Source organism: Phyllobates terribilis, unplaced genomic scaffold, assembly GCF_046119375.1.
Source record: "Phyllobates terribilis strain yellow unplaced genomic scaffold, ASM4611937v1 Scaffold_5__5_contigs__length_657084704, whole genome shotgun sequence".
Classification (NCBI taxonomy): domain Eukaryota; kingdom Metazoa; phylum Chordata; class Amphibia; order Anura; family Dendrobatidae; genus Phyllobates; species Phyllobates terribilis.
Genome location: NW_027362765.1, coordinates 302,590,711 through 302,662,799, shown reverse-complemented (window position 1 = coordinate 302,662,799; position 72,089 = coordinate 302,590,711).

The window sequence follows — 72,089 nt, the reverse complement described above, 5'->3', positions numbered from 1 at the left end:
CGTGTAAAAATGCTTCGGAACACTACCATTGTTCTCGAATTCCGCTGATGTGTAAAAGTGCTTCAGAACTCTTCCATTATTCTCGGAATACCGCTGACATTTAAGAATGTTTCGGACCTCTTCCATTGTAATCGGAATTTTGCTGACATTTAAAAATGCTTCGGAACTCTTCCATTGTTCTCGGAATTCCGTTGAAGTTTAAAATTGCTTTGGAACTCTTCCATTGTTCTCGAAATTCCACTGAAGTTTTTAAATTCTTCAGAACTGTTCCATTATTCTCGGAATTCCGCTGACATTTAAAAATGCTTCGGAACTCTTTCATTGTTCTCGGAATTCCATGGAAGTTTAAAAATGCTTCAGAACCGTTCCATTTTTCTCGGAAATCCACTGAAGTTTAAAAATGCTTTGGTACTCTTCCATTGTTCTCGGAATTCTGCTGATGTTTAAAAATGCTTCGGAACTCTTCCATTGTTCTCGGAATTCCGCTGAAGTTTAATATTGCTTCGGAACTCTTCCGTTGTTCTCGGAATTCCGCTGACGTTTAAAAATGCTTCGGAACACTTCAATTGTTCTCGGAATTCCGCTGAGGTTTAAAAATGCTTCGGAACTCTTCCATTGTTCTCGGAATTCTGCTGACATTTAAAAATGCTTCGTAACGCTTCCATTGTTCTCGGAATTCCGCTGAAGTTTAAAAATGCTTCGGAACTCTTCCATTGTTCTCGGAATTCCGCTGACGTGTAAAAATGCTTCGGAACACTTCCATTGTTCTCGAATTCCGCTGATGTGTAAAAATGCTTCAGAACTCTTCCATTGTTCTCAGAATTCCGCTGACAATCAGAAATGCTTCGGAACTCTTCCACTGTTCTCGGAATTCCTCTGACATTTAAAAATGCTTCGGAACTCTTCCATTGTTCTATTTGTTCCGCTGAAGTTTAAAAATGCATTGGACCTCTTCCATTGTTCTCGGAATCTTGCTGATGTTTAAAAATGCTTGGGAACTCTTCCATTGTTCTCGAAATTCCTTTGAAGTTTAAAAATGCTTCGGAACTCTTCCATTGTTCTCGGAATTCCGCTGAAGTTTAAAATTGCTTCGGAACTCTTCCATTGTTCTCGGAATTCCGCTGAAGTTTTAAAATCCTTCAGAACTCTTCCATTATTCTCGGAATTCCGCTGACATATAAAAATGCTTCGGACCTCTTCCATTGTACTCGGAATTTTGCTGACATTTAAAAATGCTTTGGAACTCTTCCATTGTTCTCAGAATTCCGCTGAAGTTTAAAATTGCTTCGAAACTCTTCCATTGTTCTCGAAATTCCACTGAAGTTTTGAAATTCTTCAGAACTGTTCCATTATTCTCGGAATTCCGCTGACATTTAAAAATGCTTCGGAACTCTTTCATTGTTCTCGGAATTCCATGGAAGTTTAAAAATGCTTCGGAACCCTTCCATTTTTCTCGGAAATCCGCTGAAGTTTAAAAATGCTTCGGTACTCTTCCATTTTTCTCGGAATTCTGCTGACGTTTAAAAATGCTTCTGAACTCTTCCATTGTTCTCGAAATTCCTTTGAAGTTTAAAAATGCTTCGGAACTCTTCCATTGTTCTCGGAATTCCGCTGAAGTTTAAAATTGCTTCAGAACTCTTCCGTTGTTCTCGGAATTCCGCTGACGTTTAAAAATGCTTCGGAACACTTCAATTGTTCTCGAAATACCGCTGAGGTTTAAAAATGCTTCGGAACTCTTCCATTGTTCTCGGAATTCTGCTGACGTTTAAAAATGATTCGGAACACTTCCATTGTTATCGGAATTCCGCTGAAGTTTAAAAATGCTTCGGAACTCTTCCATTGTTCTCGAAATTCCTCTGAAGTTTTAAAATTCTTCAGAACTGTTCCATTATTCTCGGAATTCCGCTGACATTTAAAAATGCTTCGGAACTCGTTCATTGTTCTCTGAATTCCATGGAAGTTTAAAAATGCTTCGGAACACTTCCATTTTTCTCGGAAATCCGCTGAAGTTTAAAAATGCTTCGGTACTCTTCCATTGTTCTCGGAATTCTGCTGATGTTTAAAAATGCTTCGGAACTCTTCCATTGTCCTCGGAATTCCGCTGACGTTTAAAAATGCTTCGGAACTCTTCCATTGTTTTCCGAATTCTGCTGAAGTTTAAAAATGCTTCGGAACTCTTTCATTGTTCTCATAATTACGCTGAAGTTTAAAAATGCTTCGGAACTCTTCCATTGTTCTCGAAATTCCGCTGACGTGTAAAAATGCTTCGGAACACTACCATTGTTCTCGAATTCCGCTGATGTGTAAAAGTGCTTCAGAACTCTTCCATTATTCTCGGAATACCGCTGACATTTAAAAATGTTTCGGACCTCTTCCATTGTAATCGGAATTTTGCTGACATTTAAAAATGCTTCGGAACTTTTCCATTGTTCTCGGAATTCCGTTGAAGTTTAAAATTGCTTTGGAACTCTTCCATTGTTCTCGAAATTCCACTGAAGTTTTTAAATTCTTCAGAACTGTTCCATTATTCTCAGAATTCCGCTGACAATTAAAAATGCTTCGGAACTCTTTCATTGTTCTCGGAATTCCATGGAAGTTTAAAAATGCTTCGGAACCGTTCCATTTTTCTCGGAAATCCGCTGAAGTTTAAAAATGCTTCGGAACTCTTCCATTGTTCTCGGAATTCCGCTGAAGTTTAAAATTGCTTCGGAACTCTTCCGTTGTTCTCGGAATTCCGCTGACGTTTAAAAATGCTTCGGAACACTTCAATTGTTCTCGGAATTCCGCTGAGGTTTAAAAATGCTTCGGAACTCTTCCATTGTTCTCGGAATTCCGCTGAAGTTTAAAAATACTTCGGAACACTTCCATTGTCCTCGAAACTCCACTGAAGTTTTAAAATTCTTCAGAACTGTTCCATTATTCTCGGATTTCCGCTGACATTTAAAAATGCTTCGGAACTCTTTCATTGTTCTCGGAATTCCATGGAAGTTTAAAAATGCTTCGGAACACTTCCATTTTTCTCGGAAATCCGCTGAAGTTTAAAATTGCTTCGGTACTCTTCCATTTTTCTCGGAATTCTGCAGACGTTTAAAAATGCTTCTGAACTCTTCCATTGTTCTCGGAATTCTGCTGATGTTTAAAAATGCTTCGGAACTCTTCCATTGTTTTCGGAATTCTGCTGAAGTTTAAAAATGTTTCGGAACTCTTTCATTGTTCTCCGAATTACGCTGAAGTTTAAAAATGCTTCGGAACTCTTCCATTGTTCTCGGAATTCCGCTGACGTGTAAAAATGCTTCGGAACACTACCATTGTTTTCGAATTCCGCTGATGTGTAAAAATGCTTCAGAACTCTTCCATTGTTCTCGGAATTCCGATGACATTCAGAAATGCTTCGGAACTCTTCCATAGTTCTCAGAATTCCTCTGATGTTTAAAAATGCTTCGGAACACTCCCATTGTTCTCGGAATTCTGCTGAAGTTAAAAAATGCTTCGGAACTCTTCCATTGTTCTATGTATTCCGCTGAAGTTTAAAAATGCTTCGGACCTCTTCCATTGTTGTCGGAATTTTGCTGAAGTTTAAAAATGCTTTGGAACTCTTCCACTGTTCTCGGAATTCTGCTGGCGTTTAAAAATGCTTCCGAAATCATCCATTTTTCACGGAAATCCGCTGAAGTTTAAAATTGCTTCGGTACTCTTCCATTTTTCTCGGAATTCTGCAGACGTTTAAAAATGCTTCTGAACTCTTCCATTGTTCTCGGAATTCTTCTGATGTTTAAAAATGCTTCGGAACTCTTCCATTGATCTCGGAATTCCGCTGAAGTTTAAAAATGCTTCGGAACTCTTCCATTGTTTTCGGAATTCTGCTGAAGTTTAAAAATTCTTCGGAACTCTTTCATTGTTCTCAGAATTACGCTGAAGTTTAAAAATGCTTCGGAACTCTTCCATTGTTCTCGGAATTCCGCTGACGTGTAAAAATGCTTCGGAACACTACCATTGTTCTCGAATTTCGCTGATGTGTAAAAATGCTTCAGAACTCTTCCATTATTCTCGGAATTCTGCTGACGTTTAAAAATGCTTCGGACCTCTTCCATTGTACTCGGAATTTTGCTGACATTTAAAAATGTTTCGGAACTCTTCCATTGTTCTCGGAATTCCGTTGAAGTTTAAAATTGCTTTAGAACTCTTCCATTGTTCTCGAAATTCCACTGAAGTTTTGAAATTCTTCAGAACTGTTCCATTATTCTCGGAATTCCGCTGACATTTAAAAATGCTTCGGAACTCTTTCATTGTTCTCGGAATTCCATGGAAGTTTAAAAATGCTTCGGAACCGTTCCATTTTTCTCCGAAATCCGCTGAAGTTTAAAAATGCTTTCGTACTTTTCCATTGTTCTCGGAATTCCGCTGACGTGTAAAAATGCTTCGGAACACTACCATTGTTCTCGAATTTCGCTGATGTGTAAAAATGCTTCAGAACTCTTCCATTATTCTCGGAATTCCGCTGACGTTTAAAAATGCTTCGGACCTCTTCCATTGTACTCGGAATTTTGCTGACATTTAAAAATGCTTCGGAACTCTTCCATTGTTTTCAGAATTCTGCTGAAGTTTAAAATTGCTTTGGAACTCTTCCATTGTTCTCGAAATTCCTCTGAAGTTTTGAAATTCTTCAGAACTGTTCCATCATTCTCGGAATTCCGCTGACATTTAAAAATGCTTCGGATCTGTTCCATTGTTCTCGGAATTCCGCTGACGTGTAAAAATGCTTCGGAACTCTTCCATTGTTCTTGGAGTTCCGATGACATTCAGAAATGCTTTGGAACTCTTCCATAGTTCTCGGAATTCCTCTGACGTTTAAAAATGCTTCGGAACACTTCCATTGTTGTCGGAATTTTGCTGAGGTTTAAAAATGATTCGGAACTCTTCCACTGTTCTCGGAATTCTGCTGGCATTTAAAAATGCTTCCGAAATCGTCCATTGTTCTTGGAATTCTGCTGACGTTTAAAAATGCTTCGGAACACTTCAATTGTTCTCGGAATTCCGCTGAAGTTTAAAAATGCTTTGGAACTATTCCATTGTTCTCGGAATTCTGCTGATTTTTAAAAATGCTTCGGAACGCTTCCATTGTTTTCGGAATTCCGCTGACATTTAAAAATGCTTCGGAACTCTTCCATTGTTCTCTGAATTCCATGGAAGTTTAAAAATGCTTTGGAACTCTTTCATTGTTCTCAGAATTCCATGGAAGTTTAAAAATTCTTCGGAAAACACTTCCATTGTTCTCAGAATTCTGCTGTAGTTTAAAAATGCTTCGGAACTCTTCCATTGTTCTCGGAATTCCGCTGAAGTTTAAAATTGCTTCGGAACTCTTCCGTTGTTCTCGGAATTCCGCTGACGTTTAAAAATGCTTCGGAACACTTCAATTGTTCTCGGAATTCCGCTGAGGTTTAAAAATGCTTCGGAACTCTTCCATTGTTCTCGGAATTCCGCTGAAGTTTAAAAATACTTCGGAACACTTCCATTGTCCTCGAAACTCCACTGAAGTTTTAAAATTCTTCAGAACTGTTCCATTATTCTCGGATTTCCGCTGACATTTAAAAATGCTTCGGAACTCTTTCATTGTTCTCGGAATTCCATGGAAGTTTAAAAATGCTTCGGAACACTTCCATTTTTCTCGGAAATCCGCTGAAGTTTAAAATTGCTTCGGTACTCTTCCATTTTTCTCGGAATTCTGCAGACGTTTAAAAATGCTTCTGAACTCTTCCATTGTTCTCGGAATTCTGCTGATGTTTAAAAATGCTTCGGAACTCTTCCATTGTTTTCGGAATTCTGCTGAAGTTTAAAAATGTTTCGGAACTCTTTCATTGTTCTCCGAATTACGCTGAAGTTTAAAAATGCTTCGGAACTCTTCCATTGTTCTCGGAATTCCGCTGACGTGTAAAAATGCTTCGGAACACTACCATTGTTTTCGAATTCCGCTGATGTGTAAAAATGCTTCAGAACTCTTCCATTGTTCTCGGAATTCCGATGACATTCAGAAATGCTTCGGAACTCTTCCATAGTTCTCAGAATTCCTCTGATGTTTAAAAATGCTTCGGAACACTCCCATTGTTCTCGGAATTCTGCTGAAGTTAAAAAATGCTTCGGAACTCTTCCATTGTTCTATGTATTCCGCTGAAGTTTAAAAATGCTTCGGACCTCTTCCATTGTTGTCGGAATTTTGCTGAAGTTTAAAAATGCTTTGGAACTCTTCCACTGTTCTCGGAATTCTGCTGGCGTTTAAAAATGCTTCCGAAATCATCCATTTTTCACGGAAATCCGCTGAAGTTTAAAATTGCTTCGGTACTCTTCCATTTTTCTCGGAATTCTGCAGACGTTTAAAAATGCTTCTGAACTCTTCCATTGTTCTCGGAATTCTTCTGATGTTTAAAAATGCTTCGGAACTCTTCCATTGATCTCGGAATTCCGCTGAAGTTTAAAAATGCTTCGGAACTCTTCCATTGTTTTCGGAATTCTGCTGAAGTTTAAAAATTCTTCGGAACTCTTTCATTGTTCTCAGAATTACGCTGAAGTTTAAAAATGCTTCGGAACTCTTCCATTGTTCTCGGAATTCCGCTGACGTGTAAAAATGCTTCGGAACACTACCATTGTTCTCGAATTTCGCTGATGTGTAAAAATGCTTCAGAACTCTTCCATTATTCTCGGAATTCTGCTGACGTTTAAAAATGCTTCGGACCTCTTCCATTGTACTCGGAATTTTGCTGACATTTAAAAATGTTTCGGAACTCTTCCATTGTTCTCGGAATTCCGTTGAAGTTTAAAATTGCTTTAGAACTCTTCCATTGTTCTCGAAATTCCACTGAAGTTTTGAAATTCTTCAGAACTGTTCCATTATTCTCGGAATTCCGCTGACATTTAAAAATGCTTCGGAACTCTTTCATTGTTCTCGGAATTCCATGGAAGTTTAAAAATGCTTCGGAACCGTTCCATTTTTCTCCGAAATCCGCTGAAGTTTAAAAATGCTTTCGTACTTTTCCATTGTTCTCGGAATTCCGCTGACGTGTAAAAATGCTTCGGAACACTACCATTGTTCTCGAATTTCGCTGATGTGTAAAAATGCTTCAGAACTCTTCCATTATTCTCGGAATTCCGCTGACGTTTAAAAATGCTTCGGACCTCTTCCATTGTACTCGGAATTTTGCTGACATTTAAAAATGCTTCGGAACTCTTCCATTGTTTTCAGCATTCTGCTGAAGTTTAAAATTGCTTTGGAACTCTTCCATTGTTCTCGAAATTCCTCTGAAGTTTTGAAATTCTTCAGAACTGTTCCATCATTCTCGGAATTCCGCTGACATTTAAAAATGCTTCGGATCTGTTCCATTGTTCTCGGAATTCCGCTGACGTGTAAAAATGCTTCGGAACTCTTCCATTGTTCTTGGAGTTCCGATGACATTCAGAAATGCTTTGGAACTCTTCCATAGTTCTCGGAATTCCTCTGACGTTTAAAAATGCTTCGGAACACTTCCATTGTTGTCGGAATTTTGCTGAGGTTTAAAAATGATTCGGAACTCTTCCACTGTTCTCGGAATTCTGCTGGCATTTAAAAATGCTTCCGAAATCGTCCATTGTTCTTGGAATTCTGCTGACGTTTAAAAATGCTTCGGAACACTTCAATTGTTCTCGGAATTCCGCTGAAGTTTAAAAATGCTTTGGAACTATTCCATTGTTCTCGGAATTCTGCTGATTTTTAAAAATGCTTCGGAACGCTTCCATTGTTTTCGGAATTCCGCTGACATTTAAAAATGCTTCGGAACTCTTCCATTGTTCTCTGAATTCCATGGAAGTTTAAAAATGCTTTGGAACTCTTTCATTGTTCTCAGAATTCCATGGAAGTTTAAAAATTCTTCGGAAAACACTTCCATTGTTCTCAGAATTCTGCTGTAGTTTAAAAATGCTTCGGAACTCTTCCATTGTTCTCGGAATTCCGCTGAAGTTTAAAATTGCTTCGGAACTCTTCCGTTGTTCTCGGAATTCCGCTGACGTTTAAAAATGCTTCGGAACACTTCAATTGTTCTCGGAATTCCGCTGAGGTTTAAAAATGCTTCGGAACTCTTCCATTGTTCTCGGAATTCCGCTGAAGTTTAAAAATACTTCGGAACACTTCCATTGTCCTCGAAACTCCACTGAAGTTTTAAAATTCTTCAGAACTGTTCCATTATTCTCGGATTTCCGCTGACATTTAAAAATGCTTCGGAACTCTTTCATTGTTCTCGGAATTCCATGGAAGTTTAAAAATGCTTCGGAACACTTCCATTTTTCTCGGAAATCCGCTGAAGTTTAAAATTGCTTCGGTACTCTTCCATTTTTCTCGGAATTCTGCAGACGTTTAAAAATGCTTCTGAACTCTTCCATTGTTCTCGGAATTCTGCTGATGTTTAAAAATGCTTCGGAACTCTTCCATTGTTTTCGGAATTCTGCTGAAGTTTAAAAATGTTTCGGAACTCTTTCATTGTTCTCCGAATTACGCTGAAGTTTAAAAATGCTTCGGAACTCTTCCATTGTTCTCGGAATTCCGCTGACGTGTAAAAATGCTTCGGAACACTACCATTGTTTTCGAATTCCGCTGATGTGTAAAAATGCTTCAGAACTCTTCCATTGTTCTCGGAATTCCGATGACATTCAGAAATGCTTCGGAACTCTTCCATAGTTCTCAGAATTCCTCTGATGTTTAAAAATGCTTCGGAACACTCCCATTGTTCTCGGAATTCTGCTGAAGTTAAAAAATGCTTCGGAACTCTTCCATTGTTCTATGTATTCCGCTGAAGTTTAAAAATGCTTCGGACCTCTTCCATTGTTGTCGGAATTTTGCTGAAGTTTAAAAATGCTTTGGAACTCTTCCACTGTTCTCGGAATTCTGCTGGCGTTTAAAAATGCTTCCGAAATCATCCATTTTTCACGGAAATCCGCTGAAGTTTAAAATTGCTTCGGTACTCTTCCATTTTTCTCGGAATTCTGCAGACGTTTAAAAATGCTTCTGAACTCTTCCATTGTTCTCGGAATTCTTCTGATGTTTAAAAATGCTTCGGAACTCTTCCATTGATCTCGGAATTCCGCTGAAGTTTAAAAATGCTTCGGAACTCTTCCATTGTTTTCGGAATTCCGCTGAAGTTTAAAAATGCTTCGGAACTCTTCCACTGTTCTCGGAATTCTGCTGGCATTTAAAAATGCTTCGGAACTCTTCCATTGTTCTCGAAATTCCGCTGACGTGTAAAAATGCTTCGGAACACTACCATTGTTCTCGAATTCCGCTGATGTGTAAAAGTGCTTCAGAACTCTTCCATTATTCTCGGAATACCGCTGACATTTAAAAATGTTTCGGACCTCTTCCATTGTAATCGGAATTTTGCTGACATTTAAAAATGCTTCGGAACTTTTCCATTGTTCTCGGAATTCCGTTGAAGTTTAAAATTGCTTTGGAACTCTTCCATTGTTCTCGAAATTCCACTGAAGTTTTTAAATTCTTCAGAACTGTTCCATTATTCTCAGAATTCCGCTGACAATTAAAAATGCTTCGGAACTCTTTCATTGTTCTCGGAATTCCATGGAAGTTTAAAAATGCTTCGGAACCGTTCCATTTTTCTCGGAAATCCGCTGAAGTTTAAAAATGCTTTGGTACTCTTCCATTGTTCTCGGAATTCTGCTGATGTTTAAAAATGCTTCGGAACTCTTCCATTGTTCTCGGAATTCCGCTGAAGTTTAAAATTGCTTCGGAACTCTTCCGTTGTTCTCGGAATTCCGCTGACGTTTAAAAATGCTTCGGAACACTTCAATTGTTCTCGGAATTCCGCTGAGGTTTAAAAATGCTTCGGAACTCTTCCATTGTTCTCGGAATTCCGCTGAAGTTTAAAAATACTTCGGAACACTTCCATTGTCCTCGAAACTCCACTGAAGTTTTAAAATTCTTCAGAACTGTTCCATTATTCTCGGATTTCCGCTGACATTTAAAAATGCTTCGGAACTCTTTCATTGTTCTCGGAATTCCATGGAAGTTTAAAAATGCTTCGGAACACTTCCATTTTTCTCGGAAATCCGCTGAAGTTTAAAATTGCTTCGGTACTCTTCCATTTTTCTCGGAATTCTGCAGACGTTTAAAAATGCTTCTGAACTCTTCCATTGTTCTCGGAATTCTGCTGATGTTTAAAAATGCTTCGGAACTCTTCCATTGTTTTCGGAATTCTGCTGAAGTTTAAAAATGTTTCGGAACTCTTTCATTGTTCTCCGAATTACGCTGAAGTTTAAAAATGCTTCGGAACTCTTCCATTGTTCTCGGAATTCCGCTGACGTGTAAAAATGCTTCGGAACACTACCATTGTTTTCGAATTCCGCTGATGTGTAAAAATGCTTCAGAACTCTTCCATTGTTCTCGGAATTCCGATGACATTCAGAAATGCTTCGGAACTCTTCCATAGTTCTCAGAATTCCTCTGATGTTTAAAAATGCTTCGGAACACTCCCATTGTTCTCGGAATTCTGCTGAAGTTAAAAAATGCTTCGGAACTCTTCCATTGTTCTATGTATTCCGCTGAAGTTTAAAAATGCTTCGGACCTCTTCCATTGTTGTCGGAATTTTGCTGAAGTTTAAAAATGCTTTGGAACTCTTCCACTGTTCTCGGAATTCTGCTGGCGTTTAAAAATGCTTCCGAAATCATCCATTTTTCACGGAAATCCGCTGAAGTTTAAAATTGCTTCGGTACTCTTCCATTTTTCTCGGAATTCTGCAGACGTTTAAAAATGCTTCTGAACTCTTCCATTGTTCTCGGAATTCTTCTGATGTTTAAAAATGCTTCGGAACTCTTCCATTGATCTCGGAATTCCGCTGAAGTTTAAAAATGCTTCGGAACTCTTCCATTGTTTTCGGAATTCTGCTGAAGTTTAAAAATTCTTCGGAACTCTTTCATTGTTCTCAGAATTACGCTGAAGTTTAAAAATGCTTCGGAACTCTTCCATTGTTCTCGGAATTCCGCTGACGTGTAAAAATGCTTCGGAACACTACCATTGTTCTCGAATTTCGCTGATGTGTAAAAATGCTTCAGAACTCTTCCATTATTCTCGGAATTCTGCTGACGTTTAAAAATGCTTCGGACCTCTTCCATTGTACTCGGAATTTTGCTGACATTTAAAAATGTTTCGGAACTCTTCCATTGTTCTCGGAATTCCGTTGAAGTTTAAAATTGCTTTAGAACTCTTCCATTGTTCTCGAAATTCCACTGAAGTTTTGAAATTCTTCAGAACTGTTCCATTATTCTCGGAATTCCGCTGACATTTAAAAATGCTTCGGAACTCTTTCATTGTTCTCGGAATTCCATGGAAGTTTAAAAATGCTTCGGAACCGTTCCATTTTTCTCCGAAATCCGCTGAAGTTTAAAAATGCTTTCGTACTTTTCCATTGTTCTCGGAATTCCGCTGACGTGTAAAAATGCTTCGGAACACTACCATTGTTCTCGAATTTCGCTGATGTGTAAAAATGCTTCAGAACTCTTCCATTATTCTCGGAATTCCGCTGACGTTTAAAAATGCTTCGGACCTCTTCCATTGTACTCGGAATTTTGCTGACATTTAAAAATGCTTCGGAACTCTTCCATTGTTTTCAGAATTCTGCTGAAGTTTAAAATTGCTTTGGAACTCTTCCATTGTTCTCGAAATTCCTCTGAAGTTTTGAAATTCTTCAGAACTGTTCCATCATTCTCGGAATTCCGCTGACATTTAAAAATGCTTCGGATCTGTTCCATTGTTCTCGGAATTCCGCTGACGTGTAAAAATGCTTCGGAACTCTTCCATTGTTCTTGGAGTTCCGATGACATTCAGAAATGCTTTGGAACTCTTCCATAGTTCTCGGAATTCCTCTGACGTTTAAAAATGCTTCGGAACACTTCCATTGTTGTCGGAATTTTGCTGAGGTTTAAAAATGATTCGGAACTCTTCCACTGTTCTCGGAATTCTGCTGGCATTTAAAAATGCTTCCGAAATCGTCCATTGTTCTTGGAATTCTGCTGACGTTTAAAAATGCTTCGGAACACTTCAATTGTTCTCGGAATTCCGCTGAAGTTTAAAAATGCTTTGGAACTATTCCATTGTTCTCGGAATTCTGCTGATTTTTAAAAATGCTTCGGAACGCTTCCATTGTTTTCGGAATTCCGCTGACATTTAAAAATGCTTCGGAACTCTTCCATTGTTCTCTGAATTCCATGGAAGTTTAAAAATGCTTTGGAACTCTTTCATTGTTCTCAGAATTCCATGGAAGTTTAAAAATTCTTCGGAAAACACTTCCATTGTTCTCAGAATTCTGCTGTAGTTTAAAAATGCTTCGGAACTCTTCCATTGTTCTCGGAATTCCGCTGAAGTTTAAAATTGCTTCGGAACTCTTCCGTTGTTCTCGGAATTCCGCTGACGTTTAAAAATGCTTCGGAACACTTCAATTGTTCTCGGAATTCCGCTGAGGTTTAAAAATGCTTCGGAACTCTTCCATTGTTCTCGGAATTCCGCTGAAGTTTAAAAATACTTCGGAACACTTCCATTGTCCTCGAAACTCCACTGAAGTTTTAAAATTCTTCAGAACTGTTCCATTATTCTCGGATTTCCGCTGACATTTAAAAATGCTTCGGAACTCTTTCATTGTTCTCGGAATTCCATGGAAGTTTAAAAATGCTTCGGAACACTTCCATTTTTCTCGGAAATCCGCTGAAGTTTAAAATTGCTTCGGTACTCTTCCATTTTTCTCGGAATTCTGCAGACGTTTAAAAATGCTTCTGAACTCTTCCATTGTTCTCGGAATTCTGCTGATGTTTAAAAATGCTTCGGAACTCTTCCATTGTTTTCGGAATTCTGCTGAAGTTTAAAAATGTTTCGGAACTCTTTCATTGTTCTCCGAATTACGCTGAAGTTTAAAAATGCTTCGGAACTCTTCCATTGTTCTCGGAATTCCGCTGACGTGTAAAAATGCTTCGGAACACTACCATTGTTTTCGAATTCCGCTGATGTGTAAAAATGCTTCAGAACTCTTCCATTGTTCTCGGAATTCCGATGACATTCAGAAATGCTTCGGAACTCTTCCATAGTTCTCAGAATTCCTCTGATGTTTAAAAATGCTTCGGAACACTCCCATTGTTCTCGGAATTCTGCTGAAGTTAAAAAATGCTTCGGAACTCTTCCATTGTTCTATGTATTCCGCTGAAGTTTAAAAATGCTTCGGACCTCTTCCATTGTTGTCGGAATTTTGCTGAAGTTTAAAAATGCTTTGGAACTCTTCCACTGTTCTCGGAATTCTGCTGGCGTTTAAAAATGCTTCCGAAATCATCCATTTTTCACGGAAATCCGCTGAAGTTTAAAATTGCTTCGGTACTCTTCCATTTTTCTCGGAATTCTGCAGACGTTTAAAAATGCTTCTGAACTCTTCCATTGTTCTCGGAATTCTTCTGATGTTTAAAAATGCTTCGGAACTCTTCCATTGATCTCGGAATTCCGCTGAAGTTTAAAAATGCTTCGGAACTCTTCCATTGTTTTCGGAATTCTGCTGAAGTTTAAAAATTCTTCGGAACTCTTTCATTGTTCTCAGAATTACGCTGAAGTTTAAAAATGCTTCGGAACTCTTCCATTGTTCTCGGAATTCCGCTGACGTGTAAAAATGCTTCGGAACACTACCATTGTTCTCGAATTTCGCTGATGTGTAAAAATGCTTCAGAACTCTTCCATTATTCTCGGAATTCTGCTGACGTTTAAAAATGCTTCGGACCTCTTCCATTGTACTCGGAATTTTGCTGACATTTAAAAATGTTTCGGAACTCTTCCATTGTTCTCGGAATTCCGTTGAAGTTTAAAATTGCTTTAGAACTCTTCCATTGTTCTCGAAATTCCACTGAAGTTTTGAAATTCTTCAGAACTGTTCCATTATTCTCGGAATTCCGCTGACATTTAAAAATGCTTCGGAACTCTTTCATTGTTCTCGGAATTCCATGGAAGTTTAAAAATGCTTCGGAACCGTTCCATTTTTCTCCGAAATCCGCTGAAGTTTAAAAATGCTTTCGTACTTTTCCATTGTTCTCGGAATTCCGCTGACGTGTAAAAATGCTTCGGAACACTACCATTGTTCTCGAATTTCGCTGATGTGTAAAAATGCTTCAGAACTCTTCCATTATTCTCGGAATTCCGCTGACGTTTAAAAATGCTTCGGACCTCTTCCATTGTACTCGGAATTTTGCTGACATTTAAAAATGCTTCGGAACTCTTCCATTGTTTTCAGAATTCTGCTGAAGTTTAAAATTGCTTTGGAACTCTTCCATTGTTCTCGAAATTCCTCTGAAGTTTTGAAATTCTTCAGAACTGTTCCATCATTCTCGGAATTCCGCTGACATTTAAAAATGCTTCGGATCTGTTCCATTGTTCTCGGAATTCCGCTGACGTGTAAAAATGCTTCGGAACTCTTCCATTGTTCTTGGAGTTCCGATGACATTCAGAAATGCTTTGGAACTCTTCCATAGTTCTCGGAATTCCTCTGACGTTTAAAAATGCTTCGGAACACTTCCATTGTTGTCGGAATTTTGCTGAGGTTTAAAAATGATTCGGAACTCTTCCACTGTTCTCGGAATTCTGCTGGCATTTAAAAATGCTTCCGAAATCGTCCATTGTTCTTGGAATTCTGCTGACGTTTAAAAATGCTTCGGAACACTTCAATTGTTCTCGGAATTCCGCTGAAGTTTAAAAATGCTTTGGAACTATTCCATTGTTCTCGGAATTCTGCTGATTTTTAAAAATGCTTCGGAACGCTTCCATTGTTTTCGGAATTCCGCTGACATTTAAAAATGCTTCGGAACTCTTCCATTGTTCTCTGAATTCCATGGAAGTTTAAAAATGCTTTGGAACTCTTTCATTGTTCTCAGAATTCCATGGAAGTTTAAAAATTCTTCGGAAAACACTTCCATTGTTCTCAGAATTCTGCTGTAGTTTAAAAATGCTTCGGAAATCTTTCATTGTTCTCAGAATTCTGCTGATGTTTAAAAATGCTTCAGAATTCTTCCATTGTTCTCAATATTCTGCTGAAGTTTAAAATTGCTTCGGAACTCTTCCATTGTTCTCGGAATTCTGCTGAAGTTTAAAATTGCTTTGGAACTCTTCCATTGTTCTCGAAATTCCACTGAAGTTTTGACATTCTTCAGAACTGTTCCATTATTCTCGGAATTCCGCTGACATTTAAAAATGCTTCAGAACTCTTTCATTGTTCTCGGAATTCCATGGAAGTTTAAGAATGCTTCGGAACCCTTCCATTTTTCTCGGAAATCCGCTGAAGTTTAAAAATGCTTTGGTACTCTTCCATTGTTCTCGGAATTCTGCTGATGTTTAAAAATGCTTCGGAACTCTTCCATTGTTCTCGGAATTCCGCTGAAGTTTAAAATTGCTTCGGAACTCTTCCATTGTTCTCGGAATTCCGCTGACGTTTAAAAATGATTCGGAACACTTCAATTGTTCTCGAAATTCCACTGAAGTTTTAAAATTCTTCAGAAATGTTCCATTACTCTCGGAATTCAGCTGACCTTTAAAAATGCTTCGGAACTCTTTCATTGTTCTCGGAATTCCATGGAAGTTTATAAATGCTTCGGAACACTTCCATTTTTCTCGAAAATCCGCTGAAGTTTAAAATTGCTTCGGTACTCTTCAATTTTTCTCGGAATTCGGCAGACGTTTAAAAATGCTCCTGAACTCTTCCATTGTTCTCGGAATTCCGCTGACGTGTAAAAATGCTTCGGAACACTACCATTGTTCTCGAATTCCGCTGATGTGTAAAAATGCTTCAGAACTCTTCCATTATTCTCGGAATTCCGCTGATGTTTAAAAATGCTTCGGAACTCTTCCATTGTACTCGGAATTTAGCTGACATTTAAAAATGCTTCGGAACTCTTCCATTGTTCTCGGAATTCTGCTGAAGTTTAAAATTGCTTTGGAACTCTTCCATTGTTCTCGAAATTCCACTGAAGTTTTGAAATTCTTCAGAACTGTTCCATTATTCTCGGAATTCCGCTGACATTTAAAAATCCTTCAGAACTCTTTCATTGTTCTCGGAATTCCAAGGAAGTTTAAAATTGCTTCGGAACCCTTCCATTGTTCTCGGAATTCCGCTGCCGTTTAAAAATGCTTTGGAACACTTCAATTGTTCTCGGAATTACGCTGAGGTTTAAAAATGCTTCGGAACTCTTCCATTGTTCTCAGAATTCTGCTGACGTTTAAAAATGCTTCAGAACGCTTCCACTGTTCTCGGAATTCCGCTGAAGTTTAAAAATGCTTCGGAACTCTTTCATTGTTCTCCGAATTACGCTGAAGTTTAAAAATGCTTCGTAACTCTTCCATTGTTCTCGGAATTCCGCTGACGTGTAAAAATGCTTCAGAACACTACCATTGTTCTCGATTTCCGCTGATGTGTAAAAATGCTTCAGAACTCTTCCATTGTTCTCGGAATTCCGATGACATTCAGAAATGCTTCGGAACTCTTCCATAGTTCTCAGAATTCCTCTGACGTTTAAAAATGCTTCGGAACACTCCCATTGTTCTCGGAATTCTGCTGAAGTTTAAAAATGCTTAGGAACTCTTCCATTGTTTTTTGTATTCCGCTGAAGTTTAAAAATGCATCGGACCTCTTCCATTGTTGTCGGAATTTTGCTGAAGTTTAAAATTGCTTTGGAACTCTTCCACTGTTCTCGGAATTCTGCTGGCGTTTAAAAATGCTTCCGAAATCGTCCATTTTTCACGGAAATCCGCTGAAGTTTAAAATTGCTTCGGTACTCTTCCATTTTTCTCGGAATTCTGAAGACGTTTAAAAATACTTCTGAACTCTTCCATTGTTCTCGGAATTCTTCTGATGTTTAAAAATGCTTCGGAACTCTTCCATTGATCTCGGAATTCCGCTGAAGTTTAAAAATGCTTCGGAACTCTTCCATTGTTTTCGGAATTCTGCTGAAGTTTTAAAATGCTTCGGAACTCTTTCATTGTTCTCAGAATTACGATGAAGTTTAAAAATGCTTCGGAACTCTTCCATTGTTCTCGGAATTCCGCTGACGTGTAAAAATGCTTCGGAACACTACCATTGTTCTCGAATTTCGCTGATGTGTAAAAATGCTTCAGAACTCTTCCATTATTCTCGGAATTCCGCTGACGTTTAAAAATGCTTAGGACCTCTTCCATTGTACTCGGAATTTTGCTGACATTTAAAAATGTTTCGGAACTCTTCCATTGTTCTCGGAATTCCATTGAAGTTTAAAATTGCTTTGGAACTCTTCCATTGTTCTCGAAATTCCACTGAAGTTTTGAAATTCTTCAGAACTGTTCCATTATTCTCGGAATTCCGCTGACATTTAAAAATGCTTCGGAACTCTTTCATTGTTCTCGGAATTCCATGGAAGTTTAAAAATGCTTCGGAACCGTTCCATTTTTCTCCGAAATCCGCTGAAGTTTAAAAATGCTTTGGTACTCTTCCATTGTTCTCGGAATTCCGCTGACGTGTAAAAATGCTTCGGAACACAACCATTGTTCTCGAATTTCGCTGATGTGTAAAAATGCTTCAGAACTCTTCCATTATTCTCGGAATTCCGCTGACGTTTAAAAATGCTTCGGACCTCTTCCATTGTACTCGGAATTTTGCTGACATTTAAAAATGCTTCGGAACTCTTCCATTGTTTTCAGAATTCTGCTGAAGTTTAAAATTGCTTTGGAACTCTTCCATTGTTCTCGAAATTCCTCTGAAGTTTTGAAATTCTTCAGAACTGTTCCATCATTCTCGGAATTCCGCTGACATTTAAAAATGCTTCGGAACTGTTCCATTGTTCTCGGAATTCCGCTGACGTGTAAAAATGCTTCGGAACTCTTCCATTGTTCTCGGAGTTCCGATGACATTCAGAAATGCTTTGGAACTCTTCCATAGTTCTCGGAATTCCTCTGACGTTTAAAAATGCTTCGGAACACTTCCATTGTTGTCGGAATTTTGCTGAGGTTTAAAAATGATTCGGAACTCTTCCACTGTTCTCGGAATTCTGCTGGCATTTAAAAATGCTTCTGAAATCGTCCATTGTTCTTGGAATTCTGCTGACGTTTAAAAATGCTTCGGAACACTTCAATTGTTCTCGGAATTCCGCTGAAGTTTAAAAATGCTTTGGAACTATTCCATTGTTTTCGGAATTCCGCTGACATTTAAAAATGCTTCGGAACTCTTCCATTGTTCTCTGAATTCCATGGAAGTTTAAAAATGCTTTGGAACTCTTTCATTGTTCTCAGAATTCCATGGAAGTTTAAAAATTCTTCGGAAAACACTTCCATTGTTCTCAGAATTCTGCTGTAGTTTAAAAATGCTTCGGAAATCTTTCATTGTTCTCAGAATTCTGCTGATGTTTAAAAATGCTTCAGAATTCTTCCATTGTTCTCAATATTCTGCTGAAGTTTAAAATTGCTTCGGAACTCTTCCATTGTTCTCGAAATTCCACTGAAGTTTTGAAATTCTTCAGAACTGTTCCATTATTCTCGGAATTCCGCTGACATTTAAAAATGCTTCAGAACTCTTTCATTGTTCTCGGAATTCCATGGAAGTTTAAGAATGCTTCGGAACCCTTCCATTTTTCTCGGAAATCCGCTGAAGTTTAAAAATGCTTTGGTACTCTTCCATTGTTCTCGGAATTCTGCTGATGTTTAAAAATGCTTCGGAACTCTTCCATTGTTCTCGGAATTCCGCTGAAGTTTAAAATTGCTTCGGAACTCTTCCGTTGTTCTCGGAATTCCGCTGACGTTTAAAAATGATTCGGAACACTTCAATTGTTCTCGAAATTCCACTGAAGTTTTAAAATTCTTCAGAAATGTTCCATTACTCTCGGAATTCAGCTGACATTTAAAAATGCTTCGGAACTCTTTCATTGTTCTCGGAATTCCATGGAAGTTTAAAAATGCTTCGGAACACTTCCATTTTTTTCGAAAATCCGCTGAAGTTTAAAATTGCTTCGGTACTCTTCAATTTTTCTCGGAATTCGGCAGACGTTTAAAAATGCTTCTGAACTCTTCCATTGTTCTCGGAATTCCGCTGACGTGTAAAAATGCTTCGGAACACTACCATTGTTCTCGAATTCCGCTGATGTGTAAAAATGCTTCAGAACTCTTCCATTATTCTCGGAATTCCGCTGATGTTTAAAAATGCTTCGGACCTCTTCCATTGTACTCGGAATTTTGCTGACATTTAAAAATGCTTCGGAACTCTTCCATTGTTCTCGGAATTCTGCTGAAGTTTAAAATTGCTTTGGAACTCTTCCATTGTTCTCGAAATTCCACTGAAGTTTTGAAATTCTTCAGAACTGTTCCATTATTCTCGGAATTCCGCTGACATTTAAAAATCCTTCAGAACTCTTTCATTGTTCTCGGAATTCCAAGGAAGTTTAAAATTGCTTCGGAACCCTTCCATTGTTCTCGGAATTCCGCTGCCGTTTAAAAATGCTTTGGAACACTTCAATTGTTCTCGGAATTCCGCTGAGGTTTAAAAATGCTTCGGAACTCTTCCATTGTTCTCAGAATTCTGCTGACGTTTAAAAATGCTTCAGAACGCTTCCACTGTTCTCGGAATTCCGCTGAAGTTTAAAAATGCTTCGGAACTCTTTCATTGTTCTCCGAATTACGCTGAAGTTTAAAAATGCTTCGGAACTCTTCCATTGTTCTCGGAATTCCGCTGACGTGTAAAAATGCTTCAGAACACTACCATTGTTCTCGATTTCCGCTGATGTGTAAAAATGCTTCAAAACTCTTCCATTGTTCTCGGAATTCCGATGACATTCAGAAATGCTTCGGAACTCTTCCATAGTTCTCAGAATTCCTCTGACGTTTAAAAATGCTTCGGAACACTCCCATTGTTCTCGGAATTCTGCTGAAGTTTAAAAATGCTTCGGAACTCTTCCATTGTTTTTTGTATTCCGCTGAAGTTTAAAAATGCGTCGGACCTCTTCCATTGTTGTCGGAATTTTGCTGAAGTTTAAAATTGCTTTGGAACTCTTCCACTGTTCTCGGAATTCTGCTGGCGTTTAAAAATGCTTCCGAAATCGTCCATTTTTCACGGAAATCCGCTGAAGTTTAAAATTGCTTCGGTACTCTTCCATTTTTCTCGGAATTCTGAAGACGTTTAAAAATGCTTCTGAACTCTTCCATTGTTCTCGGAATTCTTCTGATGTTTAAAAATGGTTCGGAACTCTTCCATTGATCTCGGAATTCCGCTGAAGTTTAAAAATGCTTCGGAACTCTTCCATTGTTTTCGGAATTCTGCTGAAGTTTAAAAATGCTTCGGAACTCTTTCATTGTTCTCAGAATTACGATGAAGTTTAAAAATGCTTCGGAACTCTTCCATTGTTCTCGGAATTCCGCTGACGTGTAAAAATGCTTCGGAACACTACCATTGTTCTCGAATTTCGCTGATGTGTAAAAATGCTTCAGAACTCTTCCATTATTCTCGGAATTCCGCTGACGTTTAAAAATGCTTCGGACCTCTTCCATTGTACTCGGAATTTTGCTGACATTTAAAAATGTTTCGGAACTCTTCCATTGTTCTCGGAATTCCATTGAAGTTTAAAATTGCTTTGGGACTCTTCCATTGTTCTCGAAATTCCACTGAAGTTTTGAAATTCTTCAGAACTGTTCCATTATTCTCGCAATTCCACTGACATTTAAAAATGCTTCGGAACTCTTTCATTGTTCTCGGAATTCCATGGAAGTTTAAAAATGCTTCGGAACCGTTCCATTTTTCTCCGAAATCCGCTGAAGTTTAAAAATGCTTTGGTACTCTTCCATTGTTCTCGGAATTCCGCTGACGTGTAAAAATGCTTCGGAACACTACCATTGTTCTCGATTTTCGCTGATGTGTAAAAATGCTTCAGAACTCTTCCATTATTCTCGGAATTCCGCTGACGTTTAAAAATGCTTCGGACCTCTTCCATTGTACTTGGAATTTTGCTGACATTTAAAAATGCTTCGGAACTCTTCCATTGTTTTCAGAATTCTGCTGAAGTTCAAAATTGCTTTGGAACTCTGCCATTGTTCTCAAAATTCCACTGAAGTTTTGAAATTCTTCAGAACTGTTCCATCATTCTCGGAATTCCGCTGACATTTAAAAATGCTTCGGAACTCTTTCATTGTTCTCGGAATTCCATGGAAGTTTAAAAATGCTTCGGAACCGTTCCATTTTTCTCCGAAATCCGCTGAAGTTTAAAAATGCTTTGGTACTCTTCCATTGTTCTCGGAATTCCGCTGACGTGTAAAAATGCTTCGGAACACTACCATTGTTCTCGAATTTCGCTGATGTGTAAAAATGCTTCAGAACTCTTCCATTATTCTCGGAATTCCGCTGACGTTTAAAAATGCTTCGGACCTCTTCCATTGTACTCAGAATTTTGCTGACATTTAAAAATGTTTCGGAACTCTTCCATTGTTCTCGGAATTCCATTGAAGTTTAAAATTGCTTTGGAACTCTTCCATTGTTCTCGAAATTCCACTGAAGTTTTGAAATTCTTCAGAACTGTTCCATTATTCTCGCAATTCCGCTGACATTTAAAAATGCTTCGGAACTCTTTCATTGTTCTCGGAATTCCATGGAAGTTTAAAAATGCTTCGGAACCGTTCCATTTTTCTCCGAAATCCGCTGAAGTTTAAAAATGCTTTGGTACTCTTCCATTGTTCTCGGAATTCCGCTGACGTGTAAAAATGCTTCGGAACACTACCATTGTTCTCGAATTTCGCTGATGTGTAAAAATGCTTCAGAACTCTTCCATTATTCTCGGAATTCCGCTGAGGTTTAAAAATGCTTCGGACCTCTTCCATTGTACTTGGAATTTTGCTGACATTTAAAAATGCTTCGGAACTCTTCCATTGTTTTCAGAATTCTGCTGAAGTTTAAAATTGCTTTGGAACTCTGCCATTGTTCTCAAAATTCCACTGAAGTTTTGAAATTCTTCAGAACTGTTCCATCATTCTCGGAATTCCGCTGACATTTAAAAATGCTTCGGAACTCTTTCATTGTTCTCGGAATTCCATGGAAGTTTAAAAATGCTTCGGAACCCTTCCATTTTTCTCGGAAATCCGCTGAAGTTTAAAAATGCTTTGGTACTCTTCCATTGTTCTCGGAATTCTGCTGAAGTTTAAAAATGCTTCGGAACTCTTCCATTGTTTTCGGAATTCCGCTGAAGTTTAAAATTGCTTCGGAACTCTTCCGTTGTTCTCGGAATTCCGCTGACGTTTAAAAATGCTTCGGAACACTTCAATTGTTCTCGGAATTCCGCTGAGGTTTAAAAATGCTTCGGAACTCTTCCATTGTTCTCGGAATTCTGCTGACGTTTAAAAATGCTTCAGAACGCTTCCACTGTTCTCGGAATTCCGCTGAAGTTTAAAAATGCTTCTGAACTCTTCCATTGTTCTCGAAATTCTACTGAAGTTTTAAAATTCTTCAGAACTGTTCCATTATTCTCGGAATTCCGTTGACATTTAAAAATGCTTTGGAACTCTTTCATTGTTCTCGGAATTCCATGGAAGTTTAAAAATGCTTCGGAACACTTCCATTTTTCTCGGAAATCCGCTGAAGTTTAAAATTGCTTCGGTACTCTTCCATTTTTCTCGAAATTCTGCAGACGTTTAAAAATGCTTCTGAACTCTTCCATTTTTCTCGGAATTCTGCTGATGTTTAAAAATGCTTCGGAACTCTTCCATTGTTCTCGGAATTCCGCTGATGTTTAAAAATCCTTCGGAACTCTTCCATTGATCTCGGAATTCCGCTGAAGTTTAAAAATGCTTCGGAATTCTTCCATTGTTTTCAGAATTCTGCTGAAGTTTAAAAATGCTTCTGAACTCTTTCATTGTTCTCAGAATTACGCTGAAGTTTAAAAATGCTTCGGAACTCTTCCATTGTTCTCGGAATTACGCTGACGTGTAAAAATGTTTCGGAACACTACCATTGTTCTCGAATTCCGCTGATGTGTAAAAATGCTTCAGAACTCTTCCATTGTTCTCGGAATTCCGATGACATTCAGAAATGCTTCGGAACTCTTCCATAGTTCTCGGAATTCCTCTGACGTTTAAGAATGCTTCGGAACACTCCCATTGTTCTCGGAATTCTGCTGAAGTTTAAAAATGCTTCGGAACACTTCCATTGTTCTATGTATTCTGCTGAAGTTTAAAAATGCGTCGGACCTCTTCCATTGTTGTCGGAATTTTGCTGAGGTTTAAAAATGCTTCGGAACTCTTCCACTGTTCTCGGAATTCTGCTGGCGTTTAAAAATGCTTCCGAAATCTTCCATTGTTCTTGGAATTCTGCTGACGTTTAAAAATGCTTCGGAACGCTTCAATTTTTCTCGGAATTCCGCTGAAGTTTAAAAATGCTTTGGAACTAATCCATTGTTCTCGGAATTCTGTTGATGTTTAAAAATGCTTCGGAACACTTCCATTGTTTTCGGAATTCCGCTGACATTTAAAAATACTTCGGAACTCTTCCATTGTTCTCGGAATTCCATGGAAGTTTAAAAATGCTTTGGAGCTCTTTCATTGTTCGCAGAATTCCATGGAAGTTTAAAAATTCTTCGGAAAACACTTCCATTGTTTTCAGAATTCTGCTGTAGTTTAAAAATGCTTCGGAAATCTTTCATTGTTCTCGGAATTCTGCTGATGTTTAAATATGTTTCAGAATCCTTCCATTGTTTTCAATATTCTGCTGACGTTTAAAAATGCTTCGGACCTCTTCCATTGTACTCGGAATTTTGCTGACATTTAAAAATGCTTCGGAACTCTTCCATTGTTCTCGGAATTCCGCTGAAGTTTAAAATTGCTTTGGAACTCTTCCATTGTTCTCGAAATTCCACTGAAGTTTTGAAATTCTTCAAAACTGTTCCATTATTCTCGGAATTCCGCTGCCATTTAAAAATGCTTTGGAACTCTTTCATTGTTCTCGGAATTCCATGGAAGTTTAAAAATGCTTCGGAACCCTTCCATTTTTCTCGAAAATCCGCTGAAGTTTAAAAATGCTTTGGTACTCTTCCGTTGTTCTCGGAATTATGCTGATGTTTAAAAATGCTTCGGAACTCTTCCATTGTTCTCGGAATTCCGTTGAAGTTTAAAATTGCTTCGGAACTCTTCCGTTGTTCTCGGAATTCCGCTGAGGTTTAAAAATGCTTCGGAACACTTCAATTGTTCTCGGAATTCCGCTGAGGTTTAAAAATGCTTCGGAACTCTTCCATTGTTCTTGGAATTCTGCTGACGTTTAAAAATGCTTCGGAACGCTTCCATTGTTCTCCCAATTCCGCTTAAGTTTAAAAATGCTTCGGAACTCTTCCATTGTTCTCGAAATTCCACTGAAGTTTTAAAATTCTTCAGAACTGTTCCATTATTCTCGGAATACCGTTGACATTTAAAAATGCTTTGGAACTCTTTCATTGTTCTCGGAATTCCATGGAAGTTTAAAAATGCTTCGGAACACTTCCATTTTTCTCGGAAATCCGCTGAAGTTTAAAATTGCTTCGGTACTCTTCCATTTTTCTCGGAATTCTGCAGACGTTTAAAAATGCTTCGGAACTCTTCCATTGTTCTCGGAATTCCGCTGATGTTTAAAAATGCTTCGGAACTCTTCCATTGATCTCGGAATTCCACTGAAGTTTAAAAATGCTTCGGAACTCTTCCATTGTTTTCAGAATTCTGCTGAAGTTTAAAAGTGCTTCGGAACTCTTTCATTGTTCTCAGAATTACGCTGAAGTTTAAAAATGCTTCGGAACACTACCATTGTTCTCGAAATCCGCTGATGTGTAAAAATGCTTCAGAACTCTTCCATTGTTTTCGGAATTCCGATGACATTCAGAAATGCTTCGGAACTCTTCCATAGTTCTCGGAATTCCTCTGACGTTTAAGAATGCTTCGGAACACTCCCATTGTTCTCGGAATTCTGCTGAAGTTTAAAAATGCTTCGGAACACTTCCATTGTTCTATGTATTCCGCTGAAGTTTAAAAATGCGTCGGACCTCTTCCATTGTTGTCGGAATTTTGCTGAGGTTTAAAAATGCTTCGGAACTCTTCCACTGTTCTCGGAATTCTGCTGGCATTTAAAAATGATTCCGAAATCTTCCATTGTTCTTGGAATTCTGCTGACGTTTAAAAATGCTTCGGAACGCTTCAATTGTTCTCGGAATTCCGCTGAAGTTTAAAAATGCTTTGGAACTATTCCATTGTTCTCGGAATTCTGCTGATGTTTAAAAATGCTTCGGAACACTTCCATTGTTTTCGGAATTCCGCTGACATTTAAAAATACTTCGGAACTCTTCGATTGTTCTCAGAATTCCATGGAAGTTTAAAAATGCTTTGGAATTCTTTCATTGTTCTCAGAATTCCATGGAAGTTTAAAAATTCTTCGGAAAACACTTCTATTGTTTTCAGAATTCTGCTGTAGTTTAAAAATGTTTCGGAAATCTTTCATTGTTCTCGGAATTCTGCTGATGTTTAAAAATGCTTCAGAATCCTTCCTTTGTTCTCAATATTCTGCTGACGTTTAAAAATGCTTCGTACCTCTTCCATTGTATTCGGAATTTTGCTGACATTTAAAAATGCTTCGGAACTCTTCCATTGTTCTCGGAATTCCGCTGAAGTTTAAAATTGCTTTGGAACTCTTCCATTTTTCTCGAAATTCCACTGAAGTTTTGAAATTCTTCAAAACTGTTCCATTATTCTCGGAATTCCGCTGAGATTTAAAAATGCGTTGGAACTCTTTCATTGTTCTCGGAATTCCATGGAAGTTTAAAAATGCTTCGGAACCCTTCCATTTTTCTCGGAAATCCGCTGAAGTTTAAAAATGCTTTGGTACTCTTCCATTGTTCTCGGAATTCTGCTGATGTTTAAAAATGCTTCGGAACTCTTCCATTGTTCTCGGAATTCCGCTGAAGTTTAAAATTGCTTCGGAACTCTTCCGTTGTTCTCGGAATTCCGCTGACGTTTAAAAATGCTTCGGAACACTTCAATTGTTCTCGCAATTCCGCTGAGGTTTAAAAATGCTTCGGAACTCTTCCATTGTTCTCGGAATTCTGCTGACGTTTAAAAATGCTTCGGAACTCTTCCATTGTTCTCCCAATTCCGCTGAAGTTTAAAAATGCTTCGGAACTCTTCCATTGTTCTCGAAATTCCACTGAAGTTTTAAAATTCTTCAGAACTGTTCCATTATTCTCGGAATTCCGCTGACATTTAAAAATGCTTCGGAACTCTTTAATTGTTCTCGGAATTCCATGGAAGTTTAAAAATGCTTCGGAACACTTCCATTTTTCTCGGAAATCCGCTGAAGTTTAAAATTGCTTCGGTACTCTTCCATTTTTCTCGGAATTCTGCAGACGTTTAAAAATGCTTCTGAACTCTTCCATTTTTCTCGGAATTCTGCTGATGTTTAAAAATGCTTCGGAACTCTTCCATTGTTCTCGGAATTCCGCTGATGTTTAAAAATGCTTCGGAACTCTTCCATTGATCTCGGAATTCCGCTGAAGTTTAAAATTGCTTCGGAACTCTTCCATTGTTTTCGGAATTCTGCTGAAGTTTAAAAATGATTCGGAACTCTTCCATTGTTCTCAGAATTACGCTGAAGTTTAAAAATGCTTCGGAACTCTTCCATTGTTCTCAGAATTCCGCTGACGTGTAAAAATGCTTCGGAACACTACCATTGTTCTCGAAATCCGCTGATGTGTAAAAATGCTTCAGAACTCTTCCATTGTTCTCGGAATTCCGATGACATTCAGAAATGCTTCGGAACTCTTCCATAGTTCTCGGAATTCCTCTGACGTTTAAGAATGCTTCGGAACACTCCCATTGTTCTCGGAATTCTGCTGAAGATTAAAAATGCTTCGGAACACTTCCATTGTTCTATGTTTTCCGCTGAAGTTTAAAAATGCGTCAGACCTCTTCCATTGTTGTCGGAATTTTGCTGAGGTTTAAAAATGCTTCGGAACTCTGCCACTGTTCTCGGAATTCTGCTGGCGTTTAAAAATGCTTCCGAAATCGTCCATTGTTCTTGGAATTCTGCTGACATTTAAAAATGTTTCGGAACACTTCAATTGTTCTCGGAATTCCGCTGAAGTTTAAAAATGCTTTGGAACTATTCCATTGTTCTTGGAATTCTGCTGATGTTTAAAAATGCTTCGGAACTCTTCCATTGTTCTCGGAATTCTGCTGAAGTTTAAAATTGCTTCGGAACTCTTCCGTTGTTCTCGGAATTCCGCTGACGTTTAAAAATGCTTCGGAACAATTCAATTGTTCTCGGAATTCCGCTGAGGTTTAAAAATGCTTCGGAACTCTTCCATTGTTTTCAGAATTCTGCTGAAGTTTAAAAATGCTTTGGTGCTCTTCCATTGTTCTCGGAATTCTGCTGATGTTTAAAAATGCTTCGGAACTCTTCCATTGTTCTCGGAATTCCATGGAAGTTTAAAAATTCTTCGGAAAACACTTCCATTGTTCTCAGAATTCTGCTGTAGTTTAAAAATGCTTCGGAAATCTTTCATTGTTCTCGGAATTCTGCTGATGTTTAAAAATGCCTCAGAATTCTTCCATTGTTCTCAATATTCTGCTGAAGTTTAAAAATGCTTCGGAACTCTTCCATTGTTCTCGGAATTCCGCTGAAGTTTAAAATTGCTTTGGAACTCTTCCATTGTTTTCAAAATTCCACTGAAGTTTTGAAATTCTTCAGAACTGTTCCATTATTCTCGGAATTCCACTTTCATTTAAAAATGCTTCGGAACTCTTTCATTGTTCTCGGAATTCCATGAAAGTTTAAAAATGCTTCGGAACCCTTCCATTTTTCTCGGAAATCTGCTGAAGTTTAAAAATGCTTTGGTACTCTTCCATTGTTTTCAGAATTCTGCTGAAGTTTAAAAATGCTTCTGAACTCTTTCATTGTTCTCAGAATTACGCTGAAGTTTAAAAATGCTTCGGAACTCTTCCATTGTTCTCGGAATTACGCTGACGTGTAAAAATGTTTCGGAACACTACCATTGTTCTCGAATTCCGCTGATGTGTAAAAATGCTTCAGAACTCTTCCATTGTTCTCGGAATTCCGATGACATTCAGAAATGCTTCGGAACTCTTCCATAGTTCTCGGAATTCCTCTGACGTTTAAGAATGCTTCGGAACACTCCCATTGTTCTCGGAATTCTGCTGAAGTTTAAAAATGCTTCGGAACACTTCCATTGTTCTATGTATTCTGCTGAAGTTTAAAAATGCGTCGGACCTCTTCCATTGTTGTCGGAATTTTGCTGAGGTTTAAAAATGCTTCGGAACTCTTCCACTGTTCTCGGAATTCTGCTGGCGTTTAAAAATGCTTCCGAAATCTTCCATTGTTCTTGGAATTCTGCTGACGTTTAAAAATGCTTCGGAACGCTTCAATTTTTCTCGGAATTCCGCTGAAGTTTAAAAATGCTTTGGAACTAATCCATTGTTCTCGGAATTCTGTTGATGTTTAAAAATGCTTCGGAACACTTCCATTGTTTTCGGAATTCCGCTGACATTTAAAAATACTTCGGAACTCTTCCATTGTTCTCGGAATTCCATGGAAGTTTAAAAATGCTTTGGAGCTCTTTCATTGTTCGCAGAATTCCATGGAAGTTTAAAAATTCTTCGGAAAACACTTCCATTGTTTTCAGAATTCTGCTGTAGTTTAAAAATGCTTCGGAAATCTTTCATTGTTCTCGGAATTCTGCTGATGTTTAAAAATGTTTCAGAATCCTTCCATTGTTTTCAATATTCTGCTGACGTTTAAAAATGCTTCGGACCTCTTCCATTGTACTCGGAATTTTGCTGACATTTAAAAATGCTTCGGAACTCTTCCATTGTTCTCGGAATTCCGCTGAAGTTTAAAATTGCTTTGGAACTCTTCCATTGTTCTCGAAATTCCACTGAAGTTTTGAAATTCTTCAAAACTGTTCCATTATTCTCGGAATTCCGCTGCCATTTAAAAATGCTTTGGAACTCTTTCATTGTTCTCGGAATTCCATGGAAGTTTAAAAATGCTTCGGAACCCTTCCATTTTTCTCGAAAATCCGCTGAAGTTTAAAAATGCTTTGGTACTCTTCCGTTGTTCTCGGAATTATGCTGATGTTTAAAAATGCTTCGGAACTCTTCCATTGTTCTCGGAATTCCGTTGAAGTTTAAAATTGCTTCGGAACTCTTCCGTTGTTCTCGGAATTCCGCTGAGGTTTAAAAATGCTTCGGAACACTTCAATTGTTCTCGGAATTCCGCTGAGGTTTAAAAATGCTTCGGAACTCTTCCATTGTTCTTGGAATTCTGCTGACGTTTAAAAATGCTTCGGAACGCTTCCATTGTTCTCCCAATTCCGCTTAAGTTTAAAAATGCTTCGGAACTCTTCCATTGTTCTCGAAATTCCACTGAAGTTTTAAAATTCTTCAGAACTGTTCCATTATTCTCGGAATACCGTTGACATTTAAAAATGCTTTGGAACTCTTTCATTGTTCTCGGAATTCCATGGAAGTTTAAAAATGCTTCGGAACACTTCCATTTTTCTCGGAAATCCGCTGAAGTTTAAAATTGCTTCGGTACTCTTCCATTTTTCTCGGAATTCTGCAGACGTTTAAAAATGCTTCGGAACTCTTCCATTGTTCTCGGAATTCCGCTGATGTTTAAAAATGCTTCGGAACTCTTCCATTGATCTCGGAATTCCACTGAAGTTTAAAAATGCTTCGGAACTCTTCCATTGTTTTCAGAATTCTGCTGAAGTTTAAAAGTGCTTCGGAACTCTTTCATTGTTCTCAGAATTACGCTGAAGTTTAAAAATGCTTCGGAACACTACCATTGTTCTCGAAATCCGCTGATGTGTAAAAATGCTTCAGAACTCTTCCATTGTTTTCGGAATTCCGATGACATTCAGAAATGCTTCGGAACTCTTCCATAGTTCTCGGAATTCCTCTGACGTTTAAGAATGCTTCGGAACACTCCCATTGTTCTCGGAATTCTGCTGAAGTTTAAAAATGCTTCGGAACACTTCCATTGTTCTATGTATTCCGCTGAAGTTTAAAAATGCGTCGGACCTCTTCCATTGTTGTCGGAATTTTGCTGAGGTTTAAAAATGCTTCGGAACTCTTCCACTGTTCTCGGAATTCTGCTGGCATTTAAAAATGATTCCGAAATCTTCCATTGTTCTTGGAATTCTGCTGACGTTTAAAAATGCTTCGGAACGCTTCAATTGTTCTCGGAATTCCGCTGAAGTTTAAAAATGCTTTGGAACTATTCCATTGTTCTCGGAATTCTGCTGATGTTTAAAAATGCTTCGGAACACTTCCATTGTTTTCGGAATTCCGCTGACATTTAAAAATACTTCGGAACTCTTCGATTGTTCTCAGAATTCCATGGAAGTTTAAAAATGCTTTGGAATTCTTTCATTGTTCTCAGAATTCCATGGAAGTTTAAAAATTCTTCGGAAAACACTTCCATTATTTCAGAATTCTGCTGTAGTTTAAAAATGTTTCGGAAATCTTTCATTGTTCTCGGAATTCTGCTGATGTTTAAAAATGCTTCAGAATCCTTCCTTTGTTCTCAATATTCTGCTGACGTTTAAAAATGCTTCGTACCTCTTCCATTGTATTCGGAATTTTGCTGACATTTAAAAATGCTTCGGAACTCTTCCATTGTTCTCGGAATTCCGCTGAAGTTTAAAATTGCTTTGGAACTCTTCCATTTTTCTCGAAATTCCACTGAAGTTTTGAAATTCTTCAAAACTGTTCCATTATTCTCGGAATTCCGCTGAGATTTAAAAATGCGTTGGAACTCTTTCATTGTTCTCGGAATTCCATGGAAGTTTAAAAATGCTTCGGAACCCTTCCATTTTTCTCGGAAATCCGCTGAAGTTTAAAAATGCTTTGGTACTCTTCCATTGTTCTCGGAATTCTGCTGATGTTTAAAAATGCTTCGGAACTCTTCCATTGTTCTCGGAATTCCGCTGAAGTTTAAAATTGCTTCGGAACTCTTCCGTTGTTCTCGGAATTCCGCTGACGTTTAAAAATGCTTCGGAACACTTCAATTGTTCTCGCAATTCCGCTGAGGTTTAAAAATGCTTCGGAACTCTTCCATTGTTCTCGGAATTCTGCTGACGTTTAAAAATGCTTCGGAACTCTTCCATTGTTCTCCCAATTCCGCTGAAGTTTAAAAATGCTTCGGAACTCTTCCATTGTTCTCGAAATTCCACTGAAGTTTTAAAATTCTTCAGAACTGTTCCATTATTCTCGGAATTCCGCTGACATTTAAAAATGCTTCGGAACTCTTTAATTGTTCTCGGAATTCCATGGAAGTTTAAAAATGCTTCGGAACACTTCCATTTTTCTCGGAAATCCGCTGAAGTTTAAAATTGCTTCGGTACTCTTCCATTTTTCTCGGAATTCTGCAGACGTTTAAAAATGCTTCTGAACTCTTCCATTTTTCTCGGAATTCTGCTGATGTTTAAAAATGCTTTGGAACTCTTCCATTGTTCTCGGAATTCCGCTGATGTTTAAAAATGCTTCGGAACTCTTCCATTGATCTCGGAATTCCGCTGAAGTTTAAAATTGCTTCGGAACTCTTCCATTGTTTTCGGAATTCTGCTGAAGTTTAAAAATGATTCGGAACTCTTCCATTGTTCTCAGAATTACGCTGAAGTTTAAAAATGCTTCGGAACTCTTCCATTGTTCTCAGAATTCCGCTGACGTGTAAAAATGCTTCGGAACACTACCATTGTTCTCGAAATCCGCTGATGTGTAAAAATGCTTCAGAACTCTTCCATTGTTCTCGGAATTCCGATGACATTCAGAAATGCTTCGGAACTCTTCCATAGTTCTCGGAATTCCTCTGACGTTTAAGAATGCTTCGGAACACTCCCATTGTTCTCGGAATTCTGCTGAAGATTAAAAATGCTTCGGAACACTTCCATTGTTCTATGTTTTCCGCTGAAGTTTAAAAATGCGTCAGACCTCTTCCATTGTTGTCGGAATTTTGCTGAGGTTTAAAAATGCTTCGGAACTCTGCCACTGTTCTCGGAATTCTGCTGGCGTTTAAAAATGCTTCCGAAATCGTCCATTGTTCTTGGAATTCTGCTGACATTTAAAAATGTTTCGGAACACTTCAATTGTTCTCGGAATTCCGCTGAAGTTTAAAAATGCTTTGGAACTATTCCATTGTTCTTGGAATTCTGCTGATGTTTAAAAATGCTTCGGAACTCTTCCATTGTTCTCGGAATTCTGCTGAAGTTTAAAATTGCTTCGGAACTCTTCCGTTGTTCTCGGAATTCCGCTGACGTTTAAAAATGCTTCGGAACAATTCAATTGTTCTCGGAATTCCGCTGAGGTTTAAAAATGCTTCGGAACTCTTCCATTGTTTTCAGAATTCTGCTGAAGTTTAAAAATGCTTTGGTGCTCTTCCATTGTTCTCGGAATTCTGCTGATGTTTAAAAATGCTTCGGAACTCTTCCATTGTTCTCGGAATTCCATGGAAGTTTAAAAATTCTTCGGAAAACACTTCCATTGTTCTCAGAATTCTGCTGTAGTTTAAAAATGCTTCGGAAATCTTTCATTGTTCTCGGAATTCTGCTGATGTTTAAAAATGCCTCAGAATTCTTCCATTGTTCTCAATATTCTGCTGAAGTTTAAAAATGCTTCGGAACTCTTCCATTGTTCTCGGAATTCCGCTGAAGTTTAAAATTGCTTTGGAACTCTTCCATTGTTTTCAAAATTCCACTGAAGTTTTGAAATTCTTCAGAACTGTTCCATTATTCTCGGAATTCCACTTTCATTTAAAAATGCTTCGGAACTCTTTCATTGTTCTCGGAATTCCATGAAAGTTTAAAAATGCTTCGGAACCCTTCCATTTTTCTCGGAAATCTGCTGAAGTTTAAAAATGCTTTGGTACTCTTCCATTGTTCTCGGAATTCTGCTGATGTTTAAAAATGCTTCGGAACTCTTCCATTGTTCTCGGAATTCCGCTGAAGTTTAAAATTGCTTCAGAACTCTTCCGTTGTTCTCGGAATTCAGCTGACGTTTAACAATGCTTCGGAACACTTCAATTGTTCTCGGAATTCCGCTGAGGTGTAAAAATGCTTCGGAACTCTTCCATTGTTTTCGGAATTCTGCTGAAGTTTAAAAATGCTTCGGAACTCTTTCATTGTTCTCAGAATTACGCTGAAGTTTAAAAACGCTTCGGAACTCTTCCATTGTTCTCGGAATTCTGCTGACGTTTAAAAATGCTTCGGAACGCTTCCATTGTTCTCGGAATTCCGCTGAAGTTTAAAAATGCTTCGGAACTCTTCCATTGTTCTCGAAATTCCACTGAAGTATTAAAATTCTTCAGAACTTTTCCATTACTCTCGGAATTCCGCTGACATTTAAAAATGCTTCGGAACTCTTTCATTGTTCTCGGAATTCCATGGAAGTTTAAAAATGCTTCGGAACACTTCCATTTTTCTCGAAAATCCGCTGAAGTTTAAAATTGCTTCGGTACTCTTCCATTTTTCTCGGAATTCGGCAGACGTTTAAAAATGCTTCTGAACTCTTCCATTGTTCTCGGAATTCTGCTGATGTTTAAAAATGCTTCGGAACTCTTCCATTGATCTCGCAATTCCGCTGAAGTTTAAAAATGCTTCGGAACTCTTCCATTGTTTTCGGAATTCTGCTGAAGTTTAAAAATGCTTCGGAACCCTTTCATTGTTCTCAGAATTACGCTGAAGTTTAAAAATGCTTCGGAACTCTTCCATTGTTCTCGCAATTCCGCTGACGTGTAAAAATGCTTTGGAACACTACCATTGTTCTCGAATTCCGCTGATGTGTAAAAATGCTTCAGAACTCTTCCATTGTTCTCCGAATTCCGATGACATTCAGAAATGCTTCGGAACTCTTCCATAGTTCTCGGAATTCCTCTGACGTTTAAAAATGCTTCGGAACACTCCCATTGTTCTTGGAATTCTGCTGAAGATTAAAAATGCTTCGGAACTCTTCCATTGTTCTATGTATTCTGCTGAAGTTTAAAAATGTGTCGGACCTCTTCCATTGTTCTCGGAATTCCATGGAAGTTTAAAAATGCTTCGGAACCGTTCCATTTTTCTCCGAAATCCGCTGAAGTTTAAAAATGCTTTGGTACTCTTCCATTGTTCTCGGAATTCCGCTGACGTGTAAAAATGCTTCGGAACACTACCATTGTTCTCGAATTTCGCTGATGTGTAAAAATGCTTCAGAACTCTTCCATTATTCTCGGAATTCCGCTGAGGTTTAAAAATGCTTCGGACCTCTTCCATTGTACTTGGAATTTTGCTGACATTTAAAAATGCTTCGGAACTCTTCCATTGTTTTCAGAATTCTGCTGAAGTTTAAAATTGCTTTGGAACTCTGCCATTGTTCTCAAAATTCCACTGAAGTTTTGAAGTTCTTCAGAACTGTTCCATCATTCTCGGAATTCCGCTGACATTTAAAAATGCTTCGGAACTCTTTCATTGTTCTCGGAATTCCATGGAAGTTTAAAAATGCTTCGGAACCCTTCCATTTTTCTCGGAAATCCGCTGAAGTTTAAAAATGCTTTGGTACTCTTCCATTGTTCTCGGAATTCTGCTGAAGTTTAAAAATGCTTCGGAACTCTTCCATTGTTTTCGGAATTCCGCTGAAGTTTAAAATTGCTTCGGAACTCTTCCGTTGTTCTCGGAATTCCGCTGACGTTTAAAAATGCTTCGGAACACTTCAATTGTTCTCGGAATTCCGCTGAGGTTTAAAAATGCTTCGGAACTCTTCCATTGTTCTCGGAATTCTGCTGACGTTTAAAAATGCTTCAGAACGCTTCCACTGTTCTCGGAATTCCGCTGAAGTTTAAAAATGCTTCTGAACTCTTCCATTGTTCTCGAAATTCCACTGAAGTTTTAAAATTCTTCAGAACTGTTCCATTATTCTCGGAATTCCGTTGACATTTAAAAATGCTTTGGAACTCTTTCATTGTTCTCGGAATTCCATGGAAGTTTAAAAATGCTTCGGAACACTTCCATTTTTCTCGGAAATCCGCTGAAGTTTAAAATTGCTTCGGTACTCTTCCATTTTTCTCGAAATTCTGCAGACGTTTAAAAATGCTTCTGAACTCTTCCATTTTTCTCGGAATTCTGCTGATGTTTAAAAATGCTTCGGAACTCTTCCATTGTTCTCGGAATTCCGCTGATGTTTAAAAATCCTTCGGAACTCTTCCATTGATCTCGGAATTCCGCTGAAGTTTAAAAATGCTTCGGAATTCTTCCATTGTTTTCAGAATTCTGCTGAAGTTTAAAAATGCTTCTGAACTCTTTCATTGTTCTCAGAATTACGCTGAAGTTTAAAAATGCTTCGGAACTCTTCCATTGTTCTCGGAATTACGCTGACGTGTAAAAATGTTTCGGAACACTACCATTGTTCTCGAATTCCGCTGATGTGTAAAAATGCTTCAGAACTCTTCCATTGTTCTCGGAATTCCGATGACATTCAGAAATGCTTCGGAACTCTTCCATAGTTCTCGGAATTCCTCTGACGTTTAAGAATGCTTCGGAACACTCCCATTGTTCTCGGAATTCTGCTGAAGTTTAAAAATGCTTCGGAACACTTCCATTGTTCTATGTATTCTGCTGAAGTTTAAAAATGCGTCGGACCTCTTCCATTGTTGTCGGAATTTTGCTGAGGTTTAAAAATGCTTCGGAACTCTTCCACTGTTCTCGGAATTCTGCTGGCGTTTAAAAATGCTTCCGAAATCTTCCATTGTTCTTGGAATTCTGCTGACGTTTAAAAATGCTTCGGAACGCTTCAATTTTTCTCGGAATTCCGCTGAAGTTTAAAAATGCTTTGGAACTAATCCATTGTTCTCGGAATTCTGTTGATGTTTAAAAATGCTTCGGAACACTTCCATTGTTTTCGGAATTCCGCTGACATTTAAAAATACTTCGGAACTCTTCCATTGTTCTCGGAATTCCATGGAAGTTTAAAAATGCTTTGGAGCTCTTTCATTGTTCTCAGAATTCCATGGAAGTTTAAAAATTCTTCGGAAAACACTTCCATTGTTTTCAGAATTCTGCTGTAGTTTAAAAATGCTTCGGAAATCTTTCATTGTTCTCGGAATTCTGCTGATGTTTAAAAATGTTTCAGAATCCTTCCATTGTTTTCAATATTCTGCTGACGTTTAAAAATGCTTCGGACCTCTTCCATTGTACTCGGAATTTTGCTGACATTTAAAAATGCTTCGGAACTCTTCCATTGTTCTCGGAATTCCGCTGAAGTTTAAAATTGCTTTGGAACTCTTCCATTGTTCTCGAAATTCCACTGAAGTTTTGAAATTCTTCAAAACTGTTCCATTATTCTCGGAATTCCGCTGCCATTTAAAAATGCTTTGGAACTCTTTCATTGTTCTCGGAATTCCATGGAAGTTTAAAAATGCTTCGGAACCCTTCCATTTTTCTCGAAAATCCGCTGAAGTTTAAAAATGCTTTGGTACTCTTCCGTTGTTCTCGGAATTATGCTGATGTTTAAAAATGCTTCGGAACTCTTCCATTGTTCTCGGAATTCCGTTGAAGTTTAAAATTGCTTCGGAACTCTTCCGTTGTTCTCGGAATTCCGCTGAGGTTTAAAAATGCTTCGGAACACTTCAATTGTTCTCGGAATTCCGCTGAGGTTTAAAAATGCTTCGGAACTCTTCCATTGTTCTCGAAATTCCACTGAAGTTTTAAAATTCTTCAGAACTGTTCCATTATTCTCGGAATACCGTTGACATTTAAAAATGCTTTGGAACTCTTTCATTGTTCTCGGAATTCCATGGAAGTTTAAAAATGCTTCGGAACACTTCCATTTTTCTCGGAAATCCGCTGAAGTTTAAAATTGCTTCGGTACTCTTCCATTTTTCTCGGAATTCTGCAGACGTTTAAAAATGCTTCGGAACTCTTCCATTGTTCTCGGAATTCCGCTGATGTTTAAAAATGCTTCGGAACTCTTCCATTGATCTCGGAATTCCACTGAAGTTTAAAAATGCTTCGGAACTCTTCCATTGTTTTCAGAATTCTGCTGAAGTTTAAAAGTGCTTCGGAACTCTTTCATTGTTCTCAGAATTACGCTGAAGTTTAAAAATGCTTCGGAACACTACCATTGTTCTCGAATTCCGCTGATGTGTAAAAATGCTTCAGAACTCTTCCATTGTTTTCGGAATTCCGATGACATTCAGAAATGCTTCGGAACTCTTCCATAGTTCTCGGAATTCCTCTGACGTTTAAGAATGCTTCGGAACACTCCCATTGTTCTCGGAATTCTGCTGAAGTTTAAAAATGCTTCGGAACACTTCCATTGTTCTATGTATTCCGCTGAAGTTTAAAAATGCGTCGGACCTCTTCCATTGTTGTCGGAATTTTGCTGAGGTTTAAAAATGCTTCGGAACTCTTCCACTGTTCTCGGAATTCTGCTGGCGTTTAAAAATGATTCCGAAATCTTCCATTGTTCTTGGAATTCTGCTGACGTTTAAAAATGCTTCGGAACGCTTCAATTGTTCTCGGAATTCCGCTGAAGTTTAAAAATGCTTTGGAACTATTCCATTGTTCTCGGAATTCTGCTGATGTTTAAAAATGCTTCGGAACACTTCCATTGTTTTCGGAATTCCGCTGACATTTAAAAATACTTCGGAACTCTTCGATTGTTCTCAGAATTCCATGGAAGTTTAAAAATGCTTTGGAATTCTTTCATTGTTCTCAGAATTCCATGGAAGTTTAAAAATTCTTCGGAAAACACTTCCATTGTTTTCAGAATTCTGCTGTAGTTTAAAAATGTTTCGGAAATCTTTCATTGTTCTCGGAATTATGCTGATGTTTAAAAATGCTTCAGAATCCTTCCTTTGTTCTCAATATTCTGCTGACGTTTAAAAATGCTTCGTACCTCTTCCATTGTATTCGGAATTTTGCTGACATTTAAAAATGCTTTGGAACTCTTCCATTGTTCTCGGAATTCCGCTGAAGTTTAAAATTGCTTTGGAACTCTTCCATTTTTCTCGAAATTCCACTGAAGTTTTGAAATTCTTCAAAACTGTTCCATTATTCTCGGAATTCCGCTGAGATTTAAAAATGCGTTGGAACTCTTTCATTGTTCTCGGAATTCCATGGAAGTTTAAAAATGCTTCGGAACCCTTCCATTTTTCTCGGAAATCCGCTGAAGTTTAAAAATGCTTTGGTACTCTTCCATTGTTCTCGGAATTCTGCTGATGTTTAAAAATGCTTCGGAACTCTTCCATTGTTCTCGGAATTCCGCTGAAGTTTAAAATTGCTTCGGAACTCTTCCGTTGTTCTCAGAATTCCGCTGACGTTTAAAAATGCTTCGGAACACTTCAATTGTTCTCGCAATTCCGCTGAGGTTTAAAAATGCTTCGGAACTCTTCCATTGTTCTTGGAATTCTGCTGACGTTTAAAAATGCTTCGGAACGCTTCCATTGTTCTCCCAATTCCGCTTAAGTTTAAAAATGCTTCGGAACTCTTCCATTGTTCTCGAAATTCCACTGAAGTTTTAAAATTCTTCAGAACTGTTCCATTATTCTCGGAATACCGTTGACATTTAAAAATGCTTTGGAACTCTTTCATTGTTCTCGGAATTCCATGGAAGTTTAAAAATGCTTCGGAACACTTCCATTTTTCTCGGAAATCCGCTGAAGTTTAAAATTGCTTCGGTACTCTTCCATTTTTCTCGGAATTCTGCAGACGTTTAAAAATGCTTCGGAACTCTTCCATTGTTCTCGGAATTCCGCTGATGTTTAAAAATGCTTCGGAACTCTTCCATTGATCTCGGAATTCCACTGAAGTTTAAAAATGCTTCGGAACTCTTCCATTGTTTTCAGAATTCTGCTGAAGTTTAAAAGTGCTTCGGAACTCTTTCATTGTTCTCAGAATTACGCTGAAGTTTAAAAATGCTTCGGAACACTACCATTGTTCTCAAATTCCGCTGATGTGTAAAAATGCTTCAGAACTCTTCCATTGTTTTCGGAATTCCGATGACATTCAGAAATGCTTCGGAACTCTTCCATAGTTCTCGGAATTCCTCTGACGTTTAAGAATGCTTCGGAACACTCCCATTGTTCTCGGAATTCTGCTGAAGTTTAAAAATGCTTCGGAACACTTCCATTGTTCTATGTATTCCGCTGAAGTTTAAAAATGCGTCGGACCTCTTCCATTGTTGTCGGAATTTTGCTGAGGTTTAAAAATGCTTCGGAACTCTTCCACTGTTCTCGGAATTCTGCTGGCGTTTAAAAATGATTCCGAAATCTTCCATTGTTCTTGGAATTCTGCTGACGTTTAAAAATGCTTCGGAACGCTTCAATTGTTCTCGGAATTCCGCTGAAGTTTAAAAATGCTTTGGAACTATTCCATTGTTCTCGGAATTCTGCTGATGTTTAAAAATGCTTCGGAACACTTCCATTGTTTTCGGAATTCCGCTGACATTTAAAAATACTTCGGAACTCTTCGATTGTTCTCAGAATTCCATGGAAGTTTAAAAATGCTTTGGAATTCTTTCATTGTTCTCAGAATTCCATGGAAGTTTAAAAATTCTTCGGAAAACACTTCCATTGTTTTCAGAATTCTGCTGTAGTTTAAAAATGTTTCGGAAATCTTTCATTGTTCTCGGAATTCTGCTGATGTTTAAAAATGCTTCAGAATCCTTCCTTTGTTCTCAATATTCTGCTGACGTTTAAAAATGCTTCGTACCTCTTCCATTGTATTCGGAATTTTGCTGACATTTAAAAATGCTTCGGAACTCTTCCATTGTTCTCGGAATTCCGCTGAAGTTTAAAATTGCTTTGGAACTCTTCCATTTTTCTCGAAATTCCACTGAAGTTTTGAAATTCTTCAAAACTGTTCCATTATTCTCGGAATTCCGCTGAGATTTAAAAATGCGTTGGAACTCTTTCATTGTTCTCGGAATTCCATGGAAGTTTAAAAATGCTTCGGAACCCTTCCATTTTTCTCGGAAATCCGCTGAAGTTTAAAAATGCTTTGGTACTCTTCCATTGTTCTCGGAAATCTGCTGATGTTTAAAAATGCTTCGGAACTCTTCCATTGTTCTCGGAATTCCGCTGAAGTTTAAAATTGCTTCGGAACTCTTCCGTTGTTCTCGGAATTCCGCTGACGTTTAAAAATGCTTCGGAACACTTCAATTGTTCTCGCAATTCCGCTGAGGTTTAAAAATGCTTCGGAACTCTTCCATTGTTCTCGGAATTCTGCTGACGTTTAAAAATGCTTCGGAACTCTTCCATTGTTCTCCCAATTCCGCTGAAGTTTAAAAATGCTTCGGAACTCTTCCATTGTTCTCGAAATTCCACTGAAGTTTTAAAATTCTTCAGAACTGTTCCATTATTCTCGGAATTCCGCTGACATTTAAAAATGCTTCGGAACTCTTTAATTGTTCTCGGAATTCCATGGAAGTTTAAAAATGCTTCGGAACACTTCCATTTTTCTCGGAAATCCGCTGAAGTTTAAAATTGCTTCGGTACTCTTCCATTTTTCTCGGAATTCTGCAGACGTTTAAAAATGCTTCTGAACTCTTCCATTTTTCTCGGAATTCTGCTGATGTTTAAAAATGCTTCGGAACTCTTCCATTGTTCTCGGAATTCCGCTGATGTTTAAAAATGCTTCGGAACTCTTCCATTGATCTCGGAATTCCGCTGAAGTTTAAAATTGCTTCGGAACTCTTCCATTGTTTTCGGAAGTCTGCTGAAGTTTAAAAATGATTCGGAACTCTTCCATTGTTCTCAGAATTACGCTGAAGTTTAAAAATGCTTCGGAACTCTTCCATTGTTCTCAGAATTCCGCTGACGTGTAAAAATGCTTCGGAACACTACCATTGTTCTCGAAATCCGCTGATGTGTAAAAATGCTTCAGAACTCTTCCATTGTTCTCGGAATTCCGATGACATTCAGAAATGCTTCGGAACTCTTCCATAGTTCTCGGAATTCCTCTGACGTTTAAGAATGCTTCGGAACACTCCCATTGTTCTCGGAATTCTGCTGAAGATTAAAAATGCTTCGGAACACTTCCATTGTTCTATGTTTTCCGCTGAAGTTTAAAAATGCGTCAGACCTCTTCCATTGTTGTCGGAATTTTGCTGAGGTTTAAAAATGCTTCGGAACTCTGCCACTGTTCTCGGAATTCTGCTGGCGTTTAAAAATGCTTCCGAAATCGTCCATTGTTCTTGGAATTCTGCTGACATTTAAAAATGTTTCGGAACACTTCAATTGTTCTCGGAATTCCGCTGAAGTTTAAAAATGCTTTGGAACTATTCCATTGTTCTTGGAATTCTGCTGATGTTTAAAAATGCTTCGGAACTCTTCCATTGTTCTCGGAATTCTGCTGAAGTTTAAAATTGCTTCGGAACTCTTCCGTTGTTCTCGGAATTCCGCTGACGTTTAAAAATGCTTCGGAACAATTCAATTGTTCTCGGAATTCCGCTGAGGTTTAAAAATGCTTCGGAACTCTTCCATTGTTTTCAGAATTCTGCTGAAGTTTAAAAATGCTTTGGTGCTCTTCCATTGTTCTCGGAATTCTGCTGATGTTTAAAAATGCTTCGGAACTCTTCCATTGTTCTCGGAATTCCATGGAAGTTTAAAAATTCTTCGGAAAACACTTCCATTGTTCTCAGAATTCTGCTGTAGTTTAAAAATGCTTCGGAAATCTTTCATTGTTCTCGGAATTCTGCTGATGTTTAAAAATGCCTCAGAATTCTTCCATTGTTCTCAATATTCTGCTGAAGTTTAAAAATGCTTCGGAACTCTTCCATTGTTCTCGGAATTCCGCTGAAGATTAAAATTGCTTTGGAACTCTTCCATTGTTTTCAAAATTCCACTGAAGTTTTGAAATTCTTCAGAACTGTTCCATTATTCTCGGAATTCCACTTTCATTTAAAAATGCTTCGGAACTCTTTCATTGTTCTCGGAATTCCATGAAAGTTTAAAAATGCTTCGGAACCCTTCCATTTTTCTCGGAAATCTGCTGAAGTTTAAAAATGCTTTGGTACTCTTCCATTGTTCTCGGAATTCTGCTGATGTTTAAAAATGCTTCGGAACTCTTCCATTGTTCTCGGAATTCCGCTGAAGTTTAAAATTGCTTCAGAACTCTTCCGTTGTTCTCGGAATTCAGCTGACGTTTAAAAATGCTTCGGAACACTTCAATTGTTCTCGGAATTCCGCTGAGGTGTAAAAATGCTTCGGAACTCTTCCATTGTTTTCGGAATTCTGCTGAAGTTTAAAAATGCTTCGGAACTCTTTCATTGTTCTCAGAATTACGCTGAAGTTTAAAAACGCTTCGGAACTCTTCCATTGTTCTCGGAATTCTGCTGACGTTTAAAAATGCTTCGGAACGCTTCCATTGTTCTCGGAATTCCGCTGAAGTTTAAAAATGCTTCGGAACTCTTCCATTGTTCTCGAAATTCCACTGAAGTATTAAAATTCTTCAGAACTTTTCCATTACTCTCGGAATTCCGCTGACATTTAAAAATGCTTCGGAACTCTTTCATTGTTCTCGGAATTCCATGGAAGTTTAAAAATGCTTCGGAACACTTCCATTTTTCTCGAAAATCCGCTGAAGTTTAAAATTGCTTCGGTACTCTTCCATTTTTCTCGGAATTCGGCAGACGTTTAAAAATGCTTCTGAACTCTTCCATTGTTCTCGGAATTCTGCTGATGTTTAAAAATGCTTCGGAACTCTTCCATTGATCTCGCAATTCCGCTGAAGTTTAAAAATGCTTCGGAACTCTTCCATTGTTTTCGGAATTCTGCTGAAGTTTAAAAATGCTTCGGAACCCTTTCATTGTTCTCAGAATTACGCTGAAGTTTAAAAATGCTTCGGAACTCTTCCATTGTTCTCGCAATTCCGCTGACGTGTAAAAATGCTTTGGAACACTACCATTGTTCTCGAATTCCGCTGATGTGTAAAAATGCTTCAGAACTCTTCCATTGTTCTCCGAATTCCGATGACATTCAGAAATGCTTCGGAACTCTTCCATAGTTCTCGGAATTCCTCTGACGTTTAAAAATGCTTCGGAACACTCCCATTGTTCTTGGAATTCTGCTGAAGATTAAAAATGCTTCGGAACTCTTCCATTGTTCTATGTATTCTGCTGAAGTTTAAAAATGTGTCGGACCTCTTCCATTGTTCTCGGAATTCCATGAAAGTTTAAAAATGCTTCGGAACCGTTCCATTTTTCTCCGAAATCCGCTGAAGTTTAAAAATGCTTTGGTACTCTTCCATTGTTCTCGGAATTCCGCTGACGTGTAAAAATGCTTCGGAACACTACCATTGTTCTCGAATTTCGCTGATGTGTAAAAATGCTTCAGAACTCTTCCATTATTCTCGGAATTCCGCTGAGGTTTAAAAATGCTTCGGACCTCTTCCATTGTACTTGGAATTTTGCTGACATTTAAAAATGCTTCGGAACTCTTCCATTGTTTTCAGAATTCTGCTGAAGTTTAAAATTGCTTTGGAACTCTGCCATTGTTCTCAAAATTCCACTGAAGTTTTGAAATTCTTCAGAACTGTTCCATCATTCTCGGAATTCCGCTGACATTTAAAAATGCTTCGGAACTCTTTCATTGTTCTCGGAATTCCATGGAAGTTTAAAAATGCTTCGGAACCCTTCCATTTTTCTCGGAAATCCGCTGAAGTTTAAAAATGCTTTGGTACTCTTCCATTGTTCTCGGAATTCTGCTGAAGTTTAAAAATGCTTCGGAACTCTTCCATTGTTTTCGGAATTCCGCTGAAGTTTAAAATTGCTTCGGAACTCTTCCGTTGTTCTCGGAATTCCGCTGACGTTTAAAAATGCTTCGGAACACTTCAATTGTTCTCGGAATTCCGCTGAGGTTTAAAAATGCTTCGGAACTCTTCCATTGTTCTCGGAATTCTGCTGACGTTTAAAAATGCTTCAGAACGCTTCCACTGTTCTCGGAATTCCGCTGAAGTTTAAAAATGCTTCTGAACTCTTCCATTGTTCTCGAAATTCCACTGAAGTTTTAAAATTCTTCAGAACTGTTCCATTATTCTCGGAATTCCGTTGACATTTAAAAATGCTTTGGAACTCTTTCATTGTTCTCGGAATTCCATGGAAGTTTAAAAATGCTTCGGAACACTTCCATTTTTCTCGGAAATCCACTGAAGTTTAAAATTGCTTCGGTACTCTTCCATTTTTCTCGAAATTCTGCAGACGTTTAAAAATGCTTCTGAACTCTTCCATTGTTCTCGGAATTCCGCTGATGTTTAAAAATCCTTCGGAACTCTTCCATTGATCTCGGAATTCCGCTGAAGTTTAAAAATGCTTCGGAATTCTTCCATTGTTTTCAGAATTCTGCTGAAGTTTAAAAATGCTTCTGAACTCTTTCATTGTTCTCAGAATTACGCTGAAGTTTAAAAATGCTTCGGAACTCTTCCATTGTTCTCGGAATTACGCTGACGTGTAAAAATGTTTCGGAACACTACCATTGTTCTCGAATTCCGCTGATGTGTAAAAATGCTTCAGAACTCTTCCATTGTTCTCGGAATTCCGATGACATTCAGAAATGCTTCGGAACTCTTCCATAGTTCTCGGAATTCCTCTGACGTTTAAGAATGCTTCGGAACACTCCCATTGTTCTCGGAATTCTGCTGAAGTTTAAAAATGCTTCGGAACACTTCCATTGTTCTATGTATTCTGCTGAAGTTTAAAAATGCGTCGGACCTCTTCCATTGTTGTCGGAATTTTGCTGAGGTTTAAAAATGCTTCGGAACTCTTCCACTGTTCTCGGAATTCTGCTGGCGTTTAAAAATGCTTCCGAAATCTTCCATTGTTCTTGGAATTCTGCTGACGTTTAAAAATGCTTCGGAACGCTTCAATTTTTCTCGGAATTCCGCTGAAGTTTAAAAATGCTTTGGAACTAATCCATTGTTCTCGGAATTCTGTTGATGTTTAAAAATGCTTCGGAACACTTCCATTGTTTTCGGAATTCCGCTGACATTTAAAAATACTTCGGAACTCTTCCATTGTTCTCGGAATTCCATGGAAGTTTAAAAATGCTTTGGAGCTCTTTCATTGTTCTCAGAATTCCATGGAAGTTTAAAAATTCTTCGGAAAACACTTCCATTGTTTTCAGAATTCTGCTGTAGTTTAAAAATGCTTCGGAAATCTTTCATTGTTCTCGGAATTCTGCTGATGTTTAAAAATGTTTCAGAATCCTTCCATTGTTTTCAATATTCTGCTGACGTTTAAAAATGCTTCGGACCTCTTCCATTGTACTCGGAATTTTGCTGACATTTAAAAATGCTTCGGAACTCTTCCATTGTTCTCGGAATTCCGCTGAAGTTTAAAATTGCTTTGGAACTCTTCCATTGTTCTCGAAATTCCACTGAAGTTTTGAAATTCTTCAAAACTGTTCCATTATTCTCGGAATTCCGCTGCCATTTAAAAATGCTTTGGAACTCTTTCATTGTTCTCGGAATTCCATGGAAGTTTAAAAATGCTTCGGAACCCTTCCATTTTTCTCGAAAATCCGCTGAAGTTTAAAAATGCTTTGGTACTCTTCCGTTGTTCTCGGAATTATGCTGATGTTTAAAAATGCTTCGGAACTCTTCCATTGTTCTCGGAATTCCGTTGAAGTTTAAAATTGCTTCGGAACTCTTCCGTTGTTCTCGGAATTCCGCTGAGGTTTAAAAATGCTTCGGAACACTTCAATTGTTCTCGGAATTCCGCTGAGGTTTAAAAATGCTTCGGAACTCTTCCATTGTTCTTGGAATTCTGCTGACGTTTAAAAATGCTTCGGAACGCTTCCATTGTTCTCCCAATTCCGCTTAAGTTTAAAAATGCTTCGGAACTCTTCCATTGTTCTCGAAATTCCACTGAAGTTTTAAAATTCTTCAGAACTGTTCCATTATTCTCGGAATACCGTTGACATTTAAAAATGCTTTGGAACTCTTTCATTGTTCTCGGAATTCCATGGAAGTTTAAAAATGCTTCGGAACACTTCCATTTTTCTCGGAAATCCGCTGAAGTTTAAAATTGCTTCGGTACTCTTCCATTTTTCTCGGAATTCTGCAGACGTTTAAAAATGCTTCGGAACTCTTCCATTGTTCTCGGAATTCCGCTGATGTTTAAAAATGCTTCGGAACTCTTCCATTGATCTCGGAATTCCACTGAAGTTTAAAAATGCTTCGGAACTCTTCCATTGTTTTCAGAATTCTGCTGAAGTTTAAAAGTGCTTCGGAACTCTTTCATTGTTCTCAGAATTACGCTGAAGTTTAAAAATGCTTCGGAACACTACCATTGTTCTCGAATTCCGCTGATGTGTAAAAATGCTTCAGAACTCTTCCATTGTTTTCGGAATTCCGATGACATTCAGAAATGCTTCGGAACTCTTCCATAGTTCTCGGAATTCCTCTGACGTTTAAGAATGCTTCGGAACACTCCCATTGTTCTCGGAATTCTGCTGAAGTTTAAAAATGCTTCGGAACACTTCCATTGTTCTATGTATTCCGCTGAAGTTTAAAAATGCGTCGGACCTCTTCCATTGTTGTCGGAATTTTGCTGAGGTTTAAAAATGCTTCGGAACTCTTCCACTGTTCTCGGAATTCTGCTGGCGTTTAAAAATGATTCCGAAATCTTCCATTGTTCTTGGAATTCTGCTGACGTTTAAAAATGCTTCGGAACGCTTCAATTGTTCTCGGAATTCCGCTGAAGTTTAAAAATGCTTTGGAACTATTCCATTGTTCTCGGAATTCTGCTGATGTTTAAAAATGCTTCGGAACACTTCCATTGTTTTCGGAATTCCGCTGACATTTAAAAATACTTCGGAACTCTTCGATTGTTCTCAGAATTCCATGGAAGTTTAAAAATGCTTTGGAATTCTTTCATTGTTCTCAGAATTCCATGGAAGTTTAAAAATTCTTCGGAAAACACTTCCATTGTTTTCAGAATTCTGCTGTAGTTTAAAAATGTTTCGGAAATCTTTCATTGTTCTCGGAATTCTGCTGATGTTTAAAAATGCTTCAGAATCCTTCCTTTGTTCTCAATATTCTGCTGACGTTTAAAAATGCTTCGTACCTCTTCCATTGTATTCGGAATTTTGCTGACATTTAAAAATGCTTCGGAACTCTTCCATTGTTCTCGGAATTCCGCTGAAGTTTAAAATTGCTTTGGAACTCTTCCATTTTTCTCGAAATTCCACTGAAGTTTTGAAATTCTTCAAAACTGTTCCATTATTCTCGGAATTCCGCTGAGATTTAAAAATGCGTTGGAACTCTTTCATTGTTCTCGGAATTCCATGGAAGTTTAAAAATGCTTCGGAACCCTTCCATTTTTCTCGGAAATCCGCTGAAGTTTAAAAATGCTTTGGTACTCTTCCATTGTTCTCGGAATTCTGCTGATGTTTAAAAATGCTTCGGAACTCTTCCATTGTTCTCGGAATTCCGCTGAAGTTTAAAATTGCTTCGGAACTCTTCCGTTGTTCTCGGAATTCCGCTGACGTTTAAAAATGCTTCGGAACACTTCAATTGTTCTCGCAATTCCGCTGAGGTTTAAAAATGCTTCGGAACTCTTCCATTGTTCTCGGAATTCTGCTGACGTTTAAAAATGCTTCGGAACTCTTCCATTGTTCTCCCAATTCCGCTGAAGTTTAAAAATGCTTCGGAACTCTTCCATTGTTCTCGAAATTCCACTGAAGTTTTAAAATTCTTCAGAACTGTTCCATTATTCTCGGAATTCCGCTGACATTTAAAAATGCTTCGGAACTCTTTAATTGTTCTCGGAATTCCATGGAAGTTTAAAAATGCTTCGGAACACTTCCATTTTTCTCGGAAATCCGCTGAAGTTTAAAATTGCTTCGGTACTCTTCCATTTTTCTCGGAATTCTGCAGACGTTTAAAAATGCTTCTGAACTCTTCCATTTTTCTCGGAATTCTGCTGATGTTTAAAAATGCTTCGGAACTCTTCCATTGTTCTCGGAATTCCGCTGATGTTTAAAAATGCTTCGGAACTCTTCCATTGATCTCGGAATTCCGCTGAAGTTTAAAATTGCTTCGGAACTCTTCCATTGTTTTCGGAATTCTGCTGAAGTTTAAAAATGATTCGGAACTCTTCCATTGTTCTCAGAATTACGCTGAAGTTTAAAAATGCTTCGGAACTCTTCCATTGTTCTCAGAATTCCGCTGACGTGTAAAAATGCTTCGGAACACTACCATTGTTCTCGAAATCCGCTGATGTGTAAAAATGCTTCAGAACTCTTCCATTGTTCTCGGAATTCCGATGACATTCAGAAATGCTTCGGAACTCTTCCATAGTTCTCGGAATTCCTCTGACGTTTAAGAATGCTTCGGAACACTCCCATTGTTCTCGGAATTCTGCTGAAGATTAAAAATGCTTCGGAACACTTCCATTGTTCTATGTTTTCCGCTGAAGTTTAAAAATGCGTCAGACCTCTTCCATTGTTGTCGGAATTTTGCTGAGGTTTAAAAATGCTTCGGAACTCTGCCACTGTTCTCGGAATTCTGCTGGCGTTTAAAAATGCTTCCGAAATCGTCCATTGTTCTTGGAATTCTGCTGACATTTAAAAATGTTTCGGAACACTTCAATTGTTCTCGGAATTCCGCTGAAGTTTAAAAATGCTTTGGAACTATTCCATTGTTCTTGGAATTCTGCTGATGTTTAAAAATGCTTCGGAACTCTTCCATTGTTCTCGGAATTCTGCTGAAGTTTAAAATTGCTTCGGAACTCTTCCGTTGTTCTCGGAATTCCGCTGACGTTTAAAAATGCTTCGGAACAATTCAATTGTTCTCGGAATTCCGCTGAGGTTTAAAAATGCTTCGGAACTCTTCCATTGTTTTCAGAATTCTGCTGAAGTTTAAAAATGCTTTGGTGCTCTTCCATTGTTCTCGGAATTCTGCTGATGTTTAAAAATGCTTCGGAACTCTTCCATTGTTCTCGGAATTCCATGGAAGTTTAAAAATTCTTCGGAAAACACTTCCATTGTTCTCAGAATTCTGCTGTAGTTTAAAAATGCTTCGGAAATCTTTCATTGTTCTCGAAATTCTGCTGATGTTTAAAAATGCCTCAGAATTCTTCCATTGTTCTCAATATTCTGCTGAAGTTTAAAAATGCTTCGGAACTCTTCCATTGTTCTCGGAATTCCGCTGAAGTTTAAAATTGCTTTGGAACTCTTCCATTGTTTTCAAAATTCCACTGAAGTTTTGAAATTCTTCAGAACTGTTCCATTATTCTCGGAATTCCACTTTCATTTAAAAATGCTTCGGAACTCTTTCATTGTTCTCGGAATTCCATGAAAGTTTAAAAATGCTTCGGAACCCTTCCATTTTTCTCGGAAATCTGCTGAAGTTTAAAAATGCTTTGGTACTCTTCCATTGTTCTCGGAATTCTGCTGATGTTTAAAAATGCTTCGGAACTCTTCCATTGTTCTCGGAATTCCGCTGAAGTTTAAAATTGCTTCAGAACTCTTCCGTTGTTCTCGGAATTCAGCTGACGTTTAAAAATGCTTCGGAACACTTCAATTGTTCTCGGAATTCCGCTGAGGTGTAAAAATGCTTCGGAACTCTTCCATTGTTTTCGGAATTCTGCTGAAGTTTAAAAATGCTTCGGAACTCTTTCATTGTTCTCAGAATTACGCTGAAGTTTAAAAACGCTTCGGAACTCTTCCATTGTTCTCGGAATTCTGCTGACGTTTAAAAATGCTTCGGAACGCTTCCATTGTTCTCGGAATTCCGCTGAAGTTTAAAAATGCTTCGGAACTCTTCCATTGTTCTCGAAATTCCACTGAAGTATTAAAATTCTTCAGAACTTTTCCATTACTCTCGGAATTCCGCTGACATTTAAAAATGCTTCGGAACTCTTTCATTGTTCTCGGAATTCCATGGAAGTTTAAAAATGCTTCGGAACACTTCCATTTTTCTCGAAAATCCGCTGAAGTTTAAAATTGCTTCGGTACTCTTCCATTTTTCTCGGAATTCGGCAGACGTTTAAAAATGCTTCTGAACTCTTCCATTGTTCTCGGAATTCTGCTGATGTTTAAAAATGCTTCGGAACTCTTCCATTGTTTTCGGAATTCTGCTGAAGTTTAAAAATGCTTCGGAACCCTTTCATTGTTCTCAGAATTACGCTGAAGTTTAAAAATGCTTCGGAACTCTTCCATTGTTCTCGCAATTCCGCTGACGTGTAAAAATGCTTTGGAACACTACCATTGTTCTCGAATTCCGCTGATGTGTAAAAATGCTTCAGAACTCTTCCATTGTTCTCCGAATTCCGATGACATTCAGAAATGCTTCGGAACTCTTCCATAGTTCTCGGAATTCCTCTGACGTTTAAAAATGCTTCGGAACACTCCCATTGTTCTTGGAATTCTGCTGAAGATTAAAAATGCTTCGGAACTCTTCCATTGTTCTATGTATTCTGCTGAAGTTTAAAAATGTGTCGGACCTCTTCCATTGTTGTCGGAATTTTGCTGAGGTTTAAAAATGCTTCGGAACTCTTCCACTGTTCTCGGAATTCTGCTGGCATTTAAAAATGCTTCCGAAATCGTCCATTGTTCTTGGAATTCTGCTGACGTTAAAAAATGCTTCGGAACAATTCAATTGTTCTCGGAATTCCGCTGAAGTTTAAAAATGCTTTGGAACTCTTCCATTGTTCTCGGAATTCTGCTGATGTTTAAAAATGCTTCGGAAAGCTTCCATTGTTTTCGGAATTCCGCTGACATTTAAAAATGCTTCGGAACTCTTCCATTGTTCTCGGAATTCCATGGAAGTTTAAAAATGCTTCGGAACTCTTTCATTGTTCTCGGAATTCCATGGAAGTTTAAAAATTCTTCGGAACACTTCCATTGTTCTCAGAATTCTGCTGCAGTTTAAAAATGCTTCGGAACTCTTTTATTGTTCTCGGAATTCTGCTGATGTTTAAAAATGCTTCAGAATTCTTCCATTGTTCTCAATATTCCGCTGAAGTTTAAAAATGCTTCGGAACTCTTCCATTGTTCTTGGAATTCCACTGATGTTTAAAAATGCTTCAGAACTCTTCCTTTGTTCTCGGAATTCCGCTGACATTCAGAAATGCTTTGGAACTCTTTCATTTTTCTCGGAATTCCACTGACGTTTAAAAATGCTTCCGAACTCGTCCATTGTTCTTGGAATTCTGATGATGTTTAAAAATGGTTCGGAACTCTTCAATTGTTCTGAGAATTCTGCTGTAGTTTAAAAATGCTTTGGAACTCTTCCATTGTTCTCGGAATTCTGCTGGCGCTTAAAATTGCTTTGGAACTCTTCCATGGTTCTCGGAATTCTGCTGATGTTTAAAAATGCTTCAGAATTCTTTCATTGTTCTCAATATTCCGCTGAAGTTTAAAAATGCTTCGGAACTCATCAGTTCTCGGAATTCCGCTGAAGTTTTAAAATCCTTCAGAACTCTTCCATTAATCTCGGAATTCCGCTGACGTTTAAAAATGCTTCGGACATCTTCCATTGTACTCTGAATTTTTGCTGACATTTAAAAATGCTTCGGAACTCTTCCATTGTTTTTGGAATTCTGCTGATTTTTAAAAATGGTTCGGAACTCTTCCAATGTTCTCGTAATTACCCTGACGTTTAAAAATGCTTCAGAACTATTCCATTGTTCTCGTAATTCTGCTGACGTTCATAAATGCTTTGGAAGTATTCCATTGTTCTCGGAATTCTGCTGACGTTTAAAAATGCTTCAGAATTCTTCCATTGTTCTCAATATTCCGCTGAAGTTTAAAAATGCTTCGGAACACTTCCATTGTTCTCGAAATTCCTTTGAAGTTTAAAAATGCTTTGGAACTCTTCCATTGTTCTCGAAATTCCACTGAAGTTTTGAAATTCTTCAGAACTGTTCCATTATTCTCGGAATTCCACTGACATTTAAAAATGCTTCGGAACTCTTTCATTGTTCTCGGAATTCCATGAAAGTTTAAAAATGCTTCGGAACCCTTCCATTTTTCTCGGAAATCTGCTGAAGTTTAAAAATGCTTTGGTACTCTTCCATTGTTCTCGGAATTCTGCTGATGTTTAAAAATGATTCGGAACTCTTCCATTGTTCTCGGCATTCCGCTGAAGTTTAAAATTGCTTCAGAACTCTTCCGTTGTTCTTGGAATTCAGCTGACGTTTAAAAATGCTTCGGAACACTTCAATTGTTCTCGGAATTCCGCTGAGGTGTAAAAATGCTTCGGAACTCTTCCATTGTTTTCGGAATTCTGCTGAAGTTTAAAAATGCTTCGGAACTCTTTCATTGTTCTCGGAATTCCATGGAAGTTTAAAAATGCTTCGGAACACTACCATTTTTCTCAGAAATCCGCTGAAGTTTAAAAATGCTTTGGTACTCTTCCATTGTTCTCGGAATTCTGCTGATGTTTAAAAATGCTTCGGAACTCTTCCATTGTTCTCGGAATTCCGTTGAAGTTTAAAATTGCTTCGGAACTCTTCCGTTGTTCTCGGAATTCCGCTGACGTTTAAAAATGCTTCGGAACAATTCAATTGTTCTCGGAATTCCCCTGAGGTTTAAAATTGCTTCGGAACTCTTCCATTGTTCTCGGAATTCTGCTGACGTTTAAAAATGCTTTGGAACGCTTCCATTGTTCTCGGAATTCCGCTGAAGTTTAAAAATGCTTCGAAACTCTTCCATTGTTCTCAAAATTCCACTGAAGTTTTAAAATTCTTCAGAACTGTTCCAATGTTCTCGAAATTCCGCTGACATTTAAAAATGCTTCGGAACTCTTTCATTGTTCTCGGAATTCCATGGAAGTTTAAAAATGCTTCGGAACACTACCATTTTTCTCAGAAATCCGCTGAAGTTTAAAAATGCTTCGGTACGCTTCCATTTTTCTCGGAATTCTGCTGACGTTTAAAAATGCTTCTGAACTCTTCCATTGTTTTCGGAATTCCGCTGAAGTTAAAAATGCTTCGGAACTCTTTCATTGTTCTCAGAATTATGCTGAAGTTTAAAAATGCTTTGGAAATCTTCCATTGTTCTCGGAATTCCGCTGACATTCAGAAATGCTTCGGAACTCTTCCATTGTTCTCGAAATTCCACTGAAGTTTTGAAATTCTTCAGAACTGTTCCATTATTCTCGGAATTCCGCTGACGTTTAAAAATGCTTCAGAATTCTTCCATTGTTCTCAATATTCTGCTGAAGTTTAAAAATGCTTCGGAACTCTTCCATTGTTCTTGGAATTCCGCTGAAGTTTAAAATTGCTTTGGAACTCTTCCATTGTTCTCGAAATTCCACTGAAGTTTTGAAATTCTTCAGAACTGTTCCATTATTCTCGGAATTCCGCTGACATTTAAAAATGCTTCGGAACTCTTTCATTGTTCTCAAAATTCCATGGAAGTTTAAAAATCCTTCGGAACCCTTCCATTTTTCTCCGAAATCCGCTGAAGTTTAAAAATGCTTTGGTACTCTTCCATTGTTCTCGGAATTCTGCTGATGTTTAAAAATGCTTCGGAACTCTTCCATTGTTCTCGGAATTCCGCTGAAGTTTCAAATTGCTTCGGAACCCTTCCGTTGTTCTCGGAATTCTGCTGACGTTTAAAAATGCTTCGGAACGCTTCCTTTGTTCTCGGAATTCCGCTGAAGTTTAAAAATTCTTCGGAACTCTTCCATTGTTCTCGAAATTCCACTGAAGTTTTAAAATTCTTCAGAACTTTTACATTACTCTCGGAATTCCGCTGACATTTAAAAATGCTTCGGAACTCTTTCATTGTTCTCGGAATTCCATGGAAGTTTAAAAATGCTTCGGAACACTTCCATTTTTCTCGAAAATCCGCTGAAGCTTAAAATTGCTTCGGTACTCTTCCATTTTTCTCGGAATTCAGCAGACGTTTAAAAATGCTTCTGAACTCTTCCAATGTTCTCTGAATTCTGCTGATGTTTAAAAATGCTTCGGAACTCTTCCATTGTTCTCGGAATTCCGCTGACGTTTAAAAATGCTTCGGAACAATTCAATTGTTCTCGGAATTCCCCTGAGGTTTAAAATTGCTTCGGAACTCTTCCATTGTTCTCGGAATTCTGCTGACGTTTAAAAATGCTTTGGAACGCTTCCATTGTTCTCGGAATTCCGCTGAAGTTTAAAAATGCTTCGAAACTCTTCCATTGTTCTCAAAATTCCACTGAAGTTTTAAAATTCTTCAGAACTGTTCCAATGTTCTCGAAATTCCGCTGACATTTAAAAATGCTTCGGAACTCTTTCATTGTTCTCGGAATTCCATGGAAGTTTAAAAATGCTTCGGAACACTACCATTTTTCTCAGAAATCCGCTGAAGTTTAAAAATGCTTCGGTACGCTTCCATTTTTCTCGGAATTCTGCTGACGTTTAAAAATGCTTCTGAACTCTTCCATTGTTTTCGGAATTCCGCTGAAGTTAAAAATGCTTCGGAACTCTTTCATTGTTCTCAGAATTATGCTGAAGTTTAAAAATGCTTTGGAAATCTTCCATTGTTCTCGGAATTCCGCTGACATTCAGAAATGCTTCGGAACTCTTCCATTGTTCTCGAAATTCCACTGAAGTTTTGAAATTCTTCAGAACTGTTCCATTATTCTCGGAATTCCGCTGACAATTAAAAATGCTTCAGAATTCTTCCATTGTTCTCAATATTCTGCTGAAGTTTAAAAATGCTTCGGAACTCTTCCATTGTTCTTGGAATTCCGCTGAAGTTTAAAATTGCTTTGGAACTCTTCCATTGTTCTCGAAATTCCACTGAAGTTTTGAAATTCTTCAGAACTGTTCCATTATTCTCGGAATTCCGCTGACATTTAAAAATGCTTCGGAACTCTTTCATTGTTCTCAAAATTCCATGGAAGTTTAAAAATCCTTCGGAACCCTTCCATTTTTCTCCGAAATCCGCTGAAGTTTAAAAATGCTTTGGTACTCTTCCATTGTTCTCGGAATTCTGCTGACGTTTAAAAATGCTTCGGAACGCTTCCTTTGTTCTCGGAATTCCGCTGAAGTTTAAAAATTCTTCGGAACTCTTCCATTGTTCTCGAAATTCCACTGAAGTTTTAAAATTCTTCAGAACTTTTACATTACTCTCGGAATTCCGCTGACATTTAAAAATGCTTCGGAACTCTTTCATTGTTCTCGGAATTCCATGGAAGTTTAAAAATGCTTCGGAACACTTCCATTTTTCTCGAAAATCCGCTGAAGCTTAAAATTGCTTCGGTACTCTTCCATTTTTCTCGGAATTCAGCAGACGTTTAAAAATGCTTCTGAACTCTTCCAATGTTCTCTGAATTCTGCTGATGTTTAAAAATGCTTCGGAACTCTTCCATTGTTCTCGGAATTCCGCTGACGTTTAAAAATGCTTCGGAACAATTCAATTGTTCTCGGAATTCCCCTGAGGTTTAAAATTGCTTCGGAACTCTTCCATTGTTCTCGGAATTCTGCTGACGTTTAAAAATGCTTTGGAACGCTTCCATTGTTCTCGGAATTCCGCTGAAGTTTAAAAATGCTTCGAAACTCTTCCATTGTTCTCAAAATTCCACTGAAGTTTTAAAATTCTTCAGAACTGTTCCAATGTTCTCGAAATTCCGCTGAAATTTAAAAATGCTTCGGAACTCTTTCATTGTTCTCGGAATTCCATGGAAGTTTAAAAATGCTTCGGAACACTACCATTTTTCTCAGAAATCCGCTGAAGTTTAAAAATGCTTCGGTACGCTTCCATTTTTCTCGGAATTCTGCTGACGTTTAAAAATGCTTCTGAACTCTTCCATTGTTTTCGGAATTCCGCTGAAGTTAAAAATGCTTCGGAACTCTTTCAATGTTCTCAGAATTATGCTGAAGTTTAAAAATGCTTTGGAAATCTTCCATTGTTCTCGGAATTCCGCTGACATTCAGAAATGCTTCGGAACTCTTCCATTGTTCTCGAAATTCCACTGAAGTTTTGAAATTCTTCAGAACTGTTCCATTATTCTCGGAATTCCGCTGACAATTAAAAATGCTTCAGAATTCTTCCATTGTTCTCAATATTCTGCTGAAGTTTAAAAATGCTTCGGAACTCTTCCATTGTTCTTGGAATTCCGCTGAAGTTTAAAATTGCTTTGGAACTCTTCCATTGTTCTCGAAATTCCACTGAAGTTTTGAAATTCTTCAGAACTGTTCCATTATTCTCGGAATTCCGCTGACATTTAAAAATGCTTCGGAACTCTTTCATTGTTCTCAAAATTCCATGGAAGTTTAAAAATCCTTCGGAACCCTTCCATTTTTCTCCGAAATCCGCTGAAGTTTAAAAATGCTTTGGTACTCTTCCATTGTTCTCGGAATTCTGCTGACGTTTAAAAATGCTTCGGAACGCTTCCTTTGTTCTCGGAATTCCGCTGAAGTTTAAAAATTCTTCGGAACTCTTCCATTGTTCTCGAAATTCCACTGAAGTTTTAAAATTCTTCAGAACTTTTACATTACTCTCGGAATTCCGCTGACATTTAAAAATGCTTCGGAACTCTTTCATTGTTCTCGGAATTCCATGGAAGTTTAAAAATGCTTCGGAACACTTCCATTTTTCTCGAAAATCCGCTGAAGCTTAAAATTGCTTCGGTACTCTTCCATTTTTCTCGGAATTCAGCAGACGTTTAAAAATGCTTCTGAACTCTTCCAATGTTCTCTGAATTCTGCTGATGTTTAAAAATGCTTCGGAACTCTTCCATTGTTCTCGGAATTCCGCTGACGTTTAAAAATGCTTCGGAACAATTCAATTGTTCTCGGAATTCCCCTGAGGTTTAAAATTGCTTCGGAACTCTTCCATTGTTCTCGGAATTCTGCTGACGTTTAAAAATGCTTTGGAACGCTTCCATTGTTCTCGGAATTCCGCTGAAGTTTAAAAATGCTTCGAAACTCTTCCATTGTTCTCAAAATTCCACTGAAGTTTTAAAATTCTTCAGAACTGTTCCAATGTTCTCGAAATTCCGCTGAAATTTAAAAATGCTTCGGAACTCTTTCATTGTTCTCGGAATTCCATGGAAGTTTAAAAATCCTTCGGAACACTACCATTTTTCTCAGAAATCCGCTGAAGTTTAAAAATGCTTCGGTACGCTTCCATTTTTCTCGGAATTCTGCTGACGTTTAAAAATGCTTCTGAACTCTTCCATTGTTTTCGGAATTCCGCTGAAGTTAAAAATGCTTCGGAACTCTTTCATTGTTCTCAGAATTATGCTGAAGTTTAAAAATGCTTTGGAAATCTTTCATTGTTCTCGGAATTCCGCTGACATTCAGAAATGCTTCGGAACTCTTCCATTGTTCTCGAAATTCCACTGAAGTTTTGAAATTCTTCAGAACTGTTCCATTATTCTCGGAATTCCGCTGACAATTAAAAATGCTTCAGAATTCTTCCATTGTTCTCAATATTCTGCTGAAGTTTAAAAATGCTTCGGAACTCTTCCATTGTTCTTGGAATTCCGCTGAAGTTTAAAATTGCTTTGGAACTCTTCCATTGTTCTCGAAATTCCACTGAAGTTTTGAAATTCTTCAGAACTGTTCCATTATTCTCGGAATTCCGCTGACATTTAAAAATGCTTCGGAACTCTTTCATTGTTCTCAAAATTCCATGGAAGTTTAAAAATCCTTCGGAACCCTTCCATTTTTCTCCGAAATCCGCTGAAGTTTAAAAATGCTTTGGTACCCTTCCATTGTTCTCGGAATTCTGCTGATGTTTAAAAATGCTTCGGAACTCTTCCATTGTTCTCGGAATTCCGCTGAAGTTTCAAATTGCTTCGGAACCCTTCCATTGTTCTCGGAATTCTGCTGACGTTTAAAAATGCTTCGGAACGCTTCCTTTGTTCTCGGAATTCCGCTGAAGTTTAAAAATTCTTCGGAACTCTTCCATTGTTCTCGAAATTCCACTGAAGTTTTAAAATTCTTCAGAACTTTTACATTACTCTCGGAATTCCGCTGACATTTAAAAATGCTTCGGAACTCTTTCATTGTTCTCGGAATTCCATGGAAGTTTAAAAATGCTTCGGAACACTTCCATTTTTCTCGAAAATCCGCTGAAGCTTAAAATTGCTTCGGTACTCTTCCATTTTTCTCGGAATTCAGCAGACGTTTAAAAATGCTTCTGAACTCTTCCAATGTTCTCTGAATTCTGCTGATGTTTAAAAATGCTTCGGAACTCTTCCATTGTTCTCGGAATTCCGCTGATGTTTAAAAATGCTTCGGAACTCTTCCATTGATCTCGGAATTATGCTGAAGTTTAAAAATGCTTCGGAACTCTTCCATTGTATTCGGAATTCTGCTGAAGTTTAAAAATGCTTTGGAACTCTTTCATTGTTCTCAGAATTACGCTGAAGTTTAAAAATGCTTCGCAACTCTTCCATTGTTCTCGGAATTCCGCTGACGTGTAAAAATGCTTCGGAACACTACCATTGTTCTCAAATTCCGCTGATGTGTAAAAATGCTTCAGAACATTTCCATTGTTCTCCGAATTCCGATGACATTCAGAAATGCTTCGGAACTCTTCCATAGTTCTCGGAATTCCTCTGACGTTTAAAAATGCTTCGGCACACTCCCATTGTTCTCGGAATTCTGCTGAAGTTTAAAAATGCTTCGGAACTCTTCCATTGTTCTATGTATTCCGCTGAAGTTTAAAAATGCGTCGGACCTCTTCCATTGTTGTCGGAATTTTGCTGAGGTTTAAAAATGCTTCGGAACTCTTCGACTGTTCTCGGAATTCTGCTGGCGTTTAAAAATGCTTCCGAAATCGTCCATTGTTCTTGGAATTCTGCTGACGTTTAAAAATGCTTCGGAACACTTCAATTGTTCTCGGAATTCCGCTGAAGTTTAAAAATGCTTTGGAACTCTTCCATTGTTCTCGGAATTCTGCTGATGTTTAAAAATGCTTCGGAAAGCTTCCATTGTTTTCGGAATTCCGCTGACATTTAAAAATGCTTTGGAACTCTTCCATTGTTCTCGGAATTCCATGGAAGTTTAAAAATGCTTCGGAACTCTTTCATGGTTCTCGGAATTCCATGGAAGTTTAAAAATTCTACGGAACACTTCCATTGTTCTCGGAATTCCGCTGACGTTTAAAAATGCTTCGGACCTCTTCCATTGTACTCGGAATTTTTGCTGACATTTAAAAATGCTTCGCAACTCTTCCATTGTTTTTGGAATTCTGCTGATTTTTAAAAATGGTTCGGAACTCTTCCAATGCTCTCGTAATTACGCTGACGTTTAAAAATGCTTCAGAACTATTCCATTATTCTCGTAATTCTGCTGACGTTCATAAATGCTTTGGAAGTATTCCATTGTTCTCGGAATTCTGCTGACGTTTAAAAATGGTTCGGAACTCTTCCATTGTTCTCGGAATTCCACTGAAGTTTAAAATTGCTTTGGAACTCTTCCATTGTTCTCGAAATTCCACTGAAGTTTTGAAATTCTTCAGAACTGTTCCATTATTCTCGGAATTCCGCTGACATTTAAAAATGCTTCGGAAATCTTTCATTGTTCTCGGAATTCCATGGAAGTTTAAAAATACTTCGGAAACCTTCCATTTTTCTCGGAAATCCGCTGAAGTTTAAAAATGCTTTGGTACTCTTCCATTGTTCTCGGAATTCTGCTGATGTTTAAAAATGCTTCGGAACTCTTCCATTGTTCTCGGAATTCCGCTGAAGTTTCAAATTGCTTCAGAACCCTTCCGTTGTTCTCGGAATTCTGCTGACGTTTAAAAATGCTTCGGAGCGCTTCCATTGTTCTCGGAATTCCGCTGAAGTTTAAAAATGTTTCGGAACTCTTCCATTCTTCTCGAAATTCCTCTGAAGTTTTAAAATTCTTCAGAACTTTTACATTACTCTCGGAATTCCGCTGACATTTAAAAATGCTTCGGAACTCTTTCATTGTTCTCGGAATTCCATGGAAGTTTAAAAATGCTTCGGAACACTTCCATTTTTCTCGAAAATCCGCTGAAGTTTAAAATTGCTTCGGTACTCTTCAATTTTTCTCGGAATTCAGCAGACGTTTAAAAATGCTTCTGAACTCTTCCATTGTTCTCTGAATTCTGCTGATGTTTAAAAATGCTTCGGAACTCTTCCATTGTTCTCGGAATTCCGCTGATGTTTAAAAATGCTTCGGAAATCTTCCATTGATCTCGGAATTACGCTGAAGTTTAAAAATGCTTCGGAACTCTTCCATTATATTCGGAATTCTGCTGAAGTTTAAAAATGCTTCGGAACTCTTTCATTGTTCTCAGAATTACGCTGAAGTTTAAAAATGCTTCGGAACTCTTCCATTGTTCTCGGAATTCCGCTGACGTGTAAAAATGCTTCGGAACACTACCATTGTTCTCGAATTCCGCTGATGTGTAAAAATGCTTCAGAACATTTCCATTGTTCTCCGAATTCCGATGACATTCAGAAATGCTTCGGAACTCTTCCATAGTTCTCGGAATTCCTCTGACGTTTAAAAATGCTTCGGCACACTCCCATTGTTCTCGGAATTCTGCTGAAGTTTAAAAATGCTTCGGAACTCTTCCATTGTTCTATGTATTCCGCTGAAGTTTAAAAATGCGTCGGACCTCTTCCATTGTTGTCGGAATTTTGCTGAGGTTTAAAAATGCTTCGGAACTCTTCGACTCTTCTCGGAATTCTGCTGGCATTTAAAAATGCTTCCGAAATCGTCCATTGTTCTTGGAATTCTGCTGACGTTTAAAAATGCTTCGGAACACTTCACTTGTTCTCGGAATTCCGCTGAAGTTTAAAAATGCTTTGGAACTCTTCCATTGTTCTCGGAATTCTGCTGATGTTTAAAAATGCTTTGGAAAGCTTCCATTGTTTTCGGAATTCCGCTGACATTTAAAAATGCTTCGGAACTCTTCCATTGTTCTCGGAATTCCATGGAAGTTTAAAAATGCTTCGGAACTCTTTCATTGTTCTCGGAATTCGATGGAAGTTTAAAAATTCTTCGGAACACTTCCATTGTTCTCGGAATTACGCTGACGTTTAAAAATGCTTCGGACCTCTTCCATTGTGCTCGGAATTTTTGCTGACATTTAAAAATTCTTCGCAACTCTTCCATTGTTTTTGGAATTCTGCTGATTTTTAAAAATGGTTCGGAACTCTTCCAATGTTCTCGTAATTCTGCTGACGTTCATAAATGCTTTGGAAGTATTCCATTGTTCTCGGAATTCTGCTGACGTTTAAAAATGCTTCAGAACTATTCCATTGTTCTCGTAATTCTGCTGACGTTCATAAATGCTTTGGAAGTATTCCATTGTTCTCGGAATTCTGCTGACGTTTAAAAATGGTTCGGAACTCTTCCATTGTTCTCGGAATTCCACTGAAGTTTAAAATTGCTTTGGAACTCTTCCATTGTTCTCGAAATTCCACTGAAGTTTTGAAATTCTTCAGAACTGTTCCATTATTCTCGGAATTCCGCTGACATTTAAAAATGCTTCGGAACTCTTTCATTGTTCTCGGAATTCCATGGAAGTTTAAAAATGCTTCGGAACCCTTCCATTTTTCTCGGAAATCCGCTGAAGTTTAAAAATGCTTTGGTACTCTTCCATTGTTCTCGGAATTCTGCTGATGTGTAAAAATGCTTCGGAACTCTTCCATTGTTCTCGGAATTCTGCTGAAGTTTAAAATTGCTTCGGAACCCTTCCGTTGTTCTCGGAATTCCACTGACGTTTAAAAATGCTTCGGAACACTTCAATTGTTCTCGGAATTCCGCTGAGGTTTAAAAATGCTTCGGAACTCTTCCATTGTTTTCAGAATTCTGCTGAAGTTTAAAAATGCTTTGGTGCTCTTCCATTGTTCTCAGAATTCTGCTGAAGTTTAAAAATGCTTCGGAACTCTTCCATTGTTCTCGAAATTCCACTGAAGTATTAAAATTCTTCAGAACTTTTCCATTACTCTTGGAATTCCGCTGACATTTAAAAATGCTTCGGAACTCTTTCATTGTTCTCGGAATTCCATGGAAGTTTAAAAATGCTTCGGAACACTTCCATTTTTCTCGAAAATCCGCTGAAGTTTAAAATTGCTTCGGTACTCTTCCATTTTTCTCGGAATTTGGCAGACGTTTAAAAATGCTTCTGAACTCTTCCATTGTTCTCGGAATTCCGCTGATGTTTAAAAATGCTTCGGAACTCTTCCATTGATCTCGGAATTCCGCTGAAGTTTAAAAATGCATCGGAACTCTTCCATTGTTTTCGGAATTCTGCTGAAGTTTAAAAATGCTTCGGAACCCTTTCATTGTTCTCAGAATTACGCTGAAGTTTAAAAATGCTTCGGAACTCTTCCATTGTTCTCAGAATTCTGCTGACGTGTAAAAATGCTTTGGAACACTACCATTGTTCTCTAATTCCGCTGCTGTGTAAAAATGCTTCAGAACTCTTCCATTGTTCTCCGAATTCCGATGACATTCAGAAATGCTTCGGAACTCTTCCATAGTTCTCGGAATTCCTCTGACGTTTAAAAATGCTTCGAAACACTCCCATTGTTCTTGGAATTCTGCTGAAGTTTAAAAATGCTTCGGAACTCTTCCATTGTTCTATGTATTCCGCTGAAGTTTAAAAATGCGTCGGACCTCTTCCATTGTTGTCGGAATTTTGCTGAGGTTTAAAAATGCTTCGGAACTCTTCCACTGTTCTCGGAATTCTGCTGGCGTTTAAAAATGCTTCCGAAATCTTCCATTGTTCTTGGAATTCTGCTGACGTTTAAAAATGCTTCGGAACGCTTCAATTTTTCTCGGAATTCCGCTGAAGTTTAAAAATGCTTTGGAACTAATCCATTGTTCTCGGAATTCTGTTGATGTTTAAAAATGCTTCGGAACACTTCCATTGTTTTCGGAATTCCGCTGACATTTAAAAATACTTCGGAACTCTTCCATTGTTCTCGGAATTCCATGGAAGTTTAAAAATGCTTTGGAGCTCTTTCATTGTTCGCAGAATTCCATGGAAGTTTAAAAATTCTTCGGAAAACACTTCCATTGTTTTCAGAATTCTGCTGTAGTTTAAAAATGCTTCGGAAATCTTTCATTGTTCTCGGAATTCTGCTGATGTTTAAAAATGTTTCAGAATCCTTCCATTGTTTTCAATATTCTGCTGACGTTTAAAAATGCTTCGGACCTCTTCCATTGTACTCGGAATTTTGCTGACATTTAAAAATGCTTCGGAACTCTTCCATTGTTCTCGGAATTCCGCTGAAGTTTAAAATTGCTTTGGAACTCTTCCATTGTTCTCGAAATTCCACTGAAGTTTTGAAATTCTTCAAAACTGTTCCATTATTCTCGGAATTCCGCTGCCATTTAAAAATGCTTTGGAACTCTTTCATTGTTCTCGGAATTCCATGGAAGTTTAAAAATGCTTCGGAACCCTTCCATTTTTCTCGAAAATCCGCTGAAGTTTAAAAATGCTTTGGTACTCTTCCGTTGTTCTCGGAATTATGCTGATGTTTAAAAATGCTTCGGAACTCTTCCATTGTTCTCGGAATTCCGTTGAAGTTTAAAATTGCTTCGGAACTCTTCCGTTGTTCTCGGAATTCCGCTGAGGTTTAAAAATGCTTCGGAACACTTCAATTGTTCTCGGAATTCCGCTGAGGTTTAAAAATGCTTCGGAACTCTTCCATTGTTCTTGGAATTCTGCTGACGTTTAAAAATGCTTCGGAACGCTTCCATTGTTCTCCCAATTCCGCTTAAGTTTAAAAATGCTTCGGAACTCTTCCATTGTTCTCGAAATTCCACTGAAGTTTTAAAATTCTTCAGAACTGTTCCATTATTCTCGGAATACCGTTGACATTTAAAAATGCTTTGGAACTCTTTCATTGTTCTCGGAATTCCATGGAAGTTTAAAAATGCTTCGGAACACTTCCATTTTTCTCGGAAATCCGCTGAAGTTTAAAATTGCTTCGGTACTCTTCCATTTTTCTCGGAATTCTGCAGACGTTTAAAAATGCTTCGGAACTCTTCCATTGTTCTCGGAATTCCGCTGATGTTTAAAAATGCTTCGGAACTCTTCCATTGATCTCGGAATTCCACTGAAGTTTAAAAATGCTTCGGAACTCTTCCATTGTTTTCAGAATTCTGCTGAAGTTTAAAAGTGCTTCGGAACTCTTTCATTGTTCTCAGAATTACGCTGAAGTTTAAAAATGCTTCGGAACACTACCATTGTTCTCGAATTCCGCTGATGTGTAAAAATGCTTCAGAACTCTTCCATTGTTTTCGGAATTCCGATGACATTCAGAAATGCTTCGGAACTCTTCCATAGTTCTCGGAATTCCTCTGACGTTTAAGAATGCTTCGGAACACTCCCATTGTTCTCGGAATTCTGCTGAAGTTTAAAAATGCTTCGGAACACTTCCATTGTTCTATGTATTCCGCTGAAGTTTAAAAATGCGTCGGACCTCTTCCATTGTTGTCGGAATTTTGCTGAGGTTTAAAAATGCTTCGGAACTCTTCCACTGTTCTCGGAATTCTGCTGGCGTTTAAAAATGATTCCGAAATCTTCCATTGTTCTTGGAATTCTGCTGACGTTTAAAAATGCTTCGGAACGCTTCAATTGTTCTCGGAATTCCGCTGAAGTTTAAAAATGCTTTGGAACTATTCCATTGTTCTCGGAATTCTGCTGATGTTTAAAAATGCTTCGGAACACTTCCATTGTTTTCGGAATTCCGCTGACATTTAAAAATACTTCGGAACTCTTCGATTGTTCTCAGAATTCCATGGAAGTTTAAAAATGCTTTGGAATTCTTTCATTGTTCTCAGAATTCCATGGAAGTTTAAAAATTCTTCGGAAAACACTTCCATTGTTTTCAGAATTCTGCTGTAGTTTAAAAATGTTTCGGAAATCTTTCATTGTTCTCGGAATTCTGCTGATGTTTAAAAATGCTTCAGAATCCTTCCTTTGTTCTCAATATTCTGCTGACGTTTAAAAATGCTTCGTACCTCTTCCATTGTATTCGGAATTTTGCTGACATTTAAAAATGCTTCGGAACTCTTCCATTGTTCTCGGAATTCCGCTGAAGTTTAAAATTGCTTTGGAACTCTTCCATTTTTCTCGAAATTCCACTGAAGTTTTGAAATTCTTCAAAACTGTTCCATTATTCTCGGAATTCCGCTGAGATTTAAAAATGCGTTGGAACTCTTTCATTGTTCTCGGAATTCCATGGAAGTTTAAAAATGCTTCGGAACCCTTCCATTTTTCTCGGAAATCCGCTGAAGTTTAAAAATGCTTTGGTACTCTTCCATTGTTCTCGGAATTCTGCTGATGTTTAAAAATGCTTCGGAACTCTTCCATTGTTCTCGGAATTCCGCTGAAGTTTAAAATTGCTTCGGAACTCTTCCGTTGTTCTCGGAATTCCGCTGACGTTTAAAAATGCTTCGGAACACTTCAATTGTTCTCGCAATTCCGCTGAGGTTTAAAAATGCTTCGGAACTCTTCCATTGTTCTCGGAATTCTGCTGACGTTTAAAAATGCTTCGGAACTCTTCCATTGTTCTCCCAATTCCGCTGAAGTTTAAAAATGCTTCGGAACTCTTCCATTGTTCTCGAAATTCCACTGAAGTTTTAAAATTCTTCAGAACTGTTCCATTATTCTCGGAATTCCGCTGACATTTAAAAATGCTTCGGAACTCTTTAATTGTTCTCGGAATTCCATGGAAGTTTAAAAATGCTTCGGAACACTTCCATTTTTCTCGGAAATCCGCTGAAGTTTAAAATTGCTTCGGTACTCTTCCATTTTTCTCGGAATTCTGCAGACGTTTAAAAATGCTTCTGAACTCTTCCATTTTTCTCGGAATTCTGCTGATGTTTAAAAATGCTTCGGAACTCTTCCATTGTTCTCGGAATTCCGCTGATGTTTAAAAATGCTTCGGAACTCTTCCATTGATCTCGGAATTCCGCTGAAGTTTAAAATTGCTTCGGAACTCTTCCATTGTTTTCGGAAGTCTGCTGAAGTTTAAAAATGATTCGGAACTCTTCCATTGTTCTCAGAATTACGCTGAAGTTTAAAAATGCTTCGGAACTCTTCCATTGTTCTCAGAATTCCGCTGACGTGTAAAAATGCTTCGGAACACTACCATTGTTCTCGAAATCCGCTGATGTGTAAAAATGCTTCAGAACTCTTCCATTGTTCTCGGAATTCCGATGACATTCAGAAATGCTTCGGAACTCTTCCATAGTTCTCGGAATTCCTCTGACGTTTAAGAATGCTTCGGAACACTCCCATTGTTCTCGGAATTCTGCTGAAGATTAAAAATGCTTCGGAACACTTCCATTGTTCTATGTTTTCCGCTGAAGTTTAAAAATGCGTCAGACCTCTTCCATTGTTGTCGGAATTTTGCTGAGGTTTAAAAATGCTTCGGAACTCTGCCACTGTTCTCGGAATTCTGCTGGCGTTTAAAAATGCTTCCGAAATCGTCCATTGTTCTTGGAATTCTGCTGACATTTAAAAATGTTTCGGAACACTTCAATTGTTCTCGGAATTCCGCTGAAGTTTAAAAATGCTTTGGAACTATTCCATTGTTCTTGGAATTCTGCTGATGTTTAAAAATGCTTCGGAACTCTTCCATTGTTCTCGGAATTCTGCTGAAGTTTAAAATTGCTTCGGAACTCTTCCGTTGTTCTCGGAATTCCGCTGACGTTTAAAAATGCTTCGGAACAATTCAATTGTTCTCGGAATTCCGCTGAGGTTTAAAAATGCTTCGGAACTCTTCCATTGTTTTCAGAATTCTGCTGAAGTTTAAAAATGCTTTGGTGCTCTTCCATTGTTCTCGGAATTCTGCTGATGTTTAAAAATGCTTCGGAACTCTTCCATTGTTCTCGGAATTCCATGGAAGTTTAAAAATTCTTCGGAAAACACTTCCATTGTTCTCAGAATTCTGCTGTAGTTTAAAAATGCTTCGGAAATCTTTCATTGTTCTCGGAATTCTGCTGATGTTTAAAAATGCCTCAGAATTCTTCCATTGTTCTCAATATTCTGCTGAAGTTTAAAAATGCTTCGGAACTCTTCCATTGTTCTCGGAATTCCGCTGAAGTTTAAAATTGCTTTGGAACTCTTCCATTGTTTTCAAAATTCCACTGAAGTTTTGAAATTCTTCAGAACTGTTCCATTATTCTCGGAATTCCACTTTCATTTAAAAATGCTTCGGAACTCTTTCATTGTTCTCGGAATTCCATGAAAGTTTAAAAATGCTTCGGAACCCTTCCATTTTTCTCAGAAATCTGCTGAAGTTTAAAAATGCTTTGGTACTCTTCCATTGTTCTCGGAATTCTGCTGATGTTTAAAAATGCTTCGGAACTCTTCCATTGTTCTCGGAATTCCGCTGAAGTTTAAAATTGCTTCAGAACTCTTCCGTTGTTCTCGGAATTCAGCTGACGTTTAAAAATGCTTCGGAACACTTCAATTGTTCTCGGAATTCCGCTGAGGTGTAAAAATGCTTCGGAACTCTTCCATTGTTTTCGGAATTCTGCTGAAGTTTAAAAATGCTTCGGAACTCTTTCATTGTTCTCAGAATTACGCTGAAGTTTAAAAACGCTTCGGAACTCTTCCATTGTTCTCGGAATTCTGCTGACGTTTAAAAATGCTTCGGAACGCTTCCATTGTTCTCGGAATTCCGCTGAAGTTTAAAAATGCTTCGGAACTCTTCCATTGTTCTCGAAATTCCACTGAAGTATTAAAATTCTTCAGAACTTTTCCATTACTCTCGGAATTCCGCTGACATTTAAAAATGCTTCGGAACTCTTTCATTGTTCTCGGAATTCCATGGAAGTTTAAAAATGCTTCGGAACACTTCCATTTTTCTCGAAAATCCGCTGAAGTTTAAAATTGCTTCGGTACTCTTCCATTTTTCTCGGAATTCGGCAGACGTTTAAAAATGCTTCTGAACTCTTCCATTGTTCTCGGAATTCTGCTGATGTTTAAAAATGCTTCGGAACTCTTCCATTGATCTCGCAATTCCGCTGAAGTTTAAAAATGCTTCGGAACTCTTCCATTGTTTTCGGAATTCTGCTGAAGTTTAAAAATGCTTCGGAACCCTTTCATTGTTCTCAGAATTACGCTGAAGTTTAAAAATGCTTCGGAACTCTTCCATTGTTCTCGCAATTCCGCTGACGTGTAAAAATGCTTTGGAACACTACCATTGTTCTCGAATTCCGCTGATGTGTAAAAATGCTTCAGAACTCTTCCATTGTTCTCCGAATTCCGATGACATTCAGAAATGCTTCGGAACTCTTCCATAGTTCTCGGAATTCCTCTGACGTTTAAAAATGCTTCGGAACACTCCCATTGTTCTTGGAATTCTGCTGAAGATTAAAAATGCTTCGGAACTCTTCCATTGTTCTATGTATTCTGCTGAAGTTTAAAAATGTGTCGGACCTCTTCCATTGTTCTCGGAATTCCATGGAAGTTTAAAAATGCTTCGGAACCGTTCCATTTTTCTCCGAAATCCGCTGAAGTTTAAAAATGCTTTGGTACTCTTCCATTGTTCTCGGAATTCCGCTGACGTGTAAAAATGCTTCGGAACACTACCATTGTTCTCGAATTTCGCTGATGTGTAAAAATGCTTCAGAACTCTTCCATTATTCTCGGAATTCCGCTGAGGTTTAAAAATGCTTCGGACCTCTTCCATTGTACTTGGAATTTTGCTGACATTTAAAAATGCTTCGGAACTCTTCCATTGTTTTCAGAATTCTGCTGAAGTTTAAAATTGCTTTGGAACTCTGCCATTGTTCTCAAAATTCCACTGAAGTTTTGAAATTCTTCAGAACTGTTCCATCATTCTCGGAATTCCGCTGACATTTAAAAATGCTTCGGAACTCTTTCATTGTTCTCGGAATTCCATGGAAGTTTAAAAATGCTTCGGAACCCTTCCATTTTTCTCGGAAATCCGCTGAAGTTTAAAAATGCTTTGGTACTCTTCCATTGTTCTCGGAATTCTGCTGAAGTTTAAAAATGCTTCGGAACTCTTCCATTGTTTTCGGAATTCCGCTGAAGTTTAAAATTGCTTCGGAACTCTTCCGTTGTTCTCGGAATTCCGCTGACGTTTAAAAATGCTTCGGAACACTTCAATTGTTCTCGGAATTCCGCTGAGGTTTAAAAATGCTTCGGAACTCTTCCATTGTTCTCGGAATTCTGCTGACGTTTAAAAATGCTTCAGAACGCTTCCACTGTTCTCGGAATTCCGCTGAAGTTTAAAAATGCTTCTGAACTCTTCCATTGTTCTCGAAATTCCACTGAAGTTTTAAAATTCTTCAGAACTGTTCCATTATTCTCGGAATTCCGTTGACATTTAAAAATGCTTTGGAACTCTTTCATTGTTCTCGGAATTCCATGGAAGTTTAAAAATGCTTCGGAACACTTCCATTTTTCTCGGAAATCCACTGAAGTTTAAAATTGCTTCGGTACTCTTCCATTTTTCTCGAAATTCTGCAGACGTTTAAAAATGCTTCTGAACTCTTCCATTTTTCTCAGAATTCTGCTGATGTTTAAAAATGCTTCGGAACTCTTCCATTGTTCTCGGAATTCCGCTGATGTTTAAAAATCCTTCGGAACTCTTCCATTGATCTCGGAATTCCGCTGAAGTTTAAAAATGCTTCGGAATTCTTCCATTGTTTTCAGAATTCTGCTGAAGTTTAAAAATGCTTCTGAACTCTTTCATTGTTCTCAGAATTACGCTGAAGTTTAAAAATGCTTCGGAACTCTTCCATTGTTCTCGGAATTACGCTGACGTGTAAAAATGTTTCGGAACACTACCATTGTTCTCGAATTCCGCTGATGTGTAAAAATGCTTCAGAACTCTTCCATTGTTCTCGGAATTCCGATGACATTCAGAAATGCTTCGGAACTCTTCCATAGTTCTCGGAATTCCTCTGACGTTTAAGAATGCTTCGGAACACTCCCATTGTTCTCGGAATTCTGCTGAAGTTTAAAAATGCTTCGGAACACTTCCATTGTTCTATGTATTCTGCTGAAGTTTAAAAATGCGTCGGACCTCTTCCATTGTTGTCGGAATTTTGCTGAGGTTTAAAAATGCTTCGGAACTCTTCCACTGTTCTCGGAATTCTGCTGGCGTTTAAAAATGCTTCCGAAATCTTCCATTGTTCTCGGAATTCCGCTGATGTTTAAAAATGCTTCGGAACTCTTCCATTGATCTCGGAATTCCACTGAAGTTTAAAAATGCTTCGGAACTCTTCCATTGTTTTCAGAATTCTGCTGAAGTTTAAAAGTGCTTCGGAACTCTTTCATTGTTCTCAGAATTACGCTGAAGTTTAAAAATGCTTCGGAACACTACCATTGTTCTCGAATTCCGCTGATGTGTAAAAATGCTTCAGAACTCTTCCATTGTTTTCGGAATTCCGATGACATTCAGAAATGCTTCGGAACTCTTCCATAGTTCTCGGAATTCCTCTGACGTTTAAGAATGCTTCGGAACACTCCCATTGTTCTCGGAATTCTGCTGAAGTTTAAAAATGCTTCGGAACACTTCCATTGTTCTATGTATTCCGCTGAAGTTTAAAAATGCGTCGGACCTCTTCCATTGTTGTCGGAATTTTGCTGAGGTTTAAAAATGCTTCGGAACTCTTCCACTGTTCTCGGAATTCTGCTGGCGTTTAAAAATGATTCCGAAATCTTCCATTGTTCTTGGAATTCTGCTGACGTTTAAAAATGCTTCGGAACGCTTCAATTGTTCTCGGAATTCCGCTGAAGTTTAAAAATGCTTTGGAACTATTCCATTGTTCTCGGAATTCTGCTGATGTTTAAAAATGCTTCGGAACACTTCCATTGTTTTCGGAATTCCGCTGACATTTAAAAATACTTCGGAACTCTTCGATTGTTCTCAGAATTCCATGGAAGTTTAAAAATGCTTTGGAATTCTTTCATTGTTCTCAGAATTCCATGGAAGTTTAAAAATTCTTCGGAAAACACTTCCATTGTTTTCAGAATTCTGCTGTAGTTTAAAAATGTTTCGGAAATCTTTCATTGTTCTCGGAATTCTGCTGATGTTTAAAAATGCTTCAGAATCCTTCCTTTGTTCTCAATATTCTGCTGACGTTTAAAAATGCTTCGTACCTCTTCCATTGTATTCGGAATTTTGCTGACATTTAAAAATGCTTCGGAACTCTTCCATTGTTCTCGGAATTCCGCTGAAGTTTAAAATTGCTTTGGAACTCTTCCATTTTTCTCGAAATTCCACTGAAGTTTTGAAATTCTTCAAAACTGTTCCATTATTCTCGGAATTCCGCTGAGATTTAAAAATGCGTTGGAACTCTTTCATTGTTCTCGGAATTCCATGGAAGTTTAAAAATGCTTCGGAACCCTTCCATTTTTCTCGGAAATCCGCTGAAGTTTAAAAATGCTTTGGTACTCTTCCATTGTTCTCGGAATTCTGCTGATGTTTAAAAATGCTTCGGAACTCTTCCATTGTTCTCGGAATTCCGCTGAAGTTTAAAATTGCTTCGGAACTCTTCCGTTGTTCTCGGAATTCCGCTGACGTTTAAAAATGCTTCGGAACACTTCAATTGTTCTCGCAATTCCGCTGAGGTTTAAAAATGCTTCGGAACTCTTCCATTGTTCTCGGAATTCTGCTGACGTTTAAAAATGCTTCGGAACTCTTCCATTGTTCTCCCAATTCCGCTGAAGTTTAAAAATGCTTCGGAACTCTTCCATTGTTCTCGAAATTCCACTGAAGTTTTAAAATTCTTCAGAACTGTTCCATTATTCTCGGAATTCCGCTGACATTTAAAAATGCTTCGGAACTCTTTAATTGTTCTCGGAATTCCATGGAAGTTTAAAAATGCTTCGGAACACTTCCATTTTTCTCGGAAATCCGCTGAAGTTTAAAATTGCTTCGGTACTCTTCCATTTTTCTCGGAATTCTGCAGACGTTTAAAAATGCTTCTGAACTCTTCCATTTTTCTCGGAATTCTGCTGATGTTTAAAAATGCTTCGGAACTCTTCCATTGTTCTCGGAATTCCGCTGATGTTTAAAAATGCTTCGGAACTCTTCCATTGATCTCGGAATTCCGCTGAAGTTTAAAATTGCTTCGGAACTCTTCCATTGTTTTCGGAATTCTGCTGAAGTTTAAAAATGATTCGGAACTCTT